Consider the following 72,089-nt stretch of genomic DNA (forward strand, 5'->3'; position numbering starts at 1 on the left):
CAAGGTCGGTGAAAAGGGTAACGCCATAACATGAAACAAATGTTTGGGGGAAGGGGGGGGAGGGAAGGGGGCGTGTTATGGATAGCGCTGCCATGAATAAATGACACAGCGAAAGTGGGATCGCCAAAACCTATCGCAGCTGTAGGTGGAGGGAAGGCATGACAAAATGACAGTTTCATTATTGTCATTTAAATTATATTTAGGGACTGATCAATCAGTCATATATGCAGCGTGAAGGACCACAATGTACGTGTCCTCGGGCACCCGTGAAGATCCGGGGTAGAATAGGTCTTCAGCAACCCGTGCTTGCTGTAAAAGGCGACTATGCTTGTCGTAAGAGGTGACAAACGGAATCGGGTGGTCAGGCTCGCTGACTTGGTTGATGCATGTCATCGTATGCCAATTGCGTGGATCGATGCTCATGATGTCAATCACTGTATTGTCTGGTCTAGATTCGATTATTTACAGACCGCCCTAATATAGCTGGAATATTGCTGAGTGCGGCGTTAAACAACAAACAAACAAACATCCTTGAAATAAACGTAACTGCAATTACTTCGTCATTTGAAAATTGCAAGATGCGATGTTAAATGTTAAACTTTATCACTGCATCTCGTTTCAGTATGGTTTAGGTAACTATTTAACACTTCGTCCACAACACCAGATGTACACACTACCGGCTGTGGCGACATATGTCGAGTAGCCGGGGTTATAAACATATATCCTGGTACACATATCTCGCATTGTGTTCTGGGCGTGTAACGGCGTATATTTAAGTGATAAGTTCCGTCTGCGTCTGTGATATGGTGCAGTAATCTATACGATATATCAAATACCAAGCTTTATGAAACAAGAAATGGATCGAATGCACAATTATTAACTGTTATATTATACATTATAAAATATTTCCTTCGAAATAAAGTCCGTCAGTGCTTATAAGCGGAGGAAAAATGAACACCATAGATTTTCACGCAGTTGTTCAACACATCAAACCATTCGTAAGTGAGTGAATGTTGTTTTCCAACGCAGTCAGCAATATTCCAGCCATATCGCCGTAGCGAAAATCCACTGAAAGAGAGCACGAAAAACGATCGTCCCACGCAACTGTGAGGAACCAGCTCTCCGACACTATCCGACAAGCATGGGCAATTGTGAACCTGTAGTCAAGCATTAAGAAAACTTCATTATGCTTTCTTTTCATCATAAAAATATTGAAAGATGTATGTAAAATAGAAACATTAATCGCCATTAAAAATAGTAGTATTAATAAAGGCATTACCAGCATTCTTAATATAATTTCTCAGTAAATCCAATATATGTATATCCAATAAGATTCTATAAATTGCTACACTTATATGCCCCATGTGCCAATGTTACATTTATGTCTACTGAATTGAAATAAAGATATTAAAAAAAATAAAAATTGTGGACCTGTACTAAACCCGAAACACAACAAGATGAAAAAACATGAAATATTTGGCAGATGAAAACCTATTTATTATGTGTAATAGCATAACATATTGAGATCATCGGCTAATGGGAAATCGGCACGTGAAAATCCGGGAAAGAATTGGTCTTCAGCAAAACCATGCTTGTCATAAGAGACGACTAACGGGATTCGGTGGTTAGACTTGCTGAATTGGTTGATGAATGTCATCGTATTCCAATTGCGTTGATCAATGCGCAAGATGTCTATCACTGGATTGTCTGGTCCAGACTCAATTATTTACAGCGCGCCGTCATAAAGCTGGAATGTTGATGAGTGCGGCGTTAAAAAAAAAATTCTGTCAGGAAATATATCTTAATCAACGTATATCTTAAAATCAATATAAATATTCTTCAACTATAAGCAATGCAGGTATTGCAGTAACTGACCTCTACATAACAGAGACCGCCTCCGTGGTCTAGTGGTAAAGCGTCCACCCGGTGAGCGGAAGGTTCGATACCCGGGTGCGTCATACCAAAATACGTTAAGAGATGGTACTTGTTGTTACCCTGTCTGGCGCTCGGCATTAAGGGGCTAAAACAACGACTGGTCGGCTCAGAGTCAGTATACTGCGGCATGGTATCTCAGTGGGCTAGCACTATAAATCGGCATCAGTCCGGGCTAGTACAAGGAGCCACACGTGCATACGTGGCCCCTTGCCACGGCAGTAAGAGAAAACTGATGTCAGTGTATAAAACAAAGTGGTGGGACAAGTTACAGTCAATACGAGGGGCGAGGGGAAGAAATAAACTGAGAACCTACAGACGTTTCAAACACCATTACGATACGGAAGATTACGTGAAGAAACCACTGAGTCGTTGCCACAGAAGTGCGCTCGCTAAATTTAGATGCGGGGTAGCCCCATTAAAGTTAGAAACTGGCCGCTATTCTAATACTCCAGCAGAAGAGCGATTTTGTTTTAACTGTAGAGACTGTGTGGAGGACGAGATACACGTCTTACTTGTATGCCCACTATATAATGATGTGAGAACAGATCTTCTTAAACGATGTACTTTTACCGATCCGTATTTCAAAGGCTATTCCTACTGTGAGCAATTTACATTAGTTCTATCCAGCTCCGATCTCACCTTTTACGTGGCCAAAACCTGCTATGATATTTTATTGAAGCGCCGATCTATTTTATATTCATGATGTATATATTGTATGTATACTCATTTTAGTATATAAGTTGGTTTTATGATTATATCGTCTCTCATAAGTCGTTTTACGTCTGGCCGTAAGTTTTAAGCATGTTTTGATTTATATGTGTACTGTACAATGTACCTTATGGGTGAGACGCAAATAAATTATTGTCTGTCTACGTCACTACATAAGTGCAATAATCTTGAACGCGACGTTAAACCCCATTTCACCTCACCTCACCACACCTCACCTGCATAACAGATATTATATGTTTCACATGTGCGGCTTAACACACTGTCACTCCTGCTGTGAGGCAGATGCCCATGATGCAAGCCTACCGAGCCAGATTAACATAGCGGGAGCCAGTGATTTGTGTGAACTTCACGTCACAGGGTCGGCACACATGGTCTGTCCGACTGTGAGACAAGAGTCAGTTATGCAATTTAACAACCTGAGTGAATGTCATTCTTAAACGATGACATAATCATCCCTTTGTTCGTGATTGGGCGGTGGGGTAGCGCGACCTTCAAATTTCTTATTGTTTTCCAGATTTTTTTTTTTTATGTGTTTAACGCTTAAGTGAACAAAATGCATCCCCCAAATTTTGACATTTTTTTGGGAAGGTTTCCGGAAGACGGAAACCTACACTTTTTTTGCTGTGAATCATCCCTTTGTTCGTGATTGGGCGGTGGGGTAGCGCGGTGGTAAAAGTGTTCGCTCGTCAAACCTTTTATGGTCCGGTTTCGATTCTAAATGTTGTACAAGAATAACAAGAACAGTATTATTGCCAGTCAAACTAAAAAAAATAAGTTATAGATATAGAAAACAAACTATGATCATTTACATTTATTGATAGCTGAAAACTAAAATAATTAGGATGACATAAGTATGTCCCTTTCCCGATTGGGGGGCACGGATGACCCATTCGTCTGAGACGCCGCGATTCGCTGTGCAGAGTTGCGTCTCTTTGTCACGCCAGAAACCTATGATTGTGGGTTCGAATCCCGGTTCGCCCAAATTATGTTTCTAGGTTTGTTAGCACCATACCCGTGTTCGTGGGTTTCACCGAAGTGAGGCCAGAGGCCTGCATCACTTCGGTCTTTCCTGTCACATTAAGCTGACACTCCGTGGTATAACTGCAATATTGTTAAAAGCAGCGTTAAACCTAACTCACTCACTCACGCACTCACTTACTCACTTTTCATATGAATCATCAAACCAGCAGCAAATTGTAATAATTTTGACGTAAATTGTAATAACAACTTAAATTGTAATAATATTTGACGTAAATTGTAATGCGCAAATTGTAATAAATATTGACGTAAATTGTAATAATCTCAACTTGCGGTAAAATGTAATAACTTTTTACGTAAATTGTAATAACCTTTTAAGTTTAGTTACAAAGGCGTTAAATGAATAGAACCTATCCTTGTCAGGGTTGGTACAGGGTTTATCGTACAATCGTCTTTAAAGTATGGGTGTGGGGGAGGATTGAGGTCGTTATCGTACATTGTTGTATAATTATATTTATATATAAACGCATTGGAATTTCATTTCTATGGTACTTACGTAAATTGTAATAGCCTTACTACCATAGTGTCCAAGACGCCAATTGACTAGAAATGATCTTTGTCAGTTGAGCTTGCGTTTCACATGTACAATTCGAGAAATACTGTGTATGATTACAAAACTGTTAAGTTATGGATGGTTGGTATAGGCTTTATCGTACAATCGTCATTAAAGGGTGGTGTCAACATCGATAAATTTAAATGACTGAAAGACCCATCCTCGGGTTCAAAATGATGGGTTACACAACCGTATATTCGACAAATAACTTAATTGTGACATATTGTTCAATACTCTTATAAGGCTATTCAAGATGTTTTTTGCATGACTTGCTTCAACAGTACGTTCACCAGTTCGACACGACTGAACGAGTGATGACGAAGGGTACAAACACAGGCTGGTCAACCAGTGTGTCGATTTGCAGTGGACACGCTATACGAGTTGATAAGGAGTACATGATCCTTTTCTTGAAACAAACGAGGGAATTTAATCATATTTATACAATTCATTTTATTGTGACGAAGAATTCAAATACAACAAATGAGTTGACAGATCCCGTGCATACACAAATAACATCCGGTATCTTCGGATAACTCTTGTACAGTTTCAAAGAGTATACGAATTATTATAAATTTCTTGCAATCAATTGCTGAAATATATCTGCTTGTATCCAAATAGAAAGGAATTGAAAATTTATAATGAAAATATGTCACTAAAGTAAATTTTCTCTTTGACCTTGAAACGTACTTGAAGATCATTAAACTCGACAATCGTTGGTGGATTGCGCCAAGAAACCTTGATACGAATTATATACGTACAATCCCCTGAAAACATAACCTCATCTGAAAGATTAAGAGGATTAAAGTAAATTGGGCTAACATCAAGCACTGTAATAACATACTCTCTTAAAATTCCAATGAAATGACTGGTGACTTACCAAAAAGTCAAATTATATTTTGCTCCGATTTTTTTACCTAGTTCTAATTGCCTACTCTTATCACTTTTTTTTCTGAAATTGAGTTAAAACTTCTAAATTTGAGACTGCAATATATGTCTTCAGAGGGTATTTCATACACTATATAACAACTGTTTAACCCATTTCAAATTTGGTTTCATGCTGAATCGCTCTTTTCAACTACTGCTAACACACTTTAAATGCAAGGAAAGCATCCCAAACATATATTTTTATATATAAATACATTGTGTTGATAACCACGTACTTAACCTAAAGAAAAAACACTCAAGTGAGTTTATATATACTCTTCAAAAAAAGAAACTTGACATTGACTTTCAAAATGTAATATAATGCGATTGTTTCAAAATAGGACACAGAAACCATAATTGAAACACTGTTTGAAGATCAATGTACACAATGTTCAAAACATTAATCGTGTCACCTAGACAGACACACGTACACGATACAGTTAATGTCACAGGGGTACAGAAAATGTCAGTATCGATTGTGCCCACCACGTGCATCAATCACCGCTTGACACCGACGACCCATAGTTGCAATCAAGTTGTCAATAACACGCTGTTGGATGTGCTGCCATTCATGCTGAAGTGCATTCCTTCTGCGAACGCGTCGATCCAACTCGTACCACAGATGCTCAATCGGGGACAAATCTGGTGACCGGGCTGGTCAAGGTAATGTCTGGATGTTGTGCTGTAAGATGTCCTGACAAACACGTGCAATATGCGGTCGAGCGTTGTCCTGCTGGAACTGTCCGCCATGAACGTTGACGTGAGGAAGAACGTAAGGCTGTAGGATCAAGTCTCTGTAACGCACACCTGTCAATGCACCTGCCACATGCACGAGAGGCGTCCTACCACCGTGATGAATTCCAGCCTATACCATGACACTCCCGCCGCCAAATGGTACAACCTGCTGCACACAGTTGGGGGCGTAACGTTCACCCCGACGTCTGTAGACACGTGTGCGCACCTTCAGCACGTGTGAGTAGGAAACGGGACTCGTCTGTAAACAGTACATTTCTCCACCTTGCACGTGCCCATCTAACCCTCGGTTGGCACCAAAGCAGACGGTCCGCCAGATGACGTGGGGTCAATACATGACGTCGAACAGGTCTTCATACAAAAAGTCCAGCCTCCCTTAGTCTGTTGCGTACCGTTTGATCATCTGATATTCTGCGTACACCAGGGATCTGTGTGGTTGTAGACGTGGCTGTGGTAGTGCGGTCTCGGAGGTGTCGCAGCAGGATGTATCGATCTTGTGCTTGGGTTGTCACCCTTGGTCTTCCTGACCTTGGTCTGTCGTCAACTCTGTTGGTGTTGTTGTATCGGGTCCACAGTGCGGAGATTGTCTGTCTGGATACGCCAAAGTGCCTGGCCACTTCTTGCTGAGCTACTCCAGCTTGTAATCTCCAAATGGCGTCGTTGAGCTGCATTCAGCCTTGGCATTCTGTCACCGCCTCTATTGCCGTTAAGGACTGTATGAACAGTTGTTGATGTGGATTTTTATACCCATTCAGCAGGGGGGCCTACATGCCTAAATGCAGGATCCTGTGCTGCACGTTTTTACAGGTGGTTGCGTTTGGATGAAGCTGTAAAATTGATCCCCAAACCCTACGTATATGTGCTTTGCATGTGTTTTCGCGAATTATAGACACATCATCTTTCTGTTTGACTTATTTGGTTCTCATTTAATGTAATTATTTTAGATATTTGGCAAAAAGTGGTTTTACATCTATGTCAAGTTTCTGTTTTTGAAGAGTATATACACAACAATGTTCGATATATCAAGTTTCAAAAAGTTCTCACACCCCACACTAAGTCATATTTAATTGTACGATAAATGCTGTACCAAACTTCCCTAAGCATTTTGTACCTTAGTATATATGTATGTAATCCAACTGTTCGGAGTACAGTTAAATATATATATATATATATATATATATATATATATATATATATATATATATATATATATATATATATATATATATATATATATATATCGAGCTATATTCGTACCGAAACATTATATATATCGAGCTATATTCGTACGGAATAAATTATATATATCGAGCTATATTCGTACGGAAAATTTTTTGACACACACAGTTATTATATTTGTGAACAGTTATCCTTATTACAACTATTGATATGTAAAGGGACCTTGAAAAGTAATGATACGACTGACATAGAGCTCACATTTACTGGCATTACATACACACCTACATACGCGCACACACACCTACATACGCGCACACATACATAAATTCATACATACATACATACATACATACATACATACATACATACATACATACATACATACATACATACATACATATGTGTGTATGTGTTTGTATGTATGTGTGTGTATGTGTGTATGTATGTATGTGTGTATACTGATGAGGGCATAGTGTCGGAGATAAATATAATTTGATTTCTTAGTTAGTCACTATTCTTTTCATTGGAATGTTAAGAAGGTATGCTATAATTTCAATATTCTATTACAGTGCTTGATGTTAGCTGGAATTATTTTAATCCTCTTAAACCCCCAGAGAAGATTGTCCTCTGAGGTAATTTTTGTCCGTATATATGTCACAAATTAGTGATAACTTATGAAAAACGTAATTATCTGTGTCGACAATTATGTAGCGCATTATACGTGAGGTACCAAATTTGGTATCAAGGTTGCTTGGCGCAATCCGCCAACGATTGCCGAGTTTAATGATCTTAGAATACTCTTCGTATAAGGTCAAAGAGAATATTTACGTTAGTGACAAAACCCTTTTCATTATAGATTTCTCATCCTTTCAATTTTGATCAAAACAGATATATTTCAGCAATAATTGATTGCAACAAATTTATTATACATTCTGATGCTCTTTGAAACTCAACAAGACATGCCCGAAGATACAGGATATTATTGGTGTATGCTTTGAATTTTGATTTCGTGCCGTGATCATGATTGATTCTGTTTTCGTTGTTGGGGCAAGGAGTTATTATCCCAGCAAAAGTTGACAGTAAGTTGTTGTTAGTTCTTCATGACATATAAAAGGAATCCAGACAGTTAGATTTATTCATTTATTTCATTAAATATATTTATTCCTATGAAAGGAAATATTTTATGTTATATTAATGATCCATATGTTAATCATATATTGCTACAAATATTGCATACGTTAACATGGTTTGCATTTATTCATTATTATTTCTTTATCTGTGAGAAGTTCACAGATATCGAGTATACACAATATCTAATAGTATATGCAATGTAGGTAAAGAATATCCACGCCCCTCTTTTGATATTAATAAAAACATTGTATATAATGTTATGTATTAAGTATTCTCCTTTCCCATGCATGGGAAATCTATGCTGCATTTGCTGACGACTGGTTTTTTTTCCTTTGACATTGCACAGGAGATCTGTCGCTCATGTGTTGTATTTGAATTCTTCGTCAAAATATAATGTATAAATACGATTGAATTGTCTCGTTTGTTTCAAAGAAACGGTCATGTGCTCCTTATCAAATTAAGTAAACATCCAATGCAAATCGACATAATTTCAGGGTCCGGTTGCACAGAGCTCTCTTCGGTAACTCGTAACTCAATGTTATTGCAATGGACTCCTAGCTAAGCTACTATTGGATGATAAATCAATTAACCTATTTGTCGAATAGACGTGCGTAATGTAATCCATCAATTTTAACCCGAGGATGGATCTTTCAGTCATAAATTTCGATGTGTACAGTTGCTAGAGTATCATTCTAACAATACAGACATGACGCAAGCTGCATATAAAATAATTGATAAAGGTAGTCCTTGCGGGTTCACATACCTACATGTTCATCGTCCAGGACATTGTCATTATTTGCTTTACATCCTCCGAGCAACGTTAAAAAAATTGAAACTTGAATAATAATAAATTGATATTATGTATATGAACATTTGCTAGTTTAATTCAGTTTAAACATATCTTATTCACAGAACAAAATGAGAATTGTATTGGGGACAAATTCTTGCAACTTAGTAAACCCCTCTCCGCATAAAATATGTACAAATATACAGTTGCAAAATAAATAAATGTGCTTCGGTCAGTAAAAGTCAGACTTTCCACAATTACACATCACTATATTTGTGTAAGTTTGTTACGTTATAATTATTCCATTGTGTATATTACTACCTACTTTGCCAATTGAAATATGATTCCATTAGGTTAAATATGAACAATTATGATGAAAATCGTCAATAGGACATATTACAATTAAGTACAAAACACACAGAGTATTTCTCAAATAAATAAGAAGACTAAGTTCATTCTAGTAATTAATCCTCTTCTGGACAACCATAGAAATGAAATTCCAATGCGTTTATATATACATATGATTATACAACAATGTACGATAACGACCTCAATTCTCCCCCACACCCATACTTTAAAGACGATTGTACGATAAACCCTGTACCAACCCTGACAAGGATAGGTTCTATTCATTTAACGCCTTTGACACTAAACTTAAAAGGTTATTACAATTTACGTAAAAAGTTATTACATTTTACCGCAAGTTGAGATTATTACAATTTACGTCAATTTTTATTACAATTTGCGCATTACAATTTACGTCAAATTTTATTACAATTTAAGTTGTTATTACAATTTAAGTCAAAATTATTACAATTTGCTGCAAGTATTACAATGTAGGTTCGATTCCCGACCTACAAATGTAGGTGCAATGTGTGAAGCTGGTGTCCCCCGCCATGATATTGCTGGAATATTGCTAAAAGCGACGCAACATCATACTCACTCACTGAAAGTGCTGTGTGTTTAAAGGAGAATATTAACAACTGGACATTTCACTTGGAACAGCGGGAAGAGCCTGGAAAGTTCAAGGCATTATTCGTGTTTACCTGCTGAATGATTAACTGAGTGAGTGATTATTGTTTAATTCCCCTTCAGAAATCTGGCAGTTATTTGCGGACATTTTGATCGGACCAAAAGTATTTCAGAAGATAGTGATTCCATCTTCATCTCAGTTAAAGATCAGTACAGGAGAAGATTCCAAAAGAAAGACGTTTGATAAATATGTGTCCAACACAATCACCATTAACAACAAAGAGCGACGAGTTTTTAAACCATACAGGTGTTTGGTTGGCTGGTTTGTTGTTTAACGCCGCATTCAGCAATATTCCAGCTATATGACGGCGGTCTGTAAATAATCTGGACCAGACAATCAAGTGATTGACATCATGAGCATCGATCCAAGCAATTGGGATCGATGACATGCATCAAGTAAGTCATCGAGCCTGACCACCCGATCCCGTTAGTCGCCTAAACAGGTTGACGGACAGTAAATTCATATGCCTTGGTAGTGATTCCTGGGAATGGCGTCAGTATGGAACTAAAAGCAAATCGTGAGTGACTGAGTGAGAAAGCATATTGGTTTTCGCCTCCCTTATTCCAGCAAAGTCACAGCGGGGGGCAGCAGACATGGGCTTCACGCATTGTTGGGAATCGAGCCAGGGCCATCGTTGTGACGAGCGAACGCTTTATCCGCGCTTCATAGGCTCTCGTGTCATACATTACTCGACAATGTACTTGAACCTTATCTGTTATGGTGTAAACAAACAACTTTATGTCAACAACTTTCTGAACAACGCATATTACAGAGAGTACGTTAATGACATGTGGTGCTATACACTATCCCAGGAACGGTAACAGGATATGCAACTCAAGTTATAATGTCATGTCCACGAAACATAACACTGTTAAAAGAAAACATGCACGTAAACACCCCACGTACATGTGACAAGCACACCGCTTGATTGTTATTAAGTGCGGTGTTAGATGGCAAACAAACAACCAAGACTGATGTGAAAACAGTTCTAAATTTTCTCCGATGACCGGGGCACGGGTTGCCCAGTCGTCAAAGGGTCCACAATTCGCGGTTTGTCAGCACCAAAGCCATGCCCGAGGGTTTCTCCCATGTACAAAACGCCCAAGATCAGCATGACATCGGGCTTTCCTCCACATCAAGATGACACACCCAACCCACTCACTCAGTGTTCAAATGACTCAATTCAAACATCCTTGTGGCTCATAACTGAAGGTGTAAGTCACTTTGCTAAAGCTGTGCGCTAAATGTCTTTGAGGCAGAGTAATATTATCTTAACGTTTAGTGTCTTGGAGACATGCCGCTAATAGCAATCGGTTCAGAAAAGAATTTAAGGTGTGGTGAAATGGGGTTTTTAACGTCGCGTTTCCTTCTTAGTATACAGTATATAGTGTCTGCTTGTACTAGTACGAACTTTTGCAGGTTTAACAGTGCTATTCTACTGAGATACCATGCAGTTTTGATATGGATATCCCACTCAGACACAGTATACTGACTCCGAGTCGGTCAGCCCTAAGTGTATCCATCTAATGCCGCGTTCCGGGCAGGTAACCACAAGAACAATCTTTTAACGTATTTTGATTATGACACGGCCGGGGATCGAACCACCCACTTTCTGCTCTTTAGACAGACGCTGTATCTATCAGGCAACGGTTAGCAGTCGGTCGTTGTGAATGAGAAAAATCAATATATATATATATATCATGTAGAGTGACGAAGTATGGTTCTTTGTCGTCATCAAAAACGTCATTACTTATATGACGTCATCATTTCGTTTGTTCGTTTTACGTCAAACTGTTTGTTTGCATTACGTCAACGTCGATGTTGGTCGTGTATTAATTAAAACGCGTGTGCAATGTATTGATTTACAGCACGCTCATCTTGAACCAAATAAATAATGAAATGTTATCTTTCAACAGAAACAAGTGAAGCCATTGCGGATGCCATTGGGGAAATAAAACAGGATTACGAAGATTTCAAGAGGAGGACCTCCACATTATGGAATGTTCAGGCCAGCGTGATGTCAGTCCTAGAACAGGTTGACATCAACAAGGAGGAACTGTCCACTGAGATCACCAATATGTCCAAGGATCTGACTGTTGTTGTCAAGTATGCAGTGCGTCCCCTCCACACAGCCATGTTAAACGTTGTCGAAGAAATATCTATACTCAAAGAGAAACTTAATTCTATAGGTAATATCATACTTATATTATTACGGATATTACACATTCAATTAAATCTCAGAAAAGTGTAATTTAGATTTTTATCGGTTTGGGCTTTTCTCTAGATTTACATTTCTTTCTCTTCTTACCATAATATTTCCTGAGACATAAGTTTAGGTCCTAATTTGACACTATCGACATTATTTTATTGCAACCTGCATTTACGTGAGTGAGTGAGTTTGGTTTAACGCCGCTTTTAACAGTATTCCAGTTATATCACGGCGTGTCAGCTTAATGTGGGAGGAAAGCCCCAAGTGATGCAGGTCTGAGACGTTTACCAATTAGATGAAACCCACGGGTACGGGTAGGGTGCTGACAAACCTAGAAACATTATCGGGGCGAACCGGGATTCGAACCCACAATCATAGGTTTCTGGCATGCCCAAGGGACGCAACTCTGCACAGCGCATCGCGGCGCCTTAGACGACTGGGCCACCCGTGCCCCCGCATCCTGCATTTAAAGTGTAAATGTACTGTTTCATTGACACGTATGCATGGTGCAAAAACCCTTGGGTTACAGGAAAATATAATGTCTATTTTGTAGGTATCCAAAACGATTGCCCCCTTCACTGGAAGAGGTTTCGAAACTCGTGTTTTTTGCATGTGACTGAACCCTCCTCGTGGAAAATAGCAAAGGTAAGATTTTGCGCACAAGTGATCATATTTGTTTGTTTGTTGTTTAACGCCGTACCCAGCAATATTCCAGCTATATGACTGCGGCACGTAAATAATCGAGTCTGGAGAGACAATTCAGTGATCGATATCAAGAGCATCGATCCACGCAATTGGGATACGAAGACATGCACCAACCAAGCCAGCGAGCCTGTTCACCCGATCCCGTTAGTCGCCTCTTACGACAAGCATAGTCGCCTTTTACGGCAAACATGGGTTGCTTAAAACCTATTCTTACCTAGGTGTACATGTAAAACATTGGTGCTGGTATAATATATAACAGCCTGTGATCAAACACAGTACTACAATCGAACGTAAACGTTTCATCATCACAGTTTCATGTGATATATATAACTAATTGAAGTGAATTCCGACATTTGGAGGAGAGCGGAAGGTCCGGGGTTCGATCCCCGGCCGCGTCATACCAAAAGACGTTAAAAGATGGTACCTATGGTTACCCTGTCTGGCGCTCGGCATTAGGGGGCTAAAACAAGGACTGGTCGGCTCGGAGTCAGTATACTGTATCTGAGTATTCAACTGCGGCATGGTATAAGTGAGCTAGCACTATAAATCGGCAGCAGTCCGGACTAGTACAAGCAGCCACACACACACAAACGTGCATGCACGTCGCTATATAAGTGCAATAATCTTTGACGCGACTTTATAACCAATTTCACCTCACCTCACCTCCGTCATTTTAAACACCCAATGCTATTCATAGTGTGCCAGATTCGCAGGGGATCCTTGTCGTGCTCACCATGAGGTCGGGTCAGTCTCGTAAAACATACTTCGTTCCACAAGGTTCGCGACCAACACAGGTCGTGTGATACAGTATTTCAACTTTACGTTCATTGATGTTTAACCTTATACAATGCATCGAACAAATGTTTCTTTTCTTTATTCAGTTTATGTGTAAAGAGATGAACGCTTTCCTGGTTGAAATCTATTCACAAGAAGAGGCCGAGTTTGTGTCAAACATTCCAGGAAACGGTAATTGCTCAAGTTAACATATATGTTAAAACAAAGTAGGGGTTATTGAAAATAATATACGATAGATTTAATACAATTTAATGTTTAGTAAAGGGTTATTAGTGATCATGTGTCGCCATGTTGTCTAAGGCGCTGCTATTCGAAGTGCAGAGTTGCGACCCTTGGGCATGCCAGAAACCTATGATCGTCGGTTCGAATCCCGGATTTTGTTTCCGGGTCTGGCACCAGTGCTCATGGGTTTCACCATTGTGGTAAACGTTTGTGAGACTTGCATCACTTCACGTTTTGCTCCACATCAAGCTGACACGCCATGATAAATCGGGAATGATTTTCAAAGCGTCGTTAAACCCAACTAAATCATTCACTTACTTAAGGGGTGTTTTATAAGCGCTTCAAAGACTTTTACAACTGCACGTGTAGAAGATGCAAGGCCGTGTAACATGTACATTTAAGAATGCATCCTTAGTGACTGTGATCAGGTGTCTTGCTCAAAAGTTGTGCATCAGCGACAACAATTATGTTCGATGCTTTTCCTTATTTTGACCCGTATCATATATTGGTTGGTTGGTTTGTTGTTTAACGCCGCACTCAGTTATGATATATATGACGGCGGTCTGTAAATAATCTAGTCTGAACCAGACAATCCAGTGATTAATATCATGAGCATCGATCATCGCAATTGGGATCGATGGCATGCATCAACCAAGTCAGCGAGCCTGACCACCCGATCCCGTTAGTCGCCCCTTACGACAAGCATAGTCGCCTTTTACGGCAAGCATGGGTTGCTGAAGGCCTATTCTACCCCGGATCTTCACGGGTCGTACCAAATACATATATTTATTTTTTCGCGTCTACCAGTCTCATTTGTATATTTCGGGCGGTCGGGTAGCCTAGTGGTTTAAGCATTCCCGGGTTCGATTCCCGACGTATGTGTGAAGCCCATTTCTGGTGTCTCCCGGCGTGATATTGCTGGAATATCGCTAAATGCGGCATAAAACCATACTCATTCACTCATTTGCATATTTGAAATCAATATCATAACTCAATTATTTACTTTAAATTACTTTAATTTACTTTCATTTTCTTTAATTTCCTTCAACGTTTGTATACGAGCTCACCACTTTTACTTATTGTAAGCCGTGTTTCTTGAACATGCTTATCATGGTTTTGTCCAATTTTTCATCATGATCCAGTCTTTACCAACCTCAAACACGTCTGAATGTTTAGCAGATCTGTTGTCATTACATCTTCCCGAGGCAAGAGAGTAAATTGACTTTAAACGTCCAGTTTCCACCATTGCCGAACCAGGCTGGAATTCCCTGGCTCGATCGTAGCGCCACCAGTGGCTATTACGAGTTATGTCCCTTCTATGCCTCTCCTATGGACCAATCAGATTCCACCTCTCGTATCACTTGCATTTGCTTCAAACAAAATGATAGCGCCCAGTCAAGACGATCTGATTGTTAATCAAGATCTATATTGTGATAAATCTTACATCGCGAAGTGCATCAAATCACGTGAGCACCTTTATTTAAAACATGAAAAGATAAGTTCTGTTAACAACGGGTTGGCGGTGCTTTGCAAATCCTGCAATCGACGGAAATCTGCATGACAGTTCACAAACCGGATATCGATTTCGTAGCGCGATTTTGATTTGACTGGACTTTTGTTGTCAGTTAACGCCCTTGCCTCGGGAAGATGTCATTCTTGGGTACCTTATTTATTCACGAAATCAAGAGATGACAGTTGACATGCGCTAGGTAGTAAAATAGAAATTAAGCCATCCGTATATGTAATGCGACGTTACGAGTGTAAGAACGAGTACTTTGAGTGCAATAGAAATGTATGAATTATTTCGCAACGTTCGTATGAATGTAATAGTCTCGTTAAGTAAGGATACAATTGTACCAAAGAAGTTGTTCATTCATAAACCTTACAAAATCCAATAGTACTGAGTGGGTAATATATATGAATAAACAACTTCTTTATTACAATTAGGAGCGACGTTTCGGTGTAGGTTCTAACATTGTTATCAAGCAAGTGAAGAACCTATACCGAAATTTGGGCGGTCGGGAAAGCTTAGTGGTTAAGGCGTTCGCTCGTCACGCCGAAAGTCCGCCGCCGTGATATTGCTGGAATATTGCTAAGAGCGGCGTAAAACCACTCACTCACTTTACCGAAATGTCGCTCCTAACTGTAATAAAGAAGTTGTTTATTCATATACCTTACCCATTAAGTACTCCAACTTCTTAATGCCTCTCAAAGAAGGTGTCCACACTAAATTGTTTGCAGTGTGTTTGGTAAAGGAAGCCGTGTGAGAAGCTGTAAATGACTTCATAAATATAGCGAGTGAGTGAGTTTGGTTTTACGCCGCTTTTAGCAATATTCCAGCAATATCACGGCGGGGGACACCAGAAATTGGATTCACACATTGTACGCATGTCGGGATTCGAACCCGGGTCTTCGGCGTGGCGAGCGAACGCTTTAACCACCATGCTACCCGACCGCCTCTCATAAATATAACGTCCATAATGGTGGCACGTCATAACGGTATTACAGTAGTGTCTGTAGAGCCGTTTTGCGCTTGAAAAAAATAGTTTTACACTATTTCTCGGAGTTTGATCAACTCCTTTATTTCAAACAGTACACCCGAAGCTGCCTGCACTGCCATTGAAATAGGTGCAGCTATGTGAGAAGGGGTTTTCAGGATTTTCTTAATGAATGTTGTCAATGTTTTACAAAACGTTTTATTTAAGAAAAATGGGTTGCTCAAACACTTTAGAAAGTAAAATAACTTTTTCTAATGTTTGGAGTTGGCCAATTCACCTACCAATAATCTAGTCTTCTAACTCGTTCACTTCTATACATATATATATCGTGGTGGGTAGCGTATCAGTTTTAACCGTTCATTCTTCGCGCCAATTCCCCACATGGGCATACCGTGGCGATCACTACTACAGTAAACTACGGTTATAACGAACCCAAAGTGACCACTAATTTTAATTCGTTATAGCCGTAGTTCGTTATAAGCAAATGTACGGAATATATACAGCAAATGGATAGGACCCAAAAATATAGTTCGTTATAACCGTCAGTTCGTTATAAGCGTGTACGTTATATACGTAGTTTACTGTATATCAGAAACTCCTATGTGTCCTATTTGTTCGTACAAAGTCATGAAATTATTCTTCAGGATACACTACTGTCCTCTATATGGCAATACTTGATAATACCATGACCGATTATGTTATATGGTGGATTAATATTACTTGTATACGCTCTTGTGCAGTTGTTTTAGTGGAAGCGCTCACTCTCGTTCTGATGGAAGGGGGTGAATGTTGTTTTACGCCACATCCAACAGCTATTTCACGCCGATCGGTAAATTGAGATTATCGAGCATGGGTCCGGCAAACCAATATTTGACAATGGGGGCAGGGATCCACGCCGTCGGGACATCATGACTCACAATTGGACAGGTCTCAAATTTAAAAAACCCAGCCTCATTAGTCCATCATCATCCCATCAGTATCCCAAAGGGTCGGTTCGGTTTGATTCCCCCCCCCCCCCCCCCCCCCCGAATAATTTACCCAGCTAATAATTTGTACTTGTCGACGTCGACTAACATCAAACTAATAGTGTTCATCTGATGTAAGTCCCCTTTCTGAACACATGATATCTCTTCGTGTACATCCATGCTCTGTATAAGTTGTTAAGAAGTGTTATGTTATGTATATCAACCCTGATATAATTTTCAGTTAATCGTTGGTTCAATTTCCTGATTCGTCACGATTTACTTTTCCCCTTCATAACTGGTTTATTTCAATTCCTGTTTTGCAGATACATCAGGGATGTGGACTGGTGCCAACATTGGACGGAAGGGAACGTGGTTTTGGGAAGGAAGTAAAAGCGAAGTGTCTTTTGATGTATTCGGAGGTGGCCACCTGAGCGGGCGAGGCAGGAAGTATTGCGGCTTTCTCCTCCCTGAAACGCGTTCCCTTGATGACAAAAACTGTGGACGGGAACTTGGATATATTTGCAGAATGTTCAAAATCAAAAACTGATTTCTTAATCAGCCTACACCTATCATTAATAATTTCATTGTACATGATCTTCTCCTAGACTCAATTTTCGAAACTGAGTTGCGTCCCTTTGATGTGCCAGAAACCGATGATCTTGGTTTACAATCCGATTCGGCCTGATTACATTTCTATGTTTGTTCGTGGGTTTCACCAAAGTGAGAAACACCACTTCGGGATTTCCACCTTAATCAAGCTGACAACCCATGACATATAACTGTTCAAAGCGGCGCTGAACCCAATTCACTCACCCATTCATGCACGCACGTTTGCAGCAAATATACACATTTTACACTTCATATATCTCGCTGCTTTAAATAATTTAAACACGTTATGAGGGTAAATATATTCCCGATGACATGTTACCTTGAACACACTGACCAAAATGCTTACACAAAACCCTAGCTTTGCTGTTCATTTTTGACGGTACTATTGCCTTAAGTCAATGTCAATTTGGTTTTCCTATTTTGTAAAATGTTCATATATTTTTTTTTTAAAGACGAGGATGCATGTCCAAAGCAACGATATACATAATGTTATTACAACTAGTCATATACTTGTAGCTTTTGCTTGACTATCGTTCTATCGCTTGAATGATTTTGACATCAAATATCAAGGAAATCGTTTATTCATGGGGTATAACTAACGGGGATAGTACATAGTTATATTAGTTGTGGCGATATAGACTCAATGGCGTTACAGATATCTGCCTTTCACAAATCAAATTATGATGATATAAATCCTCAAAGGCATCAGGAATCTGGTATATTTGAAACATATGTCCCGGATATTACAAACTTTCCAACACTCTGGGAAACTCGCGTTTCGAAAAAAACTGCTTTCAGTGTTACATAGCGTAATATATACAAATACGTTGATATATTTCTTCCCTAGCCTTACATCTATCATTTATATAGCTTTTATATTTTTCTATTGCGTTTTACTCAAATGACGGTTCCCAGTCTATACTGTTAAAAGCGGCGTTAAAGCCAACTCACTCACTCACTACTAACACATTATATTCACCCTTTGTTCTTCTGCATATTCATGTGCAATGTTCCCATTTAAACTATACACCCTCAAAGAAACAATCTGCGCTGACGAAATGAAAAAAGAAATCGCATACACATTTGTTCGTAATGTTACTGCCGCTCCGCATATTGCCTTCCTTTAAAAAGGCAAATAGTTGTTCAAATAACGGTATACAGTGAAAATCTACTGTGCATAAATATTCGATCTTGTTAGTGTTTTGGGTTATACGGACATTTACTGACGAGGTATTTCTAAAGTATTACTGGGATATTAGATTAAATGTGTTTCATGTGTTTGGTACATTACATCATTACAACTGCAAGGTATTATGATATAGCCTTTAATCTGTACCTGTATAGGAGGCATTTCAATAAAATATGTATACCAGATGAACGTGTTGGAAATCTGTTGGTTGTTATGTAGCAACATATGCCAGTGTTATCATTACTTTATCCGCTGGTAACAGGCACAAGGTAACTGGCAAAATGAACTGTGATCACATGACGGTCGAGATAAGACGCTAAGGTTGAATTACATCCGAGATGGACTTTTAATTACCCCTGATAGTGGACCTCTCAGACCTATCCTCACAGTCTTCGAGAGCCTGGCCATGGATTTGCAAATTTACAGCTCATAGACAGACGTAAGTTATCAGGCAGACGTAAGTTAACAGAGTGCGAGCCACTGTTATTTGATACCGTCCTCATTTCGCATAACGACTGGGCACTATGAATCACTTGACGCAAAGGCGAACTTGCAAACTGACGAAAACAAACTTGGAGTCACGTATCATATCTGGGTCCCTGGCCTCGGGTGAGTGAACAAGCACTTAAAGAGCAACTGATAAATTATGGAGTCCGGTGCATAAAGGTTGACGAAAACGGTAAACTGAACATACCAGCGAAGTAAACAGTCCTTGCTAGCTAAGACAAAACTGTCATGGATGAGCAACTTCTTTATTACAATTGGGCGACGTTTCGGTGTAGATTTGCTTGATAACGGTGTTAGAATCTACAGCGAAACATCGACACATCATTTGCTTGATAACGGTGTTAGAATCTACACCGAAACGTCGCCCAATTGTAATTAAGAAGTTGCTCGTGGTAATAGTCTGTACTTCCAGATGCAAATATCAATCCTTGCACTATCAATTACGATGTTGAATCACAACAAACTCCGAAAGAATCGAGCTCACCAATTTTACTTATTGTAAGTGTACAGTATTTATCACGGATATATCTGTATGAATGAACACAGTTCACATGTCACTGAAGTGCCTGTACTACTCAGCCGGGATGTCTGACAAAGTGGGAAAACACCATGCAATTCTATTCATTTTAGCTCTGGAACACGGGTAGCCCGGTCGTTTAAGGCGCCGCAATTCGCTTTAAATCGCAAGAAATCTATGATTGTGGGTTCGAAACCCGGTTCGCCACGATTATGTTTCTAGGCTTGTCAGCACCAATATCAGTGCTCGTGGATTTCATCGAATTGGTAAACGTCTAAGACCTGCATCACTTCGGTCTTTCCTCCCACATTAAGCTGACACGCCGTGATATAACTGGAATACTGTTAAAAGCTGCTTTAAACCCAACTCACTCACTCACTCATTTTAAGCTTTACTTATTTAGTTATTATTATCATTTGCTGATGACCTCGGTCTGATACCAAATCGAGGGTTCGTTCAGAATTAGAATCAAATTATATGCAGACTGGGTATTATAACATATTGTATTACATCATTGGGGCTATTATACGGACTGCAACATACTATATATTATATCGTATAAGTGCATACTGTGTAAGAAATTACCTGGCAACCTGTTATACGTCCTTGTGGATGATCCTTTGTAAATGATACTACCCCTGTGTGAAGTCTTTCATAGAAGTTGGAAGAACAAAAATACAGTTGATTGGTCAATGAAGCTCATTAGAAAACGTAAAAGTTTATGGATAACAACTTCTTACACCGTTATCAACCTGAAAAGAATACAGCCAAGTGATCTACAGTGATCAAGGTAGCTCAGTGCTTAAAGCATTCGGTCCCCGATAAGTGTGAAATAAAATCAAGTGTGGCTTTATGTAAAGTAGATAATCTTACTGAACCGTAAACCCATTTTAATGACTAGACAGGGGCGGTCGGGTAGCCTAGCGGTTAAAGCGTTAGCTCGTCACGCCGGGTTCGATTCCCGACATGGGTACAATCAGTGAAGCCCATTGCTGGTGTCCCCCACCGTGATATTGCTGAAATAATGCTGAAAGCGGCGTTAACCAATATTCACTCGCTCACTCGCCCACTCGCCCGCTCACTCACTCACAGCGATCAAATGCCTTGCATCCGCTCTGCCTATGAAGATTTGATCAAGCAATAGCATTTTAGTCAGTATCCAAGTATCACTATACAACTTCTTTATTCTTTTCCTTATCTGGCTTCATTGCCTGTGTGATATTTGTTTTTCTTACTGTACATTTGTTTCCATCTAATTATCTGTGTGCTCCAGTACCTGTTGTTAATGTCAATCTGCTGATTACTGCAACATACCATGTATACTGTTCACCATATACCTCTCATCACTTCGTTGTTGTCACTCAAGGGTTATAACGGTCAAAGGGGCTGGTCGGGTAGCCTAGTGGTTAAAGCGTTCGCTCGTCACGCCTAAGACTCGGGTTCGATTCCCGACATGCGTACAATGTGTTAAGCCCATTTCTGGTGTACCCCGCTGTGATATTGCGGGAATATTGCTAAAAGCGGCGTATCACAATACTCACTCACTTATTCATCTTTATTTGCGTAAGCCACAGACCCATTATATATACTGAACCGCAAAAGAAACGTCACCCCAAACAACATTACATGAAAAGTTGTCATTTAAATATCTGGGTACTTTTTGGCGAAGTTTCTAAAGTTTGATATTACCTTGTCCGGGAAAATGAAATTTGATGATTTTAGGTGATCGGTTTTATTGTCATCTGCTTTGTTTTTTTATCATCAAATTTCATTTTTCAGGGCAAGGTAATGATAAATTTTAAAATGTTAGAAACTTTGCCAAAAATTACCCAGATATTTAAATGACAACTTTTCATGCAATGTTACTTTGGGTGATGTTTCTTTTGCGGTTCAGTCTAGCTGCAATTCATTAAAGTTAGTCCTCAGTCCTCAACAATTCCACTGTACCAAATTATTAGAATACATTAACTTTTGGGGGATTGATGGGGGATCTACCCCGCAGTTTGTTTTGGGCGACAAGCTATGTGCCCAGGGATGGATGTTTTCTGACACATCTATGTCCTCAAGTGCCCCAAATTTGTGGAATTTCATTTCATTTCATTTCATTTTCTGACCCCTTTGAGGCTCTGTCACTTTGAAATGTTTTTGAAGATTCTGACCGTGGTTTGCTTTTGCTTTTAACTATTTATTTGATATTTATTTCCGAATGATGTTTTGAAACCGACTGAGATGTTGATTGTAAATGTGTTACAGATGAGGCCTGGTCACTGATGATTGAATCTGAGACGTGTTGTGAACTGTCTCGGGCGTTTGAGTTGATTGTTCAGGTGAAAACAACTGAGGAATATCGGTTTTCACCCATGTGAGATCTGTTCAATCGATCTCAGTTCCTCTCAATTCCTTTACTGGTGTTAAGTGTTCGGTGTGCAGAGACCGAAACCGGAACGCCGATAAAAGATTTAGTTGACATGAAGTTTGTTGCGTGCTTCCTTTTACTACACTCAATAAACAATTTACCTGAACGGCAGCGTTTAATGCTTTTGACGTCACCTGCAAAGCCATGTAGACCCTTAGATACTGCGAAAGGGTTCAACTTTAAAAACATTTCATTTAAAGTATCAATCACTATAAAAGGTGACCAGTAACCAATGGATTTGGACGGTCGCTGTTCATCATCGACTTGCAGTGGACGTTTTGGTTGTTTTTGGATGTGGTTTCGTAATCCATGTTGAATTGTTATTGTTTCGTCACCCGAGCTCCCCACCCACCATGGAGTGTCATAAGGACGATGCCAATAACAAGTGAATCTCCAACTTACACGGATACACGGGTGATATACTCAAGCAGAATAATTAAATCAATAACTATTCCACCAGATTGGCCCACGAGCCACCGCCTTCTGGGCATAGGACTCTAGGCAAATTACATACTTGAAATACATATATTTGAAACACATACATTTGAAATTCAATTAAAGTACTCACGAAAATGAAAAAAAACTGTTTTTTCGATCTCAGAGTTTAAATAAATGCAGTTATTATACAAAATATATAGATATTCAAACAACTCAATTAGTACTAATTGGGCCTTGGCACAATTACAGCGTATCAAAGGTTTTTATGTCTTTTTACACGTAAAAGTGTGGAAAAATATGAACAAAACAGACTATTGTGAAATTGAGCATGACCAGGTGTTACTAGATCAAGGTGAATGTCCATGACCTATGACACCTTGACGACAGGTGAAAACAGGTGCTTGAAACCCACGTGCATGTGATTTGTCAGTGGTAAGTGATTTGTGAGTGGCATTGTGGGATAGTGAATCATCGTCAAAATATCAGAACGTAAAAGTAACATATTCCCTTCTCAAACAACAACATACATTGTCATTATTATTATGTACATAAACATAGCTGTTATTTTTGTTGTTGTTTTGATAACTTTTTTTCCAGGCTAATTTGCATAATGCCTATAGCCTGTTTCTGCCATGTCAATTTGGACTTTTGTCAACTTTTATTTTTGAATGTTGAAAGTGCCTACAAATTAGCTCCTGTAAAGTACATTTTGTATTGAGCACTGAGATAAAACTAGCAAATCCAGACTAGTACTTTTCCAGTTGTTTTGTTATTTAGTATTTACATCTACGTAATGCTTTGTGTCGATTATTAAATCCAGCAAAACATTTTTTGTTTCATTTCCATGAGTACTTTAAGACATCAGTTATAATAATAAAGGCCAAACCTCAAGTAAAATATAATTCCGAAAACTAATTTGTGCAAATACAATTTTTGATGCACAGGTCTCGGCATGACCAGCCGAATGATAGGACCGGGCCAATCCTACCACCCGTCTAGGCGAAGTAAGTGCCGAAGTGGTGTATTGGGCAAAGGAACGCTACTCCTTGAACTAGTGCCCTCAACCACCAGACTACCGTCCTCCGCCGACACAGGGGTGCAACCCACAGCAAACAGGTTGCAATTGCCAAACGTACTCGCCTCTTACGACACGCAATGGGATGCTGAGGTCACATTTAAACCCGGGTCCACACGAGGGAAGAGCGATTAGCGCCCACCCCCCCATATACGACTGTGACGTCATATCTTTTGCGTCACAATGAGCGATATGACGTCATAATGGTGACGTTCGGTGTAGAACGAAAGCTTTGCAAAGCTTGCTTAGTTTTCTTTAGGGGTACCAACCTCATGTTAGCTTTCCATGTTGCCGTGACTTCCTTGCTGCCAATGCCTGTCACATGTTCGAGTGAAGTATTACGGTGTAAACAATCTGTCTGAGCTTATACAGCGCCATATTTTGTTTAAAGACTGTCGTCGGGGAATCCGTAATTCACATCGACAACCCACTAAAAACACTGGAATCCACCTATGCCGCTTCACTCAAAATATTTGTTAGCACCAAAGAGTTCGCGTTTTATTTAGTCATGGTAGAATGGAGATAAACATAATGTGTTTTCAATGTAGAGCTAGGTTACATGTAGATTTAACCGCGCTAAATCTAACATTTGAAACCTCCCCCTGCGCGTTCGGTTCCAAATTCAATTTTGCGCGGTTAAATCTACAGGTAACCCAGCATTGAAAATTCTACATTGAAAACACAGTATATTTATCTCCTAAATAACAAAGCTGTCACACCTGAATGTTATGGTTGACCGACGCTAATACTAACACAGAAATAAATAAATCGCTAAGAAGCTAATTGAAAGCAATATTAGTTATTGTGTGGAGTTAAAAGGCTTCCATGGGGTGGACACAACATTTTGAACCCTGGCTTTGTTTGTTATCACGTTTCACCGGAGCGTGAGCAAGACGTTGTTGGAACATATCATTTCACTCAATTATTGAATAAGTAATACTGGTTTGGTCCAGAGACAAAACAAACAAGAACCAGTCAGTGTCGCCACACACTGAAAAATGTCCTGGTACAAGACAGTTGTGAATGTTTTGCAAGTGTTGTGTTTCAATGTCCTGCTCTGTGTAGACGCTCTACAAACATCATGCAGCATCCAGTCCATGCCCGGCCGTGATGACCTCAACGCTACAGATCATCTCAGATGGACGTCAGTTTTGTCAGATCGCGTCGACTGCCTTCATCGTTGCTATCATGACATCCTTTGCAAGAGTTTCATCTATAACTTGCAGACCGGCATCTGCTCTGGCTATCATGCCTGGCCCCATTCAATGGCAGCATCAAAGCTTCACAACTCTGGCGGCTCGAAGTGGTACACAATGTGTACTGGTATGTAGACACTGCAATAGTATTCCCTAGCTTTAAAAAACACCACCTCCGTAGTCTAGTGGGAGATCGTCTGCCCGGAGAGCGGAAAGTCGGACGTTCGATCCCCGGCCGCGTCATACAAAAAGACGTTAAAAGATGATACTTGTTGTTACCGTGCCTACCGCTCGGCATAAAGGGGCTAAAATAAGAACTGGTCGGCTTGGAGCCAGTATACTGTGTCTGAGTGGCGTGTTATACTGCGGCATGGTATCTTAGTGGAGTATAACAATAAAATCGGCATCAGTCCGCACTAGTACAAGCACACACATACACACACACACACAGACGTGCATGCACATCGCTATATAAGTGCAATATTCTTGAAAGCGACGTTAAACCCCATTTCACGTCACCTCACCTAGCGTAAAATGGTGCATTACATGTACAGTGTACAGATATGTGGACACTGCCTAGGTATATCGATGCTGAAAATTGTTCATGATATGTACAGATTTGTAGACACAGCCGAACTATATTCTGGCTTTAAATTTCTCACTGTGTGTTCAGGTATGAAGACACAGCCGAACTATATTTTGGCTTGAATGTCTCACTGTGTTCAGGTATGTAGACACAGCCGAACTATATCCTGGCTTGCTATGTCTCACTGTGTGTTCAGGTATGTAGACACAGCCGAACTATATCCTGTCTTTAATGTCTCACTGTGTTCAGGTATGTAGACACATCCGAACTATATCCTGGCTTGCTATGTCTCACTGTGTGGTCAGGTATGTAGACACAGCCGAACTATATCCTGGCTTGAAATGTCTCACTGTGTGTTCAGGTATGTAGACACAGCCGAACTATATCTTGGCTTGAAATGTCTCACTGTGTTCAGGTATGTAGACACAGCCGAACTATATCCTGGCTTGCTATGTCTCACTGTGTGTTCAGGTATGTAGACACAGCCGAACTATATCTTGGCTTGAAATGTCTCACTGTGTTCAGATATGTAGACACAGACGAACTATATCCTGGCTTAAAATGTCTCAAGGTATGTTCAGGTATGTAGACACAGCCGAACTATATCCTGGCTTGAAATGTCTCAGGTATGTAGACAATGTCGTAGTATCTCACAGCTGAATCACAGAGAAGAGGCGACTAACGGGATCGGGTGATCAGGTTCGCTGACTGGGTTGATCTATGCGATCGTATTCAAATTGAGTAGATCAATGCTCATGTCAACAACCATATTGTCTCGTCTAGACTCGATTCGTTAAAGACCGCCGTCATATGGCTGGAATATGGCTGAGTGCGACTTTGACAACCGGGAAACACTCATATCCTGGCTTAAAATGGTTCAGGTGTGTTTTTAGCGTTGTTGCGTAACCTACCTAGAAGTGGTTTAATTAGTGTGTATACATGTATTTAGGCACTATCATAATATTTCCTAGCCCACAATGGCTCAGTATGTGCACAGGTATGTAGGCCTTGTACCATGTAGCATGAAGTGGTTCAGTGTACATCTATGTAGGCACCATTGTGGTATATCGTGGACAACAATGGTTCAGTATGGTTCACGAGGCAAGAACCAGCTGGCTGTGTTATGTAGTATTTGTACCCATTTATTTCTTCCTCCTGATGCCTGATACGTACACTAAATAGTTTATGATGTATCACTTTGTATAATTAAACGACCGGGCAAAAGAAATGTATCACTTGTAAATTAGGTTTTATCTGAATTCAAGACGGAGTTATGGAAAATGGGGACATTTTGATTGGGAACTGTTAAAAACGTTCGTGCATGATTATAACATAAGTACCGGTTCGGGGCAGCGCAAGGATGCAGCATAAAAAAGAACATCAGAGAAATGCCGAGACTCACACAAGTGGAACGTGACAGAGCTATTGGTATGGCCGATTTGGGGGCATCTCAACGGCACATTGAACAAAACCTTTAACTGCAGTCAAACCAGTATCAGCAACTTGTTGAGACGTTATCAGCAAACAGGCCAGACACAAGACCGTCCAAGATCGGGAAGACCAAGGGTTACAAGCCAGCTGAAGACCGACACATCTGGACAATCCACCCGCGGAACCGATATGTGACGGCGACGTCAACGACTGCGAAGGAACTGAGACACCCCATCAACAGTCTCACGACGTCACAGCATTGATGATATAAGAGCTTACCGCCACTTCCGTGGACGATGTTGAGTTGGTGGATGTCTGCTGTGATAGTTCACTGAGTACAGATTTGTTGATTCGCTTGATTTGTTTGTTTATTGTTTACCGCCGCACTCAGCAGTACTTAAGCAACATGACGGTGGTCTGTAAATACTTGAGTCTGGACCAGACAATTCAGAAATTAGCATCATGTGCAACGATCCACACAATTGGGATACGATGACATGCATCTTCCAAGTCAGCGAGTCTGACCACCCGATCCCGTAAGTCGCCTCTTACGACAAGCATAGTCTCATTTACGGCAAGCATGGGTTGCTGAAGATCTACTCTACCCCGGATCTTCACGGGTCAATTATTATTGCTGAAAGTCCAAATTGATACCTTACGTTGTTGGGTTGGACTGACCTCTTCGATAGTTCACTTTGTATACTATTTTTTATAACTCTGAGTTGACACCTGACGGTGTGAATCTGTATTGCAATTGATGGATTGCGTTTGTGATAGTTCACTGTGTATGTTTATTTCTAGAACTCGACCTGACACCCGACGGCGTTGGAATCGATAGCTGACCTCTGTGATAGTTCACTGTAAATAATCATTTCTAGAGCTCCAAGTTGTCCCCCGACGGTGTTGGATAGCTGACATCTGTGTAGTTCACCGAATATAATTATATTTTCTAGAGCTCCAAGTTGTCACCCGACGGTGCGAGTCGACTGGGTGTCCTGTGACCGCCTCCTTCAGGACAGGGCTGTGTGGATGTGGTTTCGGGCGCAGCTTTGACCCCTCCACGAAATCGTGCGTGAAATGTAAGTACGTTACGTAAATGCAAATGCTTGTCGCAGGCGCCAACCAATGAGCATCTACTGGTTACAATGTTTGTCTTGTCGTTGCTTGTGCCATAAAGCTGGTCTTCTGGTCCAGACTCGGTAAGTTACAGTGGTTGAGCATCGTTTGTGTACTCTGTACATGTAGCAACTGTTAACAAATTATCAGATAGGTTCCGACGGCAATGTATGACCTGGTTTGTCTCTGCTTTCGCCATGAACCACTGATTCACCTGCCTGGTCCATACCAGACAACGTTCACCGCCATATATCTGGAATATTGCTAACTGTGGCCTAAAACAATGTTCTTTCACACACTCTAAATAGAGCGTGAATGGTGTGTGACTTGTTTATATCGGGCTACGCGAACACAATCAGACAGGGCACACATTTTGTCCACTGAATGCTGATTTTAATAGGGTCTATGGACAAACATAAACTAATTGGGGTCTGTTGGCCATGTCATCAGAACGGAGTGTCTTCTATATTAATCAATGGATGAATGAACAAGGAAGCGTTCTTATGCATATACTACCAACATATTTACCAAACATGTGATGTTTTCGTGTATATTCTCAACATTACTTGCCCGATAAAGGTGCGAAAATTTACGCCGAAATGTCGCTTCAGTTTTAATAATGAAGTTATACATAAGAACCAGTTCTCCTTCATCATACCAACATCAAAGAAGCAGTGACGGGGTTGAGATGCGCCACTACGTCTCAGTGGCCTGCTCATAAATCAAGTGAGAGCCAGGCAAACCAGAGGCTAGCTTTATGAGGAACAAACCACGCCGCCATCCACAATATGCCAGATAAAGCATTGTGGCCTCCTGGTCCTCATGTTATCAGGGGGCGGTAAGGTAACCTTGTGCTTAAAGCCTTCGCAACTCAAACCGAATACCCATGTTTGTTCCCCCACGTTAGTACAATGTATGAAGATCATTTCTGGTGTTCCCCGCTGTGGTATTGTTGGAAGTGCGACGTAAAACCAAACTCGCTCACCTCATTTTACTCGATTCTGTACAACATGGAATGCTTGGGACCTACTTTGCCATAGATACCCCATGGAGTTTATGTCACAAAAGTCGTGGAGATATCGGCAAGAAAGATTAGTTTAACAGAATATATCGTAGGATCCAACTAAACTGGAATTAGTGGTCAGACTCTGTGACTGATACATTTGCTGACTCCATGATTGACTCGGTGACTGACTTGGTGAATGACTCAGTGACTGGTTCCTGGACTGACTCCGAAACTGACTCAGTGACTGACTCCGTAACTGACATCTTGACTGACTCCGTGACTTACATCTCGACTGACTCCGAAACTGACTCGGTGTCTGACATATTGACTGACATTTTGACTGACTCAGTGGCTGACTCCGAAATTGACTCGGTGAGTGATAGTTCCCCGATTGAGTGGATCGTTTCTCATGCTTTCAGTCTATGGTTTGTCTGTCCCACTCCATGTTTGCAAATTAGAGCATATTGTGGACTGGTGTGAATCGCGGTCAGCAATATCCTATATTTCCTCTCTTACTACATGTAAGTGTTTCGAGTAGTTACAGCTTTTTTCGCGCCTTTATCTAATTGCGAAGCAAAAATCAGACAGGCCTACTAACGAACAAATGACAATCCTTTAACCAAGTACACAAGAACATGGTTGTGGTGAAATCTCTCATCATAATTGTTGGGGCACTGTTCGCCCTGATTATGTTTGTAGATCATGCTCGTGGTAAACACATAAGACCTTCAAAGCTTCACCACTTTGGGCTTTCCTGTCACATCAAGCGTTTTCGCTATGATGTAACTTAAGTAACGTTCAAAGAGGCGTCAAGCTCTCTCAGTAATATTCCAACGCCGCCATGCCCTGTTCAATGTTTGTCAGCACCATATTCGGTCTCGTGGGGTTGACCAAAGTGGTAAATCTCTACAGCCGCAATTACTTTGGCTCCACACTCCACATTAAGCCTTGACATGGTTTAAGAGTTTTGTCCGATTGTTTATTCTGTGTTAACAAGAAATATCTATTTCAGCGTGCGCATCATACGGAAACGAATACACGCAGTTTACAGGAGTTGGTGTAGATGGGCATAATGATCTCAGACTTTCCATATCTGGCCCTGAATCCTGCGCAAAAGCTTGTTCAGCTGAGACAGCCTTCGTCTGCACCACGGCGGAATCTGTCCCCGGGGGATGTCGTCTGTCCCCGGTGACATGGCACGTCGTAAATATATCTGCACTGTATGTGGACGACACAGTAAATGTATTTCAACGCCACTGTGCGCCACACCCATAGTTTGTATTGTTGGGTGACTTTATCTCGCAGATGAGTTCGATTTCAGGTATGATTAAATTTGTAAATGTTCTTTTCAGTGTGCATATGGTGAAAACATTGTTAACCATTTTTCAGGTTTATTAAGATGTGATAATAATCGTTTTTTTATAAGGCTTGTTTTTTGTTCAATGTTCATATTGGAATTTCTTATTTAAAGGAGACTACATATACACTGAACCGCAAAAGAAACGTCACCATGGATAGATATATGAGAAACCTTATTTGTCTAAACACTGTAAACATACTTTGAGACATATTAAAAAGATGAAACTTGGCAAAACTGATCATCAAGGTTGAAATAAAAGTGTCAAATGTCTTTAAAGTGAAACACAACACGTGTCTCTGAGAAAATGGCATCACAAGTCAGTATCTCGTGTGTCCGTCATGTGCATTGATGAGTGCCGTGCAACGTCAATACATGGAATGGATGAGGCGGTTAATGAAAGCCATAGGCACTTGAGCCCACACTCTTGAGGAACGCCTGATACAGTTCAGCTGCAGTTGTCGGGCTTGGTCGGACGTCATTCAGCCGTCTTTGAATCACGTCCCACAGGTGCTCAATCGGATTTAAATCGGGACGGGGGGCAGGCCACAACATGGTTCTGATGCCATTCCGCTCGAGGAAGTCTCTTGTTGCTCTCGCAGTGTGGACACGAGCCTTTTCATGCTCAATTTCGTGGTTGCGGCGAAGTGCCAAATGAGGTATGGCATGTGGTCTCAAGACTTGATCAATGTACCGAGGTTCTGTGACACCATTGCCTCTCACTGGACCGATGTTCACACCACAGGGCCAACACTCTGTGCAAGACCAATTCCAACCCACATCATGATGTTCGGACCACCCAACGAGTCTCTCTCAACAACACGAGCATCCGAATTGCTGTTGAGATACAGTAACGGCTCTCGTCTGAAAAGAGGACTCTCCTCCACTGCTGGTTGCGCCAATGCTGGTGCTGTGTTGCCCACTGAAGACAGTCCTGGCGATGACGTGGTGTCAGGATGGGTATTTGGTGTGACCTGCGACAGTATAGGAGTCTGCTCGGTCATTCGTCGACGCATGGTGTCCGCACTGTGTCGCTGGTGTGTCCCCATGGTCTGTCGAGCAGTTTTCGCAGCAGTAGCAAAGCTATCTTGAAGATGCTGTCGCACAATCTGACGAATCCTGACGTCGGGTGATGACCCTTGGTCTTCCACTACATGGTCGGTTATATGTAGTGTTGGTGGTCTGGTACCGTTGCTGGAGCCTGTATATGCTCCTTACGTGAACTTGAAATGCATTGGCTACTTGCCGGGCAGTCTAGCTTGCAATCGTCAAAGGGCTTGGTGTCGCTGATTTCTTGTCAATCTTGACATTTGGTAGCAATTCAATAACGAATGAATGTTATCTTACTTACTTACTTACTTACTTAGGAGATTTAACGTGCGCTTTCCGACTGATGCGTGTACGTATTTCGCACACGGGCCAGGCCAGGCCATTTAATGTGTTTCCGAAAGGGGCGAAAGTGGTCTGTGCAACCCAAGAAGGGGGTTTAGGGGTTGCTTATATAGAATTTGGGAATTTTGAGATTTGGAATAGATGCCGATGGGGTTTGGGAGGAGAACTAAGGGAGCTGGGTATGGTGGATGTTTGTTTGTTTACGTGATTTTGATTTGGTAGGTTATTGTGTTTTTAGATGCGTTTTATTGATATTAGTTCCGTTTTTATTCAGAACACGGGTTTGTAATGCGGTTCGATGTGTTAGGTAGTGTGTGCAGTGGATGAGTGCGTGTTCTGGGGTTTCTAGTTGTTTGCAGTGTGGGCAGTTACCTGTAGTGTGTGTTTTTTTGTTTTTTTTAGGTGGTTATTTAGGTTGATGTGTCCTGTTTGGAGTTTAGTGATTACTCTGTCGATTTTTTTTTGATGGATGTAGAATTTTTGGTTTGGTTAGTGGTTTGCTGAGCACTTTTTTTATTTGGCTATTTGAGTTTAGATATAGGTTATGCCATTTTTTGTGATTTTTTGCTTGTTTACACTTTTAATTTCTGATTTTGAGATGGGTAAGTTTAAGCTTATTTCTGGGATTTTGAGGGATAGTTTAGCTGCTTTATCGGCGTTTTCATTACCGTATATTCCTACATGGGCGGGTATCCACAAGAAGGTTATTTGTTTGCCTGCCTTAGTTAGGTCGTTGGAGCTTTTAAGTATTTGATTTATTAATTTAGGTCGGTTTTTGGTGTTTTTGTTTTGGAGGGCTTGCAGTCCACTTAGGGAGTCGGTAAGTATTAGGATTTTTTGTGGTTTTTGGATTCTTGATTATGGACGGCTGAGGCCATGCCCATTAGTTCTGCCTTGAATATTGATTGGTTGTTTGGGAGTCGGATCTGGGTGGATTTTATAGGGCAAAAATGGGGGAACGCATGTGCATTTCAATTTGCACGGAACTCAAGTGCATCGGGTTACCATGGCCGTTGCCGTGATGCGTTTGGGACGATCGGTTTTATTGTCATCTGCTTTGTTTTTTTTATCAACAAATTTTATTTTTCCGGACAAGGTAATGTTAAATTTTAGAAACTTTGACAAAAACTACCTAGATATTTAAATGACATTTTAAAATGCAATATGACGTTTCTTTTGCGGTTCAGTATAAGAACCAGCTGCAAAACTAGATAAACTTTTAGTTAAAATTATAAGCCTAAATATATTTTTACAAAATGATCCGTTCCCAATGCCGAGCGCTAAGCTTTTGGTGATATACGTGGATGACACTGGAAATATATTTCGACGCCATTATGCGCTACAGCCATGATTTGTGAGGTTGGGTGGCTGTGTCTCGCTGATGAGCGAGTTGAATATCATGTAAGAGTAAATTTGTAAAACTCTTCCCGGTGTGCCACATGGTGACACCATTGTGACCCACTTTTCAGATTTACTTAGATGTGATTATGGTCCTCTTCCCGATAAAGCGCTCCTCATACATGTACGAGTAGTGTTGAACCCTATGTCAGTGTTCCCGGTTAGAGGTGGGTGAGTGGGTGAGTGAGTGAGTTGGGTTTAACGCCGCTTTTAACAGTATTCCAGATATATCACGGCGTGCCGGTTAGAAATTATCATTCAACAACTGATAATTTTTATGTTTTGCAGACATTGTGTCCAAAGTATTTAAGAAAACCAAAATATTGCTGTTATACCGCCATTATAGATTTCAGAAAGGCGTTTGATTTTGTTGATAGAAAGAAGCTGTTTTATGTACTTGTTCAAAAAGGTGTTCATGGTAAAATGTATCGGTTACTGAAAATATGTATAAAACTGTTTTTGCATGTGTGAAGATAAGTTATAGCAGATCGGATGTTTTTAACACCTCTTGTGGTGTGAGACAGGGTTGTTTGTTGAGCCCATTATTGTTTATCCTCTTTATTAATCAATACATGTTTGAATTTGAGGCAAGTGAATGTCGGGAATTTGTGATTCATGCTGTATGCGGTCGAGCGTTTTCCTGCTTGAATACACCGTTGCCGTTGGCTGCAATTGGGAGGACGTTATGTAGTGTCAAACCCTATTTCATTGTTCCCGCAGTCATATTCAATGACACCTCGTAACTCGACATATTGTTTAAGACGAATTTAGCTTACGGTCCTTGCAAGATACTATATTCAGGTCTTATTGATGCACTGCACATGTCTCGAACTACGGATAATTCGAGAATCGCTAATAAATTACAATCTTCAAAAGGGGATCATCCTCTGTAGTCAAGGGCAATTCCCACTTTGAACGTATCTAAACTTGCTTCTTCGATGTTCGTGTTGAGAACTTCTTGGAATATGTTTGCATATTTTCCCCGATGAAACGAGGTCGTTTGTACGATGGAGAACATAGAAATATAAGACGCAGTTTTTGTCATCGGAGATCGGCTCCTCTTGTATTTATCAATATTGACACATACGGGAGATATTGCTAGGGTGGGACTTAACGGGGAGCCATTACTTTCCTGATTGGTAAATTGCTAAGAACGTGCGCTTGGTTCAAAACTAACCCAAATGATTATATCATAGACGAACATTTTTTTGGCAACACATTTCCTCGTCTGAGAACGAGAATGTCCTATCTCCACTTTTACATGGTTAGAATAATTAACATTTTACATTTTGAAGTGTCATATGATATTAACGTAACGGACACTGTATACTTTTTTCATGTAAGACAAACAAATGATGATATGAATTGATTGCTTTTAAAGCAAATACGAGTATAACCCCTCTTCTCATTTACAGAAAAATGTTAGTTTAATGTAAGAGTTCCAAAGAATGTCGGACATTTGTTTTGAGATTCTTTATCATACCTTCATTATAAACCATGCACAATTTTGACAAATACAGTCAGTCACCCTTGTGTCGAACTTTGATCTGTTGAAATTACGGTTGTCTCAAAGTAAAATTTAGGTCCCTGCGTATTCCTTCTTCATTCATTATCACGTAACCTCTGCTCTGTCCAATCAGATGCGTCGAAGTCATGTTCCAGTCCCAAACATGTACGTCCAGCACAACTTAACTTTGATCAGCCGATCCCGCCTCAAGTCATCCGCGCCGTGACTACGGTTCAGTTACCAAGCCAGAAATTTGCACTACATTGAGTTAAGCGAGTCAGAAGAACCATTGACACACGCTGTTAAAAAGGACTTTCAAGCAATCGGGGCTGCAAGAAATTTAGAAGAATGATAGAAAAAGATCCAAATGAAAACAAATGCAAAAACATCACTTTTGGCCAAATGTAGACATAGAACCATTTGGTTCTGGGATGGCGATTTGTATTAAACTTGGTTCATTAGACTGTGACATCATAGCATAGCAACTGTGACGCCGTAAGAATTTTCTTTTTTTTCGTAAGGAAAGACATTTCTGTCAACTTTGTGTTTCAAATTTATTACCACGCGCTAATACGATATTTATATTTCGTATTAATTTCGAATCCCGGTTAGGACTCGACCCAATAAAGAACTAGAATTTGTACTTTACTAAGAAAGTGTTATCCGAGCTGAAAAAGTTTCTTACGTTAAGCAATTTGTTATTCATACGATTGCGTACATTTTTTTAAAAGGGTACGGTAATCTGGTGGCTAATGTGTTCAGACGTCATGCCGAAGGCCTGTGTCCAATCCTTTACATAGGTACAATGTGTGAAACCCAATTTTTGGTGTTTCCTGTCCCCATATACAGTCAAGTCCCGTTAATCCGACATCGATGGTTGCATATAATTGTGTCGGATTAACGAGTATGTCGGATAAACGAAATTTAGTAGTATCAACGTTCGTGATCGAAAATCGGGCAACTACACGATAGATAAGGATTCAAACACGTTATAAAAAATATAAAATATATATTCATATTGTTATGTTAAATTGTTGGCAGAATATGTTTTCTAATCATTCAACCTCTAAAGTTTAACACAAAAAAACTGTTACGGACTGTTTGACAGATTCAAAATACTTTAAAAAGCATAGTCTGGAATGGAAGTCGCAACTTTGAAACTGGTACTCAAAGCTTAAGAAAGCTGCTTTCTAAGTGGCTAACGTCGACTCCCTGTTGGTCATTTCATTGGTAGGTCATAGTTCGCGAAAGGTTGTTCTGACGTGACTTGTAATGGGATGTCCTCATCGATAGCGAGAACTTGTATCTGATTTTAATAACATTGAGGTAATCTAAGCATGTGAATTATCCTGTTTTCTTTATTTAAAGCATTAATTATTTATTGTTAAGCAAGTTTATTGCTTCAGCTTTGTAATATGCAGCTACCAGCCGACTCGCCTTGCATCAAAACACTGGCTGTGTACTCGCGTGCAGATGACCACGGAGAACGCTGATCACTGTGTCGGATTAACGAGACTGATTAATGAGTGGTTTCGGTATTTCGTTGCAAATTAGGTGTGTCGGAGTCGGATTGCGAGACTGTCGGATAAACGGGTCTAAATGGCACTGATTTAATCGGTTCCCATCATTAGAGTCGGATAAAGCCGATTGTCGGATTAACGAGTGTCGGATTAACGAGACTTGACTGTAGCTTGAACAATGCTAAAGGCTGCGTAAAACCATACTCATTCCCTTTTTTTACTTAAGCACACGTGTTTTGATTTTTAGCTTCAGAGAACAATGAATAAAACATAATTCACCTTGTTGCTTTCTGCTGGTCCACTAACCTCTTAATGTCTATCAAAGTTTAATGTCAATTATTTTTTTTAATGTTTCATTGTTTGTTGTTCTTCAATAAAAAAATTATCGTATAACGATCTTCTCATTTGTGTTTCCGTTGCGATCAACCTTGTATTGTAGCGCTGGTGTCTTTACATAATGAAGTACTATGTAATATTTATCTCCAACAAAGACATTCGACGCTCAACATTCTGTTTACACACGTTATAAACTGACGGCCAAAAGAAACGTTACCAAAGATATTCTATGATAAAATATGATCAAAACAATTTGAAGCAGCAATAACAATTGTATTGTAGACATTCATCATTCAGAACAGTAAAATGCGAATTTACTAATTCAACAAGAAAGTCCTTGACCTCCAACAGGGACATTTCTTGACAAGGGGTCATTCGTCCAGTATTCGATCAACAACATTGGTTACAACATTAAGATGACGACGGCCCAGACCGTTCAATGCGGGATATGACCTCCATGAGCGGCAATGCATCTTCGAATGCGGCGTCGAACTGAGTAGACAAGCGTCCTCACATCGACTGCAGGTATCCGATTCCATTCCTCACGGAGGGCAACGATCAATGCTTGTCTCGTGAAGGGAGGATGTTGACGTTTCCGAAGATGACACCCTAGCTGGTCCCATAGACGTTCTATGGGTGACAGATCTGGTGATCGAGCTGGCCACGGCAGGACAGTCACGTTGTTGGCGTTGAGGAAGTCTTTAGTAATACGGGCTTTATGGGGTGTGGCGTTATCTTGTTGGAACACCGTCCGTTGTTGACGCTGGATGAAAGGAAGAACCACTGGCCGTAAGATATTGTCAATGTAGCGGTGTGCTGTCAGATTGCCTTCGATGATGACAAGTTCCGTCTTCTCGTCCCCACAAATGCCGCTGCAGACCATCACACTTCTTCCCCCGTAAGGTTCCACCTCCTGGACACAACAAGGAGCCGTACGTTCACCACGTCGTCGATAAACTCGCGTCCGCCCATCAGGTTTGAAGAGTTGGAACATGCTCTCGTCACTGAACAGCACTCGCCGCCATTCCCTTTGTTGCCATCGCTGAGTTTGACTGCACCACGTCAATCTGGCACGTCGATGTTGACTAGTCAAGGTCATGCCCTTCAAAGGGCGATAAGCCCGGAGACACTGATGTCGTAGTCGTCTGGTCACTGTTTGCTGACCGGATGTCCTAACCTGTTGGCAGCTGATGACGTCACAGTAAGAAATATGTTCCTCAGATGAAGTACCCGTAAAAAGCGGTCTTCCTGCCGTGTCGTGACCTTTGGTCTGCCACTCCGTGGTCTGTCTGCAGTTTTGCCAGTCTGTCGGAGACGTGCGACCAGTCTGGTAATGGTCATCTTGGAGCAGTTCATGTTAATGGCAACCGCTCTCCGTGTCGCTCCCGTCTGCAGCATACCTATGGCTCTCTCCCTCTGGAAAGCGGTCAGTCTTGGCATGTTCTTTGGTGTTAATCATCGCAACCAATGATAGGGAACAGATCCGTGCGTAATATATACCCTGAAATTGCACGATAATTTGGGAAAGAATGTTTTAAAAAATTGCTGACAAACACCAATATCTCCCAAAATCCGCAAAGCACGTGCAAAGAACGACAGAGAACATGAAGGCTGTATTCGTGAGATGTGTTCTTTACTGTTTTTGAACAGGTTGGCATCTTTGTTTCAAAGTGGCAAATCAGTTAATGTTGGTAAAGTTTCTTTTGGCCCTCAGTTAAGTTCAAGGGGCTCGTGCGGTAGTATCAACATTTTGTTGTAGTGTTTCCTAGGTAGATCCTTCAGTTTAGAGAGAGACAAAGTTAAAGGGACTCGTGCGTTAGTATCAACATATTCACTTTAAAGGTTGGTCGTTCTGTGGGGATAAACATGAGTCAGTGTTCCCATGTACATGAAGGACACATTTCGTTGTAATCCGTATTTTGTTATTTTCTCCTATGCAGGTCATCTGATATTTTGTTGCTATGACATTCCGACGCTCTCGTGCTCTGACGTTCAGAAATGACACAGGTGCTCTGACTCTGACGCTCTGACATTTGGACATTTCGACGCTGATTCTCTGAGTCACTTCCCTGAGCTGCCAGGATCCTGACGTCTCTGCTTAAGCTCGTAGATATGTCAGTACCGTATCTACGCTCATGGTAAACACCCTTAGACCTTCACAGCTTCACCACGTACCACCCCCCACCCACCACACACACACACACACACACACACACACACACACACACACACACACACACACACACACACACACACACACACCAAGCTGGTTAACCGTGTAATTACTGAAATACTGCGTAGATAAAATCATTCTCTCACTCATATGTCAACGCGTCAATGCCCTGATTACGTTTCAATGTTTCTCTGTCTCCCTCTCTCTCTCTCTCTCTCACACACACGTACACACACACATGTACACACACACACACACACACACACACACACACACACACATGTACACGTACACACACACATACAGCCATGACATGACTGTTTAATCCAATTGTTTATTGTGTGTTAATAAGAATTTTACGCATCACATGTACGAATACACGACATTTCGACGCTGATTCTCTGAGTCACTTCCCTGAGCTGTCAGGATCCTGACGTCTCTGCTTAAGCTCGTAGATATGTCAGTACCGTATCTACGCTCATGGTAAACACCCTTAGACCTTCACAGCTTCACCACGTACCACTCCCCACCCACCACACACACACACACACACACACACACACACACACACACACACACACACACACACACCAAGCTGGTTAACCGTGTAATTACTGAAATACTGCGTAGATAAAATCATTCTCTCACTCATATGTCAACGCGTCAATGCCCTGATTACGTTTCAATGTTTCTCTCTCTCCCTCTCTCTCTCTCACACACATGTACACACACACATGTACACACACACACACCCGTACACACACACACACACACACGTACACCCACGTACACACACATGTACACGTACACACACACATACAGCCATGACATGACTGTTTAATCCAATTGTTTATTGTGTGTTAATAAGAATTTTACGCATCACATGTACGAAATGTACAGGCGTTGGTGTAGTGAGGAATAACGATTTCACACTTTCAATAGATGATCCGGAATCCTGCGCAAATTCTTGTTCAACTGATACATCCTTCATCCGCACCACGGCGGAATCTGCCTTCGGGGAATAACGTCTGTCCCCAGTGACATGGAACGTTGCAAAGCTATCTGATTTATACATGAGCGACACAGCAGATATATTTCAACGCCACTCTCCGTCACAAACAAGAAGTGTTTGGTCGGGTGACTTTATTTCGCAGATGAGCGAGTTCGATTTCAGGTATGAGTAAATTCGAAAATGTTCATTTCAGTATGCTTATGGTGACAACATTGTGAACCATTTTTCAGGTTTATTTAAATTTGATAACGATCGGTTTTTTTTATAAAGCTTGTTGGTTGTACACTGTTCATATAGGAATTTCTTATTTACAGGAGACGACACATATTTTTTAGCTCCAGCTGCAAAACCAGATAATTTTTTAGTTAAAATTATAAGCCTAAATACATTTTTACAAAATGGTCGGTCCCTTAATGCCGAGCGCTAAGCTTTTGTAGTGGACAGAACCCCCGACCTTGTGATAAATAGATGAATAAAGTGAGCAAATGGTCGTTCCCCAGTCCCTGAAGGGGTAAGGCAATAGCTGGTCCTCTAGGGCTTAGTATACTGTGTCTGAGTGGAGTGTCCATGTTAAACCGCGAACTGGTATTTCATAAGTGAAATACGTTCTTAAACGCGATGTTAAACTCCATTTCACCTCACCTTAAATTTAACTGTTGACATTGTTACAAAAAAATAACAGACACTAGAAGCGTTCGATTATTATAAAATTGAGTGATCGGAGTCAATCGAGGTTATTACATTTCTCTCAACCAGAGTTAATCAAGGATAAATTAGTGCAGTATCCTGTAAACTGTATGATATGCAGCCCTAGATTTTAATGATATGTACCAGGAGACAGAGAAACGCAAAAAACCATGTTCTTCAACACACAACTATGAGAAGGTAACAAATGTGTTCATTTCTTGACAAAGTATCTTGTCAGTATCTTCTTATTTAATGCTTGCAAAACGACAAGACTTCTGTAATACCCTTAGCCTGACATACTACTCTTATCACCTACGTCATAGTGAAGTGTTACTGCTGTTATCACGACCAGGGTCACGTACCCGTGAAGATCCGGACAGAGTAGGATGTGGGTGTGTGTGTGGGTGTGGCTGCTTGTACTAGTCCGGACTGATGTCGATTTATAGTGCTAGCTAACTGAGATACCATGCCACAGGTTAACATGAATATCCCACACAGTATACTGACTCCGAGCCCCTTAATGCCGAGCGCCAGACAGGGTAACAACAAGTACCATCTTTTAACGTCTTTTGGTATGACGCGGTCGCTCTACCACTAGACCACGGAGGCGGTCTCATCTAGCCAGAAGTGGTTTAGTTTGTGTGCAGGTATTTAGGCACTGCCGTAATATATCCTAGCCTACAATGGCTTTGTATGTGTACAGGTATGTTGACGTTGTATCACGTAGCGTAAAGTGGCTCACTATGTGTACAGGTATGTAGGCACCATTGTTATATCCTCTCTCAAAGTGGTTCAACAAGAAACAAACAAAACCAGGATCACACTGGCATGATGTAATAACAGTGCGCCTGTTTATTCAGAAATATTGAATACTTGACAACAAAGTGCAGTGTTAAGTCTTTAAGACACGAACCTGCTTGTGTCTCTCAAGTCACGATTGTATATGCAGATCACGCTTCAACTTGAGGCACCTTACTAACGCCTCTAACGTCGTATTCGTCCCGATTAGTGAGTGAGTATAATTTTACGCCGCTTTTAGCAATATTCCAGCAATGTCACATCGGAGACACGAGAAATGGGCATCACGCATTGTACCTATATCGGGAATCGAACCCGGGTCTTCGGCGTGACGATCGAACGCTTTAACCACTAGGCTACCCGAAGGCCCGTCGTCCTGATTATGATTCCGCGCTTGTGAGTTTCACTGAAGCGATTAATGCCTATCGTCATATAACCGATATACGAGCGTATATAGTACATTTGGACAAACTGTTTAACTCACTCACTCACTCACTGTAAGAAAAGGTCCTCAGCATCATTAAGAGATGACTAAACTGAGGATCTTGTGAACAGAATGAGTGCTCTGATTGATTGCATATCATCGTATTTCGAAAGCGTGGATCATTGCTACCAACCAATTGTTTGACTAACTTATTTTGATGTGGAGATAATGATGGAATATTGAACAACAAGGTGTTATTGTAGTTAAATGTTGACACGCTTCAGTAAGGGCTTTGGATACAACGTTGTCAGGAGAACGAGATGGCAGCAGAAGATTCTCAATCGTACATGCACGGTCCTTGTCAGAGAGTGTCTGAGTGTCTTGTCAATTGCAAGGACATTACAGGACAACAAAGTCAAGTGACCATACGAAAACCTTTCACTCCAGATTGTGAATGTTTTACAAGCAAGGGATAACACTGTATGAGGATATCTTAAACTTAACTTAATCTTAACTTTGTCAGGAGAACGGGATGGCAGCAGAAGATTCTCAATCGTACATGCACAGTCCTTGTCAGAGAGTGTCTGACAGGACAACAAAGTCAAGTTACCATATGAAAACCTTTTACTCCAGATTGTTAACGTTTTACAACCAAGGGATACAATTGTATGAGGATATCTTAAAGAAACTGCAAACTCTGCCCATAAAGCACAAATTGAGATCAAGGCCAGATGGCCCATAATTAAAGACATAACGCTGGAAAACACATACCTGATTGATCGTATGCACTGAGAACAGCTGATATCAGATGAGAGTGAGAAAAAACTTAGATAGAAATCATCAGATCACGACAGATCACGATCACTTGCCTATCATCTCCTCTGGTTATTGGAACAAATTGAAGTGTATTTATTAATGGTTTATTATTTACCTCTTACGTGATAACAGAACAACTCCCAAAACATTCCGTTTATGAACATTTATCATTATTGATTATTAGTCTTAGTACTAGAGGTACAAGAAGTAAAGTACAATGGCAAACCATAAACACTTGTCTCCTTGTTCTATTACCCATTTACGTCATTATCTTCACTGACATAGAGGTTTAGATTGAAAACGTGTACGATTCCGAATACATCATGAACTTGTATGCATATATCACTATCAAATAGGGATGAGACCAGGTGTTCGCGAATAGGTGACGAGCCTATCCTGCCCTACCGACGGCACCTGTCCCAAAAAACATATAAAGGTAAGGCAATTGTTCACCTGGAAAAACACAGGAACATACAAGTCAAAATAGGAAATTGAATCGGAAATTAATTTTGTCACTGATGCGTGAAATTTGGAAATGTCCTCCATATGTCAACACTAAAACATTTTGAGAGCTTTATTGAGGCCTTGAATGTTTTAACCTTGATCAAACATTTTTTCGAAGAAAGAGCGTGCTTGATTGCATTGTACCTGCGCTGTATTGCTCGACTTAAAGGGACAATTGACTATTGGAAAGTTAAAATCACCCCTCTTGTCATACCTTGTTTTGTAACTCTAAATCTGTATGCATAGATCTTATTATGAAACAGGCGTGTCAGCTATATAGTAGTCTTTATTTCTAGGAGGGTAAGTCAGTAGAAGGGAATTTGATATTTGACCGTTACTGAACGATATCTGATTATTGATATACCTTATGCGTTACTTCTTGGCCCAATCGCCTTGTGTGACGTTTAAGAAACTGATCAGCAAGAAGGGGAGTACAACATGTCCATCATTCCACTTGTCTCAAATACTTTCTGTGGATATAAAGAAAAGCCTTCCTTGACAAGGATTTGGTGGTACATTGGCTGGACCCAGCAATATATGTCTCTTTGTACTGGTTTTTATTGGAATCTAGTAAAAACGACTTTCGACGGATTCCCCTTATGGCCTTGACAGCACCCATAATGATTTACAGTTGTGATCAGAATTGTTGGGAGGCTGATCACAATATTTTGGTCCATAGTTGAATACCTGACGATGTGCAATTCATTACCAAGTTGATGCATTGGTGACAACACTCTTCTTGTCCGATGCAGTTCATTATTTTCCCCGTGTGTTTTCGTGTTAACACTTGACGTGCATATGTGTGTGTGGAGTGCCACCGATGGGGTACGCTCACCTTTTCACTAATGGATAGTGATTTATAACACATCTCATTACCTGAGATTATTCACAAGATTCCTAAAGCTCCTAAAACATAACAAACATAGCATGAGGAATGTACACAGACAAACGCACAGCTATGCTTACAAAACTAGGACCTGCTTCCCCTATGACAACACACAGCTCCCCTTATTATACAAGGAATTGTTTCCCTGATGACGACACATAGCTTCCCTTATTATACAAGGAATTGTTTCCCCTTTGACAACATACTGCTTCCCTTATTATACAAGGAATTGTTTCCCCTATGACAACAAATAGCTTCCCTTTTTTAACAATGAACTGTTTCCCCTATGACAACACATAGCTTCCCTTATTATACAAGGCACTGTTTCCCCCATGACAACAAATAGCTTCCATTTTTTAACAAGGAATTGTTTCCCCTATGACAACACATAGCTTCCCTTATTATACAAGGAATTGTTTCCCCCATGACAACAAATAGCTTCCATTTTTTAACAAGGAATTGTTTCACCTATGACAACACACATCTTCCCTTATTATACAAGGAATTGTTTCACCTATGACAACACACGGATTCCCTTATTATACAAGGAATTGTTTCCCCCATGACAACAAATAGCTTCCCTTTTTTAACAATGAACTGTTTCCCCTATGACAACACATAGCTTTCCTTATCATACAAGGCATTGTTTCCCCTATGACAACACACAGCTTCCCTTATTATACAAGGAATTGTTTCCCCCATGACAACAAATAGCTTCCCTTTTTTAACAATGAACTGTTTCCCCTATGACAACACATAGCTTCCCTTATCATACAAGGAATTGTTTCCTCTATGACAACACACAGCTTCCCTTATTATACAAGGAACTGTTTCCCCTATGACAACAAATAGCTTCCCTTTTTTAAACAAGGAATTGTTTCTCCTATGACAACACACATCTTCCCTTATAAGAGAATGAACTGTTTCCCCCATGACAAGACACAGCTTCCCTTATTATACAAGGAATTGTTTCCCCTATGACAACAGACAGTTTCCCTTATTATACAAGGAACTGTTTCCCCCATGACAACACACAGCTTCCCTTATTTAACAAGGAATTGTTTCACCTATGACAACATAAAAATGTAGCTTCCCTTATTATACTAGGAACTGTTTCCCCTATGACGACACATAGCTTCCCTTATTATAGAAGGAATTGTTTCCCATATGACAACACACAGCTTCACTTATTATACAAGGAATTGTTTCCCCCATGACAACACAGAGCTTCCCTTATTTATACAAGGGCGTATTCCCATAGGAAACAACACCCTTATCTAACCCTTGAACTAAGTGACGATTGTTGTTTACAATCATTGTAAAAAAGGGAGGAAGGCAGAGTTAGTAATTCTCTGGAGCTGAAAGGCTTCCACAGGGGAGACACCATTCTTTGTTGCCACGTTTCACCGAAGCTTCACACACATGACGTCCGGACATTTCATTTTCGCTTAATCGTTGAACACGCAACATTGGTTTGTGCAGAAACAAAACGACGCCAGTCAGTGTCAACGCACAGAGAATCATGTCCTGGTACAAGACAGTTGTGAATGTTGTGCAAATGTTGTGCTTCAACTTACTTCTTCTTGTAGACACTGAACCAATATCGTGCAGCATGCAGTCCATGCCCAGCCGTGATGATCTTAACGCTACAACAGGCCTCAGATGGACGTCAGTTTTGTCTGCTCGCGTTGACTGCCTTCTACGTTGTTATGACGACACCCTTTGCAAGAGTTTTATCTATAACCAGCAGACTGGCATCTGCTCGGGGTTTTATGCCTTGCCCGACAGTATCAAATCTTCAAATCTTCTCAACTCTCCTGGTTCGAGGTGGTTCACTATGTGTACAGGTATGTAGACTCAAAGATTGTATCTCCCAGCTTATTTAAGTGTAGAGGTGACTAACGGGATCGGGTGGTCAGGCTCGCTGACTTGGTTGATGCATGTCATCGTATCCCATTGCATTGATCGATGCTCATGATTTCAATCGCTCCATTTTTTACTGTTTCGATTTCGAATAGCTGGAAAATTGCTGACTATGGCTATAGGCAGAAGACAAACAATCGGGTTTTTGCTTAAAATAGTTGTGGTCACTATGAGTTCAGGAATTTCGGCCTTGTTGTATCACCTTGCCAAAGTGGTTCAGTATGTATACAATACGTAGGTAGTGCCGTATAATCTGACCGTTTAAATATAATAGCTATATTTGTTTAAAAAACTCATTTACGAACATAAACTGCAAAGACTGCCCAAAACTTTCCAAAATATTCAACTTAAACTGTCAGAATACTATAACGTAACAAAATGTGCAGCTGCTATGACAGGCAATATCGATCAATTTTACAAATTCTGGTCAACATGTCATATGCTTTTCATGTAATTATGAAAATTATCTGCATGCAATAAAAATGTAAAGGAGAACAAAATGTTTACATGTATGTAGGTACTGCCGTATAATCTACAAGCCTAAGATGGTTCAGTATGTGTACAGGTATTTTGTATCACCTAGTCTAAAGTGATTCAGTTTGTGCGTTATCCATTACTTTCTTCCACTTATGGTACACACAGTTTATATATACTACCGGCCAAAAACAAGTGAACCAATGATTTGAATGCAGTTGTTGAGGTGTACATTTTCAATACTGTGGCGTTGCATCTGAAAATTTCTCGACAGTGGGACAAGTATCGGCAACCGAGTCAACCTGGTCAAGATCGTCTCATGTTATTAATTTCACTACGCAATAGATTCAAATACTCTCCTGTTATGAATAGAGATTTCCGTACAATAACAGGAAGGCTTGTTTCAAAATCTATCGTTAAAACCGACAATATGCTGACCGCCTGAACGCAAAGCGTCACGTGAAGGGTCTGACCGTAACAGCTTACCAAAGGCGAAAACGATTGGGGTTGGCGACCATATTGCAGACAAGTCAAGGTGTTACCTCCGATTTACAGATAGCATAAAAACGTTGTTGCCGACGTGGCGGCGAGCGATATTCTTGACCGTGATAGATTTGGGGGCTGTAGTGACATTGTGTAGGGCGGTATCACACATGGCAGGTGAACTGATTTATTTGGTTATTGTGAATCGACATTTGACTGGCCAGCGATATGTTGACGAAATTTTGCGCGCTGTTGTTTCATTCGTACGAATTGTCAGCAGAAATGTTGAACTTTAAGATGACAATGCCAGACACATCGTGCACAGGTCATCACAAGAAGGCATACGGACATTGGATTGGCCCACTAAGTCCCATGACATATCCCCAACGGAGCATCTGTGGGATGTTCTCGTGCGGAGGGTGTACATCCAGCTTGGGGTAGCGCTTCGGAATGGCGAGCAATATCAAGGCTAACCATACGCGAGCTACTCAACAGTATGCCAACAGGGTGTCGTGCATGTGTCGCCCGACATGGTGAACACATCAGGTATTGATCTGCACGCCCGAAATTAATTTTACAGAGATGTATCCTGTGTGTATATATTTCTATTTCTATTGACCTCTGTGATAGTTCACTGTATATAATTATTTCCAGAACTGCAAATTGTCACCCGACGGTGCGAGTCGACTGGGTGTCCTGTGACCGCCTCCTTCAGGACAGGGCTGTGTGGATGTGGCTTCGGGCGCAGCTTTGACCCCTCTACGAAATCGTGCGTGAAATGTAAGTACGTTACGTAAATGCAAATGCTTGTCGCAGGCGCCAACCAATGAGCATCTACTGGTTGCAATGTTTGTCTTGTCGTTGCCTGTGCCATAAAGCTGGTCTCCTGGTCCAGGCTCGATAAGTTTCGCCGTCACATAGATGGAATATTGCCCACTGCGGCCTGAAACAAGGTTCACTTACACACAGCAGTTTGTTTGTTTGTTTGTTTGTTGTTTAATGCCGCACTCAGCAATATTTCAGCTATACGTCAGTCTGTAAATGATAAAGTCAATCAGGGGCAATCCAGTGGTTGATATCATGAGCATCAATGTACGCAATTGGGATATGATGACATATGCATCAACCAACTTAACGAGCCTGGCCACCCGATCCCGTTAGTCGCCTCTTACGACAAGCATTGTTGGTGAAAAACAAATCTTACCGGGAGTCCTCACGGGACTCTAAATAGTGAGTGAGTCACATCGGGCTACGCGGACACACTCAGCCAGGGCACACATTATTACCACCGAACGTTCATTTTATTCGGTTCTTAAGATAAGCATACGCTACTTGGGGTCATTTGGACAGGTGTGTCCTTTATATTCATCAGAATGAATGAACAAGGAAGCGTTCTATTATCAAATTAGAGCCAGGAAAACCCGGGATTGTGGACCACCACGACACACATTTACGGGGGCGGAGGGCTAGTCTATTGCTTCAGACTCAATTCCAGATTTGTAGTATGTTGGAAGCCCATTTTTAGTTTTTCCCGCCTTGGTATTGTTGGAACATGGCTAAAAGCGGCGCAAGAAGCAATTCCAAACGCAGTGACAAATCTTATCCGATTCATTTCAAACATAGAGTGTTTGGAACCTACTTTGCCACGGATTCCCCATGGAGTGTTCTCTGTATTAAAAAAAACGTGAGGATATCGGAAGCAGTCTTGTTCAACAAATTGTCGTAAGAGCCAACTAAAAAAAGAAATAGGTGGTCAGTTCGGGTGACGGATTCGATGACTGAATCGTTGACTGACACGGTGACTGACTCGGTGACCGTCTTGGTGACTGACTGACACGGTGACAGGATCGATGGCTGACGCAGGGATTGAATCCATGAAAAACTCGCTGACTGACTAGTTGCATGATTAGGTAACCGAATCGGTGACTGACACGGTGACAGGAACGATGGCTGACGCAGTGATTGAATCCATGAAAAACACGCTGACTGACTAGTTGCATGATTAGGTAACCGAATCGGTGGCTGACACGGTGACAGGATCGATGGCTGACGCAGTGATTGAATCCATGAAAAACTCGCTGACTGACTAGTTGCGTGATTAGATAACCGAATCCATATCTGGGGCGGTGGCTGATTCGTCGACTGACTCGGTGCCTGAATCGGTTGGTGATTGGGTGGCTGATTCCGTAAGTGAGTGAGCTGGGTTTAACGCCGCTTTTAACAGTATTCCAGTTATATCACGGCGTGTCAGTTTAATGTGGGATAAAAGCCCGAGGTGATGCAGGTCTCAGAAGTTTACCGCTACGGTGAAACCCACGAGCACGGCTATGGGGCTGACAAACCGAGAAACATAATCGGGGCAAACCGGGAATCGAACCCACAATCATGGGTTTCTGGCGTGCAAAAGGGACGCAACTCTGCACAGCGAATCGCGGCGTCTTACACGACTGGGCCACCCGTAAGTGACTAAATGACTGATTAGGCGACTGACTCGATGGCTGATTCCGTAAGTGGATCGGTGGCTGTGCCGGTTACTGACTCGGCGACTGGCTCTGTGACGTGGATCGTTGCTCGCCCTTTTAGCCTCTGGTTTGTCTGTCCCACTACAGGCCGGATATAGCTGCGATGTTAAATATTGCCCCTCTTACTCTCGCAATTTAAAACTGTTTTAATGCCTAATTGACAAGTATTATCATATCAGCCAGGCATACTTACGAGCATAAAAAAATCCTATAACCAAGTAAGTGAGTACATGTGATGATGAAAACATCTTCAATACTTCGGGCTTTCCTCCCACATAAAGCGGGCCGCCTCCGTGGTCTAGTGGTAGAGCGTCCGCCCGGATCGCCATATCGATCTCCGGCCGCGTCATACCAAAAGACGTTAACAGAAGGTACTTGTTGTCACCTCGCCCGGCGCTCGACATTAAGGGGATAAAACAAGGACTGGTCCCCTCGGTGTCAGTATACTGTTTCTGAGATGGATATTCATGTTAAACTGTGGCATGGTATCTACTGAGCTAGCACTATAAATAGGCATCAGTCCGGACGAGTACAAGTAGCCACACACGCACGTGCATGCACGTCACGATATGAGTGCAATAATCTTGGACGCGACTTTAAACCCCTTTTATCTCACCTCACTTCCCACGTAATGCTGGTACGCCGAGGTATAACTGAAATAGTGTTCAAAGCGGTGTAAAAACTCTACCAACGTCGTCATGCCTAATTACGTTTCTCAGCACCACATTCGGGCACATGGCTTCACAAAAGGGGCAACTATCCAATCATTATGACATCCCCCTGACCCAACACACAGATAAAAATATGAGACAGCTTAAGTGCTGTTAAGTCCAATTGTTCATTGTGTGTAAAAAGAAATATCTATTCCAGCGTGCGCATCATACAGAAACGAATACACGCAGTTTACAGGCGTAGGTCTAATGGGATATCTGACCCTGAATCCTGCGCAAACGGCGTGTTTAAGGAAGTTCTGTTCAATTGGTTATTGTGTGTTCACAAGAAATGTCTATTTCAGCGTGCGCATCATATGGAAACGAATACACGCAGTTTACGGGCGTAGGTCTAATTGGATATCTGACCCTGAATCCTGTGCAAAAGGCGTGTTTTAGGAAGTTCTGTCCAATTGGTTATTGTGGTAACAAGAAATGTCTATTCCAGGGTGCGCATCATACGGAAATGAATACACGCAGTTTACAGGCGTTGGTGTAATGGGATATAATAATGCCACTCATTCAATATCTGACCCTGAATCCTGCGCAAACGGCGTGTTTAAGGATGTTCTGTCCAATTGTTTATTGTATGTTAACAAGAAATGTCTATTTCAGCGTGCGCATCATATGGAAACGAATACACGCAGTTTACAGGAGTTGGTCTGATGGAGCATAATGATATCAGACTTTCCATATCTGACCCTGAATCCTGCGAAAAGGCTTGTTCAGCTGAAACATCCTTCGTCTGCACCACGGCGGAATCTGCCTACGGGGAATGTCGTCTGTCCCCAGTGACTTGGAACGTCGTAAATATATCTGCACTGTATATGCACAATACTGCAAATATATTTCAACGCCACTGTGCGTCACGCCCATAATTTGTATTGTTGGGTGACTTTATCTCGCATATGGTTACATCATATCCTCAGCCGTTATTATGGTCGTCTTTTCGAAAAAGGTTTTTACCACATGGAAGTACGTCTTCCCGAAGCAAGTGAGTTAACTGACTATAAAAGTCCAGTTTCCACCCTTGCCGAACTTGCCTCGGGAAGATGATGGAAGTAATGTCATACCCTATTTCAGTGTACTCTATGTACAGTGTACTTTGACACTGCCTTTTCAATGCTTTAAACGACAAGTTTGGAATCTAATTTATTTGATGACGAGGCCTGTTCTTTCAAGGACAGCGTTGACAACAAATAGACAGGTTTTATATCAATTAAAAACAATACAGTTAAGCGTGAGTGTGGGTTTACGCCGCTTTTAGCAATATTCCTGCAACATCACGGCGGGGGACACCAGAAATTGGCTTCCTACATTGTACCCATGTCGGGAATCGAACCCGGGTCAGCGGCGTGACGAGCGAACGCTTTAACCACTAGGCTACCCGACCGCCCCTAATACAATTAAAAAGGAATGTCATATCCACTGTGTCTAGTGATGTATAGACATGTTTCTAAACATACACCAACGACAAATGGAGAGAACATGTTAATATACAGTTCAATTCTTTATTTACCTTAAGCTTCACAGCTATCATTGTAAAAATATATTGTTGAAAAATACAGTTTTGCTCCCTCGTGCAGACTAGTTGTGTAGGGTATTTGGTGATGCATAAGCACATGTTACATGTTTCAAATTTCAAATTCAAACCCCAAAGTGATTCCCAATGCTTGTCGTAAGAGGCGAATTAATGGATGCGAGGGACAGACTGGGTCACTTTGTTGCTAACGTAACATCCTTTCATGACCGTTTCTTTAGATATCAATTACTGCCTTGCCTAGTCAAGTCTCGATTATACACGAGCAGCCGTCATATAGCTGGAATACTGCTTAGTGTGGCGTTAAACAACAAACACATTTAATGTTAAATGTACGATCACATTATAGGTGTTAAGACAGACTGTACAATATCATCTAATGTAAGACATGTGACCGAGTATAAACTATGTGCTGGACATAAAACATATAACTTTGGTATGGTTGCCATGGTATTTAACTGAATAAATATTATGGGAGTAACCTCTTACGGGGTTAATAAACTAGAATATATGTACATCACCCATTTAGGTAATTTAAAACCCATACTATTTATTACATAACGTTTTCATGAACAATTTCTGAAAGTACTTAATGCTGATCTTTTTACGATAGCTTCCTTATAAGAGAGAGTTTTCCTTACAAATAATTCGTTCGAATCTTATTTTTCTGTGCGATTTGTGGTATACCAACCATGATATTGTTGTGAATGTTTATTAAGGAATCGATTTTTTTCAAGCTGCTTGTATTGTTTTGTTTAGTTATCTTTTGTTAATTTTACAAAAGTATCTAACATAACACTAATGTGTGGATGTGGGGGTTTCTTAAAGAACTAAGATATTCCCCAAATCTATGTTTTTAGCAATAAGTCCGTTTCAAATATATTACCCCTTACCCCTAGTTTGGATAGGTTTACATGTAATGTAATCACATTTTGGAACAGTTCTTTAAATTTCCATTACATGTAACAAAAACTCTGTATACTTTCGTTTGCCCGTCATTTTATGCCGCTATGACTGCCGTAAGTCTATGCTAAAGAACGGTGTATATATAGGAGTTACGGCCGCCTTAGCCCTACGTTCGCTTTGTGGAACGGGGCCCTGGGCAAATACAGCCATCTCTATGGTTACATGTCTACTTTACGATTTCTAATATTTGTGTTTATTAATCTGTATGAAAGTTACTTATGTCCTTACTGGAGCATTAGTTATCTTGGTTTGTTGCAATGAAATTTGTAAATATCGCAAATATACTAAAATGTCTGCAACACACTATCACAAAATGAGAGTTTAAGGTACTTGAATAATTTGTTTTGAAATCGGTGATTAGTAAATTACTTTAATATATTTTTCAACTCTTGGTATATTGTGCAAAAGGATATTACACGGAATATCGTTTCAGAAAGACAGGTCTAGTTATAGCTCAAATGAACAGATGTCGCAGTCAAGTGAGCAGTTTCCTGAACGCAAAGACATATGTGTGTACATTTGAATGTATCATCCAATATTGCTCTACAAAGAACAACATCAATTTCTATGACACATTTCTTTTGTCCGTTTACATTGTGGTGTGGAATTGACAATCTACATTTTTCTACAGCTCTTAACAACTGCATATGTTGGTTACGGAGAGATGCGAAGATCAAGATGGAGTTGCATATATATGACGTCATTGCATAGCAACATCACATCATGACGTCACGTTCCGACTCTCGCCTAATTAACTTTTAAGAACAAGGAAAGACATTTCTTTCAACTGTGTGTTTTGAACTTTTACCGCGCGCAAGTACAATATCTGTATTTCTCATTGATTTCGTTAATCCTACTAAATGGTTAGACCACAAAACCTTTAGTCATATTTGTTTGCAATAAATAAAAGCAATATATTGTAAGGTGTAGCAGGATCACGGGGGGTACATGGGGTTTTATAAAGTTTTATACGAAGAGTCGGAGGGTGGCCTTGACATCACATGTCACCCAGTAGAGAAAAACCTTATGGAATTCATATCTTACACATTCTAGAGAGATTCTGCGAAAGATATAGCGAATGAGAAGTGTTTGGAATTTTTTTGCAGAGTGGTCACATTGAGAGTTTATTTTTCACTATGGTCCTAATTGTTCCTGATAGGCTTTTCTTGGCCGAGTGTTGAATGAAAATATAAACATGTTAGTCAGTGGGATTTGTTGCACCAACTCGGCTTTCGGCTCTTTCGTATCTGTGGGTTAGACCAAAGAGTATGGATTCGCCATTTCACATGTTAGAAGTCATCCATGCTTTGACGTCGCCACAGCAACTTGCCTTTTTTGCACTGCTTCTCCTGCTGCTGCGGGGCATAGCTTTACAATTGTCATGAGCTGGGAGTTGTCAGTATAACGATGACATTTAAAATTATTCTTCTCTATTATAGCACCTAGTGGTTCTAGTGTAAATAGTGAAAACAACACTGGTCGCAGTACAAACCCCCGAGGGACACCACACTTCAGTGAGATTGTATCTGACGTGAAACCATCTGGAATGCCGGTTTGCAGTCTATTGAAGAGAAATTACTTCCATTCTCTAACTGAAATCGACCCAGCAGCTTGTATGTATATGTATGTATATCCTGGCGAAATTGTGTAGTTATACTTTTTTATTGTAAATTTTACACAATATACGGCTTTCCCGTTTGTCGGCAAACTGACCGCGAAACTGACGTTCAGGAACGTATGAACGACTCATGTTAACATTCATATGTTTCACGAGCCTCATTCGCGGGTAAAACCCCTAGAAATGCACTTGACAAATAAATACAGAAGCGTTTGTTTCTAGCCATTTATGCCCTTTATCTTGAACTCAGTATTTTAACACTCGTTGGAATTTGTGACTGCATGTCAGTTTAGGAAGATCTTCGCTACGACCCATCAGAGATGCACATCGAAACTATCAACTCGATCAGTGTCTTGACTGACTGTGACAACAATCTGTGAATTTACCTCAGTATATATATATGTATATATATTGACACATTTCTATGACCCCCTTTCAATGATCGGCTAGCTGATCAATGGTGACTAACACTTATAATCGTAATCATTAACAACGTTGGAAATCTCTCCCCTCACGTTTGCCGTGTCGATCATTTTGACGTCTTGTACTTAATGTAAATGCATTACGACACGCTGTCAATGTCACTGTGACTGATTTACTGAGGAAGTTCTTAACAGGTCTTTCTCATCGTATATTGTGCACACCTCACATTAAACATTATGGGAGTTTTGAGGCCTAAACTGAATGAATGTCGGAGCTTGATACAATGTTTGACCCTTACTTTATGAACTTTTATATTCCAATGAACACGCACATTGTGAAAATCAATTCCTAATTAATTCAAAAGAGGAACATGTCTGTTTAAGTCGAAATTTAAGAACTGAACTCTCCAGGTAGTGAGATTATTTTTTATGAAAAAGACATTTACATATTGTGAGCTGTCTGAATTATGTTTCCATATATATTTCAATGCATAACGATATGTCCGTATCGCACAAATTGTTAAAATATATATTATTGTTGATGTGTTATGCCTACTTTAATTCGGTATAGTAGAGAATTCCTTATAATACTCTCAACTGGAGAGCGTTACATTGTATGTTGTATTCTTGTATATTTTGCTGTGCTTTTTTTCTATTTCAATGTTTTGCAAAACATAGGGACTCTGGAAAAAATAAAATTAAAAATCAAGATCATCATCGAGCATTATTAAAGGTTATTATCATTTTTTAAATGAATAACACACTTGATGGATGAACAAAATGTAGACTGGAGCAATATCAATTCTATGACGATAACATTGCCTAAAACAAACCAAAACAAACCAATAAAATTAAATATGTGAAATATATTTAAGAAAACAAGTATCCAGAGTTATTTAATGCATTCAGAACACACCAGTGACTAAGAAACAATACGCATCGAATAATTTACTTTAGTATTTTTTAAATTCATTTTTTAAATTCACTGCTTCTAGATTGCTTCCATGGTTTTATATTTTGGGGGTCGCAAGATCCGTAAACCAAGTCATGTTTTTGAAAAAACCTGGCCTGGCTTAAGTTCCTTACATTGGTTCAATGTGTGAAGCCCATTTCACGTGCTCCCTGCCCTGATAGTTCTGGTATGATTCTAAATGGGGCGTGAAACCATACCCACTCTCTCTATGAATTAAGCACATATGTCTGTAGCCTCAGAGACGCATTAATGAGTCACAAGTTCACTTGTGTCTTCCTGCTTCACCAATATCTTCATGGATATCGCTGTTTCTTGTATTTTATTTTGAAGGTTCCAGTGTTTGTTGTTTTTCAATAAAATTGTTTGTCGTATAAAATTGTCTCGTTTGTGATTCCTTTTAGATCAACTTCATATAGTAACACTGGTGTCTGTATGTAATGCAGTTGTATCTAAATATTTATGGTTCAGAGAACCCGTGTGGTTGAAGTAGTGTCCACTTTCTCAGGTTGGTCCTCCTGTGGACAGAGCCATGGTTCAAGGGATGGTTCAAGTTACATGATACTCAGGCACCCCGGCATCCAGGTGCTCTGACGTACAGGTGCTCTGACGTACAGGTGCTCTGACACTCACAAACTCAGAAACTCTGACACTCTGGAACTCTGACATTTTGACACCCTGCTCTTCTGACGTTTCCGTGCTCCGACACTGAATCCTGACGCCCTGACACAAGTGCCCTGCTCAACTTCTCCTGAATATGCCCAGGTTTGATATTTAATAGTTCTAGCACATAGCTGGAATTCCGGTGCCGAATACTATGAATCGGATGAAGAGGATTTTACATCCGCTTTAAAGAATCGGTGAACACATATTGTGTCTTTGCAACTTCATAATAACAAGACACAACGATTATGTTGAATGACAGTTATCAGACTATTTAGTGTTTTGGTAGACTTGGAATTTGTCAGAGTATAGTATAATAACACATGGTACTGTCCAGATGAGAATGTTCAGTTGTGTGTGATTGTATCCATTCCCTTTGCTACTACTATTACTGTGTTGTTAACCAGAATAAACAAAGCGCCCTAATGTAACAGTGAGTGAGTGAGTGAGTTAGGTTTAAAGCCGCTTTCAACAGTATTCCAGTTATATCACGGCGTGTCAGCTTAATGTGGGAGGAAAGCCCGAAGTGATGCAGGTCTCAGACGTTTACCACTTCGGTGAAACCCACGAGCACGGGTATGGTGCTGACAAACCTAGAAACATAATCGGGGCGAACCGGGATTCGAACCCACAATCATAGGTTTCTGGCGTGTCCAAGGGACGCAACCCTGCACAGCGAATCGCGGCGCCTTAGACGACTGGGTCACCCGTGCCCCCCCCCCCCCCCCTAATGTAACAAAACTGAGGTACAAATGCCGACTGAGGTACAAATGCCGAATGGAAAGAAGGAATGGTAAGATCCGTTTTATACCATCATAGATGTTGATGATCAGATTGTCGTGACTTGGTGCAGCCATTTTTTTTTTCAAATGCAAGACAGGTGATACCTGATTCGTCAATATGGGGGACATGGATGGGACTCGAAATTGTCGCTTGTTGTCTTACAGTCGAGCCACGAAATTCCAGTCTAGTTCGGCGAGGGTGGAAACTGGACTTTCAACTCTCAGTTAACTCCCTTATGAAGATGGTGATCGGAAAGCCAGGTGTATTTCATGTGAAAGCCGAAGATTACGTTTTGTTACAAATTTCATCGATTCCTATGTTGTTTGTTGTTTAACGAAACACTAAGCAACATTCCAGGTATTCATGACGGTTTTGAACGGACAGCCCAGTGAGTGATATAATGAGCATAGACCCACACAGTTAGGATACGACGGCATACAACCAACTAAGACAGCGAGCCTAAGACTAAGACAGCCTAAGGTTAAGACACCATTTCGTTACTCTTACGACAAGTTAATAAGGACCTGTATCCCTATCATGAATTCTCTCGGAAGATTCCTTCAGAAAGTATCCAACTGAACATTCTACCTCGTACACTATGTGCTTTTTATTTGATTAATTAAGTTAATAATTGCCTTCTTATCTTCTGTTTTGGGATTCTTGAAAGAATATTATTTATTTAATTTATAACAGGTAACATGTCAAACAGTTTATACTCTCACTGATGCTTGATTTGTGGCTCTTGACCTTGTTTAGGAATGATTGCGACATTTCACCAAGTGTTTTGAACTAACAGACCTGGTCAACAGAGGTACTTGTGTTCTGATACTGCGCTATAACGCAGATGTAGCTTCCTACATTACCTGTGTTTTACAGTTCCTTGTTAAATACACCAAGCACTACATTATCCTACGAATCTGTGAGCTTTCCTACTATTTGTAACAATGCCATTAACTGTACCATGACAAGGTCTGTGATTGGTGCCATTTTCTCTTTTCTTCAATAACGTCGGAGAAATATTCATTTTAAAAATGAAAGACAGACACCTTGTACGCGTTTTCCTCGAGGAACAATGTATTTGAACTCGGCATGTGGGATTTGAACCCTAACAACTCACAGAGCAGTGTTGGCATGTTTGGGAACTGAATAAAAGCGACACAAAACATGTCCCTAATCTTAAGAAATCCCCACTGAAAGCAGAGCAAAGTATGTGTTTATGAATCAGTGTCGACTAGTGATGATGCAAGGTGTTCGCGAAAAGGTGAGCGTATCATGCCTCACGGGTGGCCTCCATCACAATCACATGTAAATGCAAGTCAACTGTTCACCTGAAAAACAAAACAAATGGGAACATATGGTACAAGTCAAAATAGGGAATTTCATCGGCTTATGCGTCAAATTTGGGGCTTTTTGGGGTAGAGTCATGTGTTTCTTCATCTTCCAGACCTGAGTTTTCTTTTCTTCATGAAAGAGAGCTGAGATTTTGTTTTACGTCAATCCATTGACAGAATGTTAAAACTTTCTCACTATTCACTTTAACATAAAAACTTTATGTGCGTTTCAAGCAGAACAATAAAACTACTAGAATAATAAAGCCTTTTTATACATGTATTCGTTACAACACAATGTGTGCAGTTTTTTTTCAAATTGACAGAAAACTGGTGAACTTGACATTTTGCACTCAGAGTGTGGATAATGGACGCAACTAGCATAACTTTTGATGTAAATTAACGTACAAGGTACAACTAATAGCTGTACACGTTGGGTCTAGACCCGGAAGGGTTCAGAATCAATCGCCCAAACACAACCAAAACCATTTGCAGAGTGATGCACATGCTACAGTACCTAGACCAGATCTCATTATTTATGAGCTGTGGTTTTTTAACCCGATCCCAAAATGGAAAGCTGACTATTGGAAAGTTGAAGTCATCCATCTTGTCATGTCACCCAAGCTTGTGGAGAGTTTCTTTTATTACTCTCAATCGTTATGCATTGATGTAAATGTAAAAAAGAGGAGACGGTTTCACTAGTCTCATTTATTTCCTGGCCATATTACCTTGTTTTGATGCATAAAGAAACAGATCATCAAGAAGGGGAGCTCAAAGGTGCCCAATGGAATGCAAATCCATACCAATGGATATTATCAGTGAGGAAGTTCAGCATTTCACATATTGTTTTCTCACTAAACTATAGATGATATTTGCTTTAATATTTTGTCAAATTGGCCCGAACCTTTCATGGTACGAGCGGAAAACATGGTTGACACATTTGTCATTACTCCAGCTGTGCGGTAACACGTTTCGTGTTTCTGTCATCAATTGAGATAGGTTGGCATCACATTGCCTCTGTGTAATTAGGATAATATTTAAACAACTGGTTTGCTATTCATCATCATCATAAACATTGAGTTAGAAGAGAACTGAAGGGATGTATGTACAACTTGAATCTAACTTGCTAGGACTAGCAAATTGCCCGCGCCTAATATCCCTTTAATATAAAACATCGATACAGTCTCTTATTTTCAATTGTAACTTGACATGTGGCAAAGAAGTCAATGAAACGCAGCATTGGCTTGCGGAATATACGTATTGATGCAAACCTATCTCATTAAAATCGGTTCTTAGTTTTCGCCATCGTAAATGGGGCCTTTACACAGGATGGCGACCTTTGTGCCTCCCTTTTGCGACCATAACATTTGACAGGTCGTCGTTGGAGGCTCAAAGGAGGCGGAATGGTTGCCTAGGTCGTTCCAAGGTGGTACACAGGCGGTTCAGACATCGCCATGGACGCCATGGTCGCCGTGAAGTTTTCAACATGTTCGAAACAGTCGCACAAAGGTCGCCGAGGAGGTTGGTTGCTCAAAGGAGCCAGAAGGGAGGCACACGCATTGCCGTTGTTGCAGAATTAAGGCACAGTGTTCGCCCAATGGTCGAAATATTGGATGTAGTGCTCCCTCAACCGGATGCGTACGGTCCTGCCACTAATTGGTCTCACCCTAGGAATTGTCCAAACTGTTAATGTGGTAGTTTGGTATCGGTTCCATAGATGCCCCAACCGAATAGCATTGCCTTGTTGATGTGTCTGTATCAGAAAACGTTTAAAAAAAGATCACATCACGAATTCAATTTAAAGAGCGCAAAACTAGTGAACTGAATACTAGAAATATTTGTGACGCATAAAATGTTTTTACCTACATATTAATAATTGACCTGATAAACGGGGACCTCGAACCAATGTTCAATCAATGTAAGCGTTGAACAAAGCAGGGCTAGTTTGCAACGCCTCATTATTAAGGTCACAACTGTGTGTTGGGATCCTATTCAGTTTGTTTGTTTGTTTATTTGTTGTTTAACGCCGCACTCAGCAATATTCAAGCTATATGAAGGCGGTATGTAAATAATCGAGTCTGGACCAAACAATCCAGTGATTGACATCATGTGCATCGATCCACGCAATTGGGATACGATGACATGCATCAACCAAGTCAGCGAGCCTGACCACCCGATCCCGTTAGTCGCCTCTTACGACAAGCATGGGTTGCTGAAGACCTATTCTAGCCCGCATCTTCACGGGTCGGATCCTATTCAAGCACTATCCACACATAACATCCATTGTGACAATGGAATAGTTTCATCATACATCATTATCATGTTTTGTGCATGCAAGTCATTGGTTCAATGCATAGAATAACAGATAATCAAGTATTAGCTTGGACGTCGTTTTAAAACGGTGCCCTCGCAACGTTGCATAAACAACTGTTGATCAAAATCTGATTTGAGTCCATGGGTGGCCCAGTCGTCTCAGGCGCAGCAATTCACTGTGCAGTGTTAGGTCCATTGAAAACATAATGATTGTGAGTTCGAATCCCGGTTCGCCCCGATTACCTTTCTAGGTTTGTCAGCACCACACCCGTGCTTGTGGGTTTCACCAAGGTGATAAACGTTTGAAACCTGCATCACTATGGGCTTTCCTCCCACGTCTAGCTGGCACGCCGTGATATAACTGGAATACTGTTCAAACGACGTCAAACCCAACACACTGACTCACACAAATCCTGACTTCAAATTTGATTTGTCCTGTGTCAGGATTACATAGATAGTTCAATGTTCAGTGTTCAGTGTTTCATGGTATATGACTGACATCATGATCAATGATCCACGCAATTGGGATACGATGTCAGCGAGCCTGACCATCCGATCCCGTTACGACAAGCATAGTCGCTTTTTACGGCAAGCATGGGCTCTGAAGATCTATTCTACCCCGGATTCTTCACAGGTCACTAACCGACCTGATGACACATTGCTTTAGGAACTGCAGCTGCAGGAACTACTTTTTTTGTATTTCAATGAGTTTCCGAAGAAGAGAACATATGCCATTTCTGGCCAAATATTGAATGAATGGAGCACGTTTGATCATTTATGTCAGGTCAGTTGATGAGAAAACATATTATTTGAACAGAAACGCCTTGATAATCCCTTCTCAGGTGGTGCGTCACACGTTTCACATGAATATTTCACCTTGAATACCAGTTAATCGTTGTGTGAAGATATGTGTGATAATTTGTGTTAGAAAATCAAAATTAAATTTCATTGCGAGAGTTGTTTGCAAACAAATGCACTGTCAACTGATAGCGAGAGCACTGTATTTTTGTAGCCTAATTTTCGAATTTGCTAGGTTTTATATCTTATCATTATACTGACATTTGGTTTATCCTACGTTCTGTACCGCTTCAAACGTTTCCTCCGCATCAACCTACATGTGGCACGCTGGGATATAACTTACATGAAGGAGAGGCGATACAACTTTGGAATGGTCAGCAGTCCGAACATGACCATAAAGGGATCGAGCCTACAGGAACACACTTAATAACATTGGAAAGTTTATGTTCCTCAAATGAGCTTAAATGCATTTCTGGAGAAAATTATGGCTGATTTGTTTTGTACTGCAGAAAGTTCTGGAAGAATCTTGTTTATACCTCCAGAAATTTCTGCTAGACATTTATTATTTACCACTTCATTTGTATTATGTGCTTCAAAAATATCGCTCAGCAGACACTTTTGTAGTAAACAACACGTTTGTGTTGAAACATTAGGCTATGTGGTCAATCAATATATAGTGAGAGAAATTCATTTGGCCTGATGGACTCGAGAATCATATCAAGATCATACTCCCACATGGCTTCACATGGCTTCAAATGCCCGATTAGCTACAATGAAAAACAATAAGTGGATTTTTAATACTTTTATTATACATGGTTTGATACAGAAAAATGGCGTGACACTAAAGTTCATGAAAAGCAGCCTCACAAGTATGATATTGAAACCACAAAGTCTACAGCGAAAGACTAGTGGTAGTATTCACACTAGTTGTAAGTGTGGCATCACGTTCGAGTGCATTAGAGGATGGTGCACACTCATTCAGGGCACAACTGCGAGTTTTCCAGGTGATGCCAAATCCAAGTTTTGTTCATCTCAGTGGCCTTTGTCAGGTATCAGCTACTTGTCCGCCACAGTTACAGCTTGTCCTTCAAGTCTTGGTGGATCAAATGATTCATACTGAATGAAAAAGAAAGACAACGTTACAAGAAAGCACTTACAAATTGGTGACATGCAGAATTAGTATTGTCGTAGCATTGATTTTCTGCCATCAGCGCGTTTTGTTTCTCATAACTAATGCTTTCTGTCTCTGCTAATCAATTTGAATGGCACCGACAGCATCAAAGCAATGTATTTCAGACTTCATGTCGCCTTGGCCGTTGATCAAACAACCGAGACATTGAAGCTATCACAACGGTGACCATCATTTTGAAGGTTAAATTTGTTACTATATTCCTAGGTATGGGATCCATTTCTACCTTAAGGCACTAAGCTCACATAGTTACAAAAGTAATGATATTCGCCAACTATCTACAGATTCAAGGATAAACATGTAAAACATATATATATATGAATAAATACCATGAATTACATGCAATACAGAACTAATCTAATTATAACTATTCTTGAATACTTCAAAACAGAAAGTCCCATTCCACTAGCTGCCATAAACAGAAAGTTATAAGCACGTTTTGGTTTAATGACCTTGACCTCAATTTAAGAGAATCACATGTGTGATTATTTTTAGTTGAAAACATAGATGTTAGCTTTTACAAACATGTTATACACACTCATTATTTCTTCAGTACAGAAAGAAGCAGAACTACCTGAAGACAGACCGATCCAGTGACCTTGATCTTCATAGAAGGTCACTCAAAACCTCACCCCTGAAAAGCGCCGCCCTGAGGATGTCGTCCTTCTACAATTGGTGATGAGAACTGGTGGTAAAAATATAATTGCTGAATGAGTGACACATGCCAACCACTCGATCTTAGGAATTAATTGGTTTGTGTCATTTTAATGTTTTTCAAATCTAGAATACAACAACAAACAAACATAAATACTTACTTTCGACGTGAACGTGAGAACATTTGAGGGATTATTATGGAAAATTGTATTTGATTGCCTGGTCATTTGGACTTTCCAGCTGATCTTCGTCATTTCAATTAATTGTAACTACATCGAACGCATTTTATTATTGAGAACACGTGACCTTGACATTATCAATATCGACTGCACTATTTTCAAGGGCTAGCCGGTATATAAAACCAAATATGAAGTCTCATGGTGGAACCCAATGTCACAACAAAAATATGGTACATGCTTTTCATTGAAAATAGGTCACGGTGACCTGACAAATATCTGCAGAAATAGACATTGTAGTGGAAGCGGCAAACATACTTCATGAATCATCTTCACTGAACTTCCTTGAACTTTCTGGAAATCATTGCCACTCGAGGACTTATTGGCTCTGTTCTGCCTCCAGGGTTTCTTCGTGACAGTGATACTGAATATCATTTCCTCAAGAGTTTTCGAATAATTCGTGACAGTGAATTATCACTGAATATCTTCTTAGTAATCAATGCTTCGAGATGTACTCTTGAAACTCTCATATCTCCAGGGTGTCTTCGTGACAGCGAAGAGTCACTGCATATATTCTTGGCATTCATTGCTTTAAGAGTTCTAACTCTTATTAGCACGGTTCTTCAGGTTGTGTTTGTGACAGTGAATTGTCACTGGGTATCTGCTTGGTAGTCATAGAATCACGATGTCTTCTTTGCACTCTTCTGCTCTAGGGTATCTTCGAGACAGTGAATTGTCACATAATATCTTCTGGCAATCATTGCCTCAAGAGTTTTATAATATTTTTGTGAAAGTGAATTGTCACTGAATATATTCTTGGCAATCAATTCTTCGAGAAAGCTTCATGGAACCCTTGTGACTCCAGGGTGCCTTCATGCCAGACAGCGAATTGTCACTCAACATCTGCTTTTCAGTCATAGCCTTTAGATGTCTTCTTTCCACTTTTCCGCTTCCAGGTGTCTTCGTGACAGTGAATTGCCACTGAATATATTGTTGGCATTCTTTGGCTCCAGATGCTTTGTGCCGCTCTTCTGAATCCCGGGTGACAGTGAATTGTCAACGAATGTCTTATGGCAATCATTGCCTCAAGAGTTCTATAATATTTTTATGACAGTGGATATCTTCTTGGAAATCATTACATATAGAGGACTTATTGGCAGGGTTCTGCCTCCACCTTGTCTTCCTGACAGTGAATTGTCACTTAATATATTCATTTCAGTCGTTGCCTCCAGATGATGGTTGCTACTCTTCTTCCTCCAAGATGTCTTCGTGACAATGAATTGTCACTGAATATCTTCTTGGCACTTAATGAATCGAAATGTCCTCTTTGAAATCTCATGCCTCCAGGGTGTCCCATGACAGAGAAGTGCCACTGAATATGTCCTTGTCAATCAATGCCTCGAAACATCATCTTGGAACTCTTCTGCTTCAAGGGTGTCTTCGTGACAGTGAAGTGTCACTTAATATATTATTAGCAAAAACTGAATATCTTATCAGTAAAATCAATACATGATCGTGAACTGCCGCTGAATATCTGCTTGGCAACCATAGCCTCCAGATGTCTTCTTTGCACTGTTCTGCCTCCAGGGTGTCTTCGTGACAATCTATTGCCACTGAATAGCTTATTTGCAGCAGCATTGCATTCATAACTCTTCTTGGCACCCTCTTGCCTCTAGTGTGTGACCGTTGTTATCCATTGGTCGGGCATGCTTCAGGCGGATAAAAGAGGCCGACACTGCCTCTGACAACCAAACAATCCCAAATTTCGAACCTAAATCTAAAGAATTTGGAAGTGTCTTTTCCTAAAGTATTGCGCCTACGCGCAGGTTGTTAGTGCGGGTTAGTGCAGGTTAGTGCAGTGTTAAGTCTCTGAACCTAACGTGCCTTAGAAGCATACCCGGCCCATGGATCGAGGTCTCAAGAGGTCTTATTAGGGTACCAGTGGCCATGGGAGGTGGGAAACCTCGTTCTGGGAGTCTCCTGGTAATGGCTTTTGCCTCAAGGGTGTCTTATTGGCATATATTTTCATTTTGTGGTCTTCTTTGTCATTTTCTCCCCCCAGAAGTCTTTTTGACATTATATTGCCTCAAAGGCGTCTTCGTGAAAGTGAAGTGTCTCTGAATATCGTTTTGGCATTCCATGCCTCATGATGTGTTCTTTGAAATCTTCTCCTCCCAGTTTGTCTTCGTGGCATTAAAGTGCAACAGAATATCTTCTTAGCAATTAATGCCTCGAAATATCACCATGGAACAGAGCAGTGCCACTTAATATATTGTTGGCAATCAATGGCGAAAAGCATATTGGCGAAAAGAATAATCTCCCTCTATCAATGCTTCGAAATGTCCTCTCAGAAATCTTCTGCCTCCAGGATGTCTTCATGACGGTGAAGTGTCACTGAATATCTTCTTAGCAATCAATGCCAGGAAATGCCTTCTCAAAACAACCTGCCTCCAGGATGTCTTCATGACGGTGAAGTGTCACTGAATATCTTCTTAGCAATCAATGCCAGGAAATGCCTTCTCAAAAACATACTGCCTCCAGGATGGCTTCGTGACAGTGAAGTATCACTGAATATCTTCTTAGCAATCAATAGTTCGAATATCCTGTCAGAAATCTAATGTCTCCAGAGCGTCTTCGAGACGGTGAAGTGTCACTGATATCTTCTTAGCAATCAATGCTTCGAAATGTCTTCTCAGAAACATACTGCCTCCAGGATGTCTTCATGACAGTGAAGTGTCATTGAATATCTTCTTAGCAATCAATAGCTCGAATGTCCTCTCAGAAATCTTCTGCCTCCAGGATGTCTTCATGACAGTGAAGTGTCATTGAATATCTTCTTAGCAATCAATAGCTCGAATGTCCTCTCAGAAATCTATTTTCTCCAGAGTGTCTTCGTGACGGTGAAGTGTAACTGATATTTTCTTAGCAATCAATGCTTCGAAATGTCTTCTCAGAAATCTTATGCCTCCAGGATATCTTCGTGAAAGTGAAGTGTCACTGAATATCTTCTTAGCAATCAATAGCTCGAATGTCCTCTCAGAAATCTTATGCCTCCAGGATATCTTCTTGAAAGTGAAGTGTCACTGAATATCTTCTTAGCAATCAATAGCCCGAATGTCCTCTCAGAAATCTTTTGTCTCTAAAGTGTCTTCGTGAAAGTGAAGTGTCACTGAATATCTTCTTAGCAATCAATGCCACGAAATGTCTTCTCAAAAGCATACTGCCTCCAGGATGTCTTCGTGACGGTGTAGTGTCACTGAATATCTTCTCAGCAATCAATGATTCGAAATGTCTTCTCAGAAATTTTCTGTCTCCAGGATGTATTCATGACAGTGAAGTGTCACTGAATATCTTCTTAACAATCAATAGCTCGAATGTCCTCTCAGAAATCTTTTGTCTCCAAAGTGTCTTCGTGAAAGTGAAGTGTCACTGAATATCTTCTTAGCAATTAATGCCTCGAAATGTCATCACAGAAATCTTCTGCCTCCAGGATGTCTTCGTGACGGTGAAGTGTCACTGAATATCTTCTTAGCAATCAATAGCTCGAATGTCCTCTCAGAAATTTATTTTCTCCAGAGTGTCTTCGTGACGGTGAAGTGTCACTGATACCTTCTTAGCATGCAATGCTTCGAATTGATATCTCTGAATTCTTCTGCCTCAAGGAGGTCTTCGTGACGGTGAATTGTCACTGAATACCTTCTTAGCAATTGATAGCTGGAATGTCCTCTCAGAAATCTATTGTCGCCAGAGTGTCTTCGTGACGGTAAAGTGTCACTGAATATCTTCTTAGCAACCAATGCTTCGAAATGTCATCTCAGAATCTTCTGCCTCCAGGATGTCTTCGTGACGGTGAAGTGTCACTGAAAATCTTCTTAGCAATCAATGCTTCGAAATGTCATCTCAGAAATCTTCTGCCTCCAGGATGTCTTCGTGACAGTGAAGTGTCACTAAATATCTTTATAGCAATCAGTAGCTCGAATGTCCTCTCAGAAATCTATTTTCTCCAGAGTGTCTTCGTAACGGTGAAGAGTCACTGATATCTTCTTAGCAATCAATACTTCGAAATGTCATCTCAGAAATCTTCTGCCTCAAGGATGTCTTCGTGACGGTGAAATGTCACTGAATATCTTTTTAGCAATCAATGCTTCGAAATGTCATCTCAGAAATCTTCTGCCTCCAGAGGGTCTTCGTGACGGTGAAGTGTCACTGAAAATCTTCTTAGCAATCAATGCTTCGAAATGTCATCTCAGAAATCTTCTGCCTCCAGGATGTCTTCGTGACAGTGAAGTGTCACTAAATATCTTTATAGCAATCAGTAGCTCGAATGTCCTCTCAGAAATCTATTTTCTCCAGAGTGTCTTCGTAACGGTGAAGAGTCACTGATATCTTCTTAGCAATCAATACTTCGAAATGTCATCTCAGAAATCTTCTCCCTCAAGGAGGTCTTCTTGACGATTAAATGTCACTGAATATCTTGTTAGCAATCAATGCTCCGAAATGTCACCTTAGAAATCTTCTGCCTCCAGGATGTCTTCGTGAGGGTGAAGTATCACTGAATATCTTCCTAGCAGTCCAAACTTCGAAGTGACATCTCAGAAATCTTCTGCCTCAAGGATGTCTTCGTGACAGAGAAGTGTCACTGAATATCTTCTTAGCAATCAATAGCTCGAATGTCCTCTCAGAAAACTATTGTCACCAGAGTGTCTTCGTGATGGTGAAGTGTCACTGATATCTTCCTAGCAACCAATGCTCCGAAATGTCACCTTACAAATCTTCTGCCTCAAGGATGTCTTCGTGACAGTGTAGTGTCACTGAATATCTTCTTAGCAATCAATGCTTCAAAATGTCTTCTCAGAAATCTTCTGCTCCTAGGATGTCTTCGTGACAGTGAAGTGTCACTGAATATCTTCATAGCAATCAATAGCTCGAATGTCCTCTCAGAGATCTATTTTCTCCAGAGTGTCTTCATGACGGTGAAGTGTCACTGATATCTTCTTAGCAACCAATGTCTCGAAATGTCATCTTAGGAATCTTCTCGCTCCAGGATGACTTCTTGACGGTGAAATGTCACTGAATATCTTTTTAGCAATCAATGCTTCGAAATGTCATCTCAGAAATCTTCTGCCTCCAGGATGTCTTCGTGACGGTGAAGTGTCACTAAATATCTTCTTAGCAATCAATGCTTCGAAATGTCATCTCAGAAATCTTCTGCCTCCAGGATGTCTTCGTGACAGAGAAGTGTCACTGAATATCTTCTTAGCAATTAATGGCTCGAATGTCCTCTCAGAAATCTATTGTCGCCAGAGTGTATTCGTGAAAGTGAAGTATCACTGATATCTTCTTAGCAACCAATGTCTCGAAATGTCATCTTAGGAATCTTCTCGCTCCAGGATGACTTCTTGACGGTGAAATGTCACTGAATATCTTCTTAGCAATCAATGCTTCGAAATGTCATCTCAGAAATCTTCTGCCTCCAGGATGTCTTCGTGACAGTGAAGTGTCACTAAATATCTTTATAGCAATCAGTAGCTCGAATGTCCTCTCAGAAATCTATTTTCTCCAGAGTGTCTTCGTGACGGTGAAGAGTCACTGATATCTTCTTAGCAATCAATACTTCGAAATGTCATCTCAGAAATCTTCTGCCTCCAGGATGTTTTCGTGACGGTGAAATGTCACTGAATATCTTTTTAGCAATCAATACTTCGAAATGTCATCTCAGAAATCTTCTGCCTCCAGGATGTCTTCGTGACGAAGAAGTGTCACTGAATATCTTCTTTCCAATCAATAACGCGAATGTCCTCTCAGAAATCTAATGTCTCCAGAGTGTCTTAATGACGGTGAAGTATCACTGAATATCTTCTTAGCAATCAATGCTTCGAAATTGACATCTCAGAAACATACTGCCTCCAGAGTGTCTTCGTGACGGTGAAGTGTCACTAAATATCTTCTTAGCAATCAATGCTTCGAAATGTCATCTCAGAAATCTTCTGCCTCAAGGATGTCTTCGTGACAGAGAAGTGTCACTGAATATCTTCTTAGCAATCAATGGCTCGAATGTCCTCTCAGAAATCTAATTTCTCCAGAGTTTCTTAATGACGGTGAAGTATCACTGAATATCTTCTTAGCAATCAATGCTTCGAAATTGACATCTCAGAAACATACTGCCTCCAGAGTGTCTTCGTGACGGTGAAGTGTCACTAAATATCTTCTTAGCAATCAATGCTTCGAAATGTCTTCTCAGAAATCTTCTTCCTCCAGGATGTCTTCGTGACAGAGAAGTGTCACTGAATATCTTCTTAGCAATTAATGGCTCGAATGTCCTCTCAGAAATCTATTGTCGCCAGAGTGTATTCGTGAAAGTGAAGTGTCACTGATATCTTCTTAGCAACAAATGTCTCGAAATGTCATCTTAGGAATCTTCTCGCTCCAGGATGACTTCTTGACGGTGAAATGTCACTGAATATCTTCTTAGCAATCAATGCTTCGAAATGTCATCACAGAAATCTTCTGCCTCCAGGATGTCTTCGTGACGGTGAAATGTCACTGAATATCTTTTTAGTAATCAATGCTTCGAAATGTCATCTCAGAAATCCTCTGCCTCCAGAGTGCCTTCGTGACGAAGAAGTGTCACTGAATATCTTCTTTCCAATCAATAGCGCGAATGTCCTCTCAGAAATCTAATGTCTCCAGAGTGTCTTAATGACGGTGAAGTATCACTGAATATCTTCTTAGCAATCAATGCTTCGAAATTGACATCTCAGAAACATACTGCCTCCAGAGTGTCTTCGTGACGGTGAAGTGTCACTAAATATCTTCTTAGCAATCAATGCTTCGAAATGTCATCTCAGAAATCTTCTGCCTCCAGGATGTCTTCGTGACAGAGAAGTGTCACTGAATATCTTCTTAGCAATCAATGGCTCGAATGTCCTCTCAGAAATCTAATTTCTCCAGAGTTTCTTAATGACGGTGAAGTATCACTGAATATCTTCTTAGCAATCAATGCTTCGAAATTGACATCTCAGAAACATACTGCCTCCAGAGTGTCTTCGTGACGGTGAAGTGTCACTAAATATCTTCTTAGCAATCAATGCTTCGAAATGTCAACTCAGAAATCTTCTGCCTCCAGGATGTCTTTGTGACAGAGAAGTGTCACTGAATATCTTCATAGCAATCAATGGCTCGAATGTCCTCTCAGAAATCTATTGTCGCCAGAGTGTATTCGTGAAAGTGAAGTATCACTGATATCTTCCTAGCAACCAATGCTCCGAAATGTCACCTTAGGAATCTTCTCGCTCCAGGATGTCTTCGTGACAGTGTAGTGTCACTGAATATCTTATTAGCAATCAATGCTTCGAAATGTCATCTCAGAAATCTTCTGCTTCTAGGATGTCTTCGTGACAGTGAAGTGTCACTGAATATCTTCTTTCCAATCAATAGTTCCAATGTACTGTCAGAAATCTATTGTCTCCAGAGTGTCTTCGTGAGGGTGAATTGTCACTGATATCTTCTTAGCAACCAATGTTTCGAAATGTCATCTCAGAAATTTTCTGCCTCAAGGAGGTCTTCTTGACAATTAAATGTCACTGAATATCTTGTTAGCAATCAATGCTCCGAAATGTCACCGTAGAAATCTTCTGCCTCCAGGATGTCTTCGTGAGGGTGAAGTATCACTGAATATCTTCCTAGCAGTCCAAACTTCGAAGTGACATCTCAGAAATCTTCTGCCTCCAGGATGTCTTCGTGACAGAGAAGTGTCACTGAATATCTTCTTAGCAATCAATAGCTCGAATGTCCTCTCAGAAAACTATTGTCACCAGAGTGTCTTCGTGATGGTGAAGTGTCACTGATATCTTCTTAGCAACCAATGCTCCGAAATGTCACCTTAGAAATCTTCTGCCTCCAGGATGTCTTCGTGACAGTGTAGTGTCACTGAATATCTTCTTAGCAATCAATGCTTCGAAATGTCATCTCAGAAATCTTCTCCTTCTAGGATGTCTTCGTGACAGTGAAGTGTCACTGAATATCTTCTTTCCAATCAATGCTTCGAAATGTCATCTCAGAAATCTTCTGCCTCCAGGATGTCTTCGTGACGAAGAAGTGTCACTGAATATCTTCTTAGCAATCAATGCTTCGAAATGTCATCTCAGAAATCTTCTGCTTCTAGGATGTCTTCATGACAGTGAAGTGTCACTGAATATCTTCTTT

At 40.6% G+C, this 72,089-nt stretch overlaps 3 protein-coding genes across 4 annotated transcripts in view; all 3 read left to right on the forward strand.

The window, feature by feature from the left end:
* The window catches only part of LOC139459697 (C-type lectin domain family 12 member B-like), a 19,880-nt gene extending 447 nt beyond the window's left edge, over positions 1-19,433 (forward strand). The window contains exons 1-5 of the mRNA XM_071241333.1: positions 1-4; positions 11,979-12,251; positions 12,825-12,916; positions 13,858-13,942; positions 17,780-19,433. The exon at positions 1-4 is cut by the window's left edge and continues 447 nt beyond it. Coding sequence (XP_071097434.1) covers positions 1-4; positions 11,979-12,251; positions 12,825-12,916; positions 13,858-13,942; positions 17,780-18,003 — 678 coding nt within the window. The 3' untranslated portion in view covers positions 18,004-19,433. The remainder of the gene's footprint in view (positions 5-11,978; positions 12,252-12,824; positions 12,917-13,857; positions 13,943-17,779) is intronic.
* A 5,772-nt stretch (positions 19,434-25,205) lies between these two features.
* Positions 25,206-30,817, forward strand: LOC139459055 (uncharacterized). The gene is made up of 3 exons (XM_071240498.1): positions 25,206-25,530; positions 28,374-28,499; positions 30,555-30,817. Exons 1-3 carry the CDS (start codon positions 25,206-25,208, stop codon positions 30,815-30,817), a joined length of 714 nt encoding a protein of 237 aa, XP_071096599.1.
* Positions 30,818-40,333: 9,516 nt separating this feature from the next.
* LOC139459032 (uncharacterized) lies at positions 40,334-52,193 on the forward strand. 2 transcript variants are annotated; one of them, XR_011652680.1, is made up of 3 exons: positions 40,334-40,399; positions 47,887-48,012; positions 50,770-50,821. XR_011652680.1 is itself a non-coding variant. In XM_071240473.1 (3 exons), the coding sequence occupies exons 1-3, from the start codon at positions 45,875-45,877 to the stop codon at positions 51,340-51,342; spliced, it is 714 nt and encodes a 237-aa protein (XP_071096574.1). In that variant the 3' UTR covers positions 51,343-52,193. The 2 variants fall into 2 exon arrangements, 1 of the variants encoding a protein (XP_071096574.1); XM_071240473.1 differs by lacking the exons at positions 40,334-40,399; positions 50,770-50,821 and adding exons at positions 45,875-46,199; positions 51,080-52,193.
* Positions 52,194-72,089: the final 19,896 nt, after the last annotated feature.

Source organism: Haliotis cracherodii, unplaced genomic scaffold (assembly GCF_022045235.1).
Source record: "Haliotis cracherodii isolate W230 unplaced genomic scaffold, xgHalCrac1.p SCAF_13, whole genome shotgun sequence".
In the NCBI taxonomy this organism is placed as follows: Eukaryota; Metazoa; Mollusca; class Gastropoda; order Lepetellida; family Haliotidae; genus Haliotis; species Haliotis cracherodii.

Bases quoted from the DNA above. Each gene is read 5' to 3' on its own strand.
- LOC139459032 (XM_071240473.1), top strand. From the start codon at position 45,875: ATGTCCTGGTACAAGACAGTTGTGAATGTTGTGCAAATGTTGTGCTTC. The intron at 46,200-47,886 runs GTATGTAGACTC...AATTATTTCCAG, and splicing joins GTGGTTCACTATGTGTACAG to AACTGCAAATTGTCACCCGA. The intron at 48,013-51,079 runs GTAAGTACGTTA...TGTCTATTTCAG, and splicing joins TACGAAATCGTGCGTGAAAT to CGTGCGCATCATATGGAAAC.
- LOC139459055 (XM_071240498.1), top strand. From the start codon at position 25,206: ATGTCCTGGTACAAGACAGTTGTGAATGTTTTGCAAGTGTTGTGTTTC. The intron at 25,531-28,373 runs GTATGTAGACAC...TATATTTTCTAG, and splicing joins GTGGTACACAATGTGTACTG to AGCTCCAAGTTGTCACCCGA. The intron at 28,500-30,554 runs GTAAGTACGTTA...TATCTATTTCAG, and splicing joins CACGAAATCGTGCGTGAAAT to CGTGCGCATCATACGGAAAC.